The sequence below is a fragment of the Gossypium arboreum genome, chromosome 5, assembly GCF_025698485.1.
Source record: "Gossypium arboreum isolate Shixiya-1 chromosome 5, ASM2569848v2, whole genome shotgun sequence".
In the NCBI taxonomy this organism is placed as follows: Eukaryota; Viridiplantae; Streptophyta; class Magnoliopsida; order Malvales; family Malvaceae; genus Gossypium; species Gossypium arboreum.
Window position 1 is genome coordinate 25,175,335 of NC_069074.1, and position 60,948 is coordinate 25,236,282.

A 60,948-nucleotide genomic window follows, 5' to 3' on the forward strand; every position below is an offset into this window, starting at 1 on the left:
CTGATAGTAACCTGACCTTAAGTCAATCTTCGAGAATACAAAAGCTCCTCTCAACTGATTAAACAAATCATTAATGTAAGGCAGTGGATACTTATTCTTGATTGTTACTTTATTCAACTGTCGGTAGTCAATACAAAGTCGCATCGAGCCATTTTTCTTCTTAACAAATAATACCAAAGCTCCCTATGGTGATATGCTCGGTCGAATAAAACCATGGTCTAATAAGTCTTGCAACTGTATCTTCAGCTCTTTTAACTCTGTAGGTGACATCCAATACGAAGGTATAGAGATTTGTGCTGTGCCCGGATAAACCTTAATAGCGAACTTGACTTCCCTATCTGGCGGTAAACCCGGTAATTCTTCCGGAAATACATCAAGAAACTCACAAACTATCTGAATTTTACCGCACTGGATTTCAACTGAATCTGAATTAATAACATATGCCAAATATATTGAACAACCCTACTGAAGTAATTTACTAGCCTTTATTGCTGAAATAATTCGTGCTGGCCCACTAGTACAAATACCATTTACTTCAACCCGATCTTCACTCTCTGTCTGAATGCTGAATCTTTTTTTATAGCAGTCCAAAATCACTCCATGTTCAGATAATCAATCCATCCTCAATATTATATCAAAATCCCCAAATGGCATAATCAACAAGTCAACCGAAGTATAATCAAAGGGCATCTTGGACAGACCTAGTTCAATAACACTATTTGCCCTAACGGACTCGACACCTCAATAGACACTCTAGACATTTCGGATTTTAATTTCCCCGACTCAACTAATTTTGAATTAACATAGGAACGTGAAGATCCGGGATCAATTAAAACATGAATATATAATAGAAATATATCTGTTACCATATCATGAGCATCACTTTCTTCACGAGTTCTGATCACATAAGCTCTGGCTAGTACTCTGGCCTCAAACTTTTGGGTAACAATGTCACTACTTCTCTTAACTCCACCTTAACACCCCCTAACCCCAAACCGTCGCCGGAATGAGGTTATGAGGCATTACCGGACATATCAGACAACTTACGAATAATTTACAATTAATATAACTTTCATAGTATAATATAATAATTAAGTCCCTATCTTGGACTCTCGAAGTTCAAACACGTATTAAAAGTAGAACGGGACTTGTTCGAGTATTCCAAATTTTTTTTTTATAAAAAAATTTTGGCAGCATTTCTGCTTATTTTTACCTAAACCTCCTGCAAATTCAAACCAAAATTACCAACACCAATGTTTTACATTCATATAACTAATATTTATATCATTAACATAATTTTAACTTAATAATTATCATAGCATCATTCAAAATTGATTATAAACTTCATTCATTTAACAACTTAATGTTCATGTATCAAAATATCATGTACTTTCCTTACCATTTCATTTAACCATCTAAATCTTATAATTCATCCTTTACTACTCAAAGTAATATACATATTCAAGTGACTAAACAACACCTATGTACATGCCACCTTTACCCAAAAGAAAAATATACATCACCAAGTTTGTGTTGGAGTCGGGATTGTTCTGGATGTTGAGCCGGGACACTTGACTTCTACTAACTCATGCACGAAACAACCGTGACAATGAGTATGGATATACTCAATGGTATTACTATAAATCAAGACTATTTAACATTAATAAATTACAAACATCAACCATAAATTTTATAATTATTTAAACTACTTTTATATATAATTATTTTACTTCATAAATCTTAAATTCATAATTCATTTTTCTCATACTAACTCAATTCATAATTTAATTCATACATTCTTTCTTGTACTTTTCAATAGTGCTAAAACAAATAATCTCATTTTCAAAATTTCATTTCAATTATTTACCCTATTAACAAAGCTCGGACTATGACAGATACACGGATTTCCACCTAAACACACCAGAATGTCCAACCCAAACACACCTAGAATATTTTAAATCCTCCATAACACACCAGTAAGGCATTAAGTGCCTCTTTGGATGAATCGAAGTATATAATAACAGAAACATCTTCTCACGAACTACAATCTCCTCATCACATCACAAATCCAATGGCATGCCATTTGTATCAAATCTAGTCCGACAAGTTAATAGGGTATTATTTTACTTTTCTAATTTCAATTTAATTTACACAAAATTTTCAATACTCATTCAATTCAAATATCTATTATCTTAATTCATATACAAATTAATTTTCACACAAGTGTATACCATCAACACCATACAATTGTCACCATTTATTTATTTTTCAATCAATACACTTTTCAAATAATCACATACTTACCTTAAGTCTTACTTACCATACATAACAATTAAAATTTCAGCAATCAATAATAATTAAAATTTGAGTTATAGTAATACACACCGTAATTCTCCGTTTTAGTCCTCGATGACTTTCTCCTTTCCTTTCGATCTTGACGTTTCAGGTTCTTTGCTGGCTACTGAAAATAATAGTAATTTATATTATTATTTACAGCATTAATTATAATAAATAATTAAATTTCTAAACAATTCCTACCTTATTCCCAATTTAATCCTAACTAAACTTAATTATTTTCTTAATCCAATTCACTCTCTTTTCTATTCAAATTTTGTCTAAACTTATATTTAACTATAAAATTTCCAGCATATTTCCCTAATTTCGAAATTTCTTCAATTTAGTCCCTTCAACATAAAACTTATAGCCTAGTTTACAATTTAATCCCTTAATCAATTCTAACTTAGAATTCATTCAATTAAATCCCTAATTCCATAATTTATCCAACATGAACCATATTTGGAAACATATAAACTCTTGAATTATCAACTTAATTTCATCAAAACTTGTTTTAAAGCTTCTAAAATATCAAAATTAAGAGAAAATGACTTAATTAAGCTTACCAATTAAACTTGAAGCTTTAAAATCCCAATTTCTCTTTTTATTTTCTTTCCCTTTTTTTTCCTCTGTTTTCGTTTTGTTCCCTGTTTCCTTTCTGTTTCTTTTGTTTTGTTTCTTTGTTTCCTTAATTCTTTTTATGCTTTATTATTTTATTAACATAATATAATATTAATATCATATATTAAAATATCTTTTACTTTAATATTAAGTAAATTAATAATTATATAACAAGTGTACATATTTATATTATTACAAATGTCATTATCTAATTTGCTTATCAAATAAAGATCTCATGATTTAATTAATACAATTAATAATTATAAAATATCTTTATACTTAAATTATAAATAATTAAATATTTAAATTACAATTGTACCAATACAATTCTTACACATGTATATTTTATTACCATACAATTGTCTTCTATTTAATTTATTTAATAATAATGCTAATAATAATAATCTAATATAAAACCATAATGTTAATTAATAATTATAATAATTTAATATAAAACCATAATAATAATCATTATAATATATAAAACCTAAAAAATCTTTGATTTTATTTCACCAATATGCCGCCTCATTTGTAGTCAATGACTTAATTGCCATTTTAATCCTTTTTATTTTCTATTGCTTTATAATTAAACTTTTACCCTTTATTCAATTTAATCCTTTTTATTACTTACTCTAAATTAAGCTAAATTCACCTAATTAGATCCTAATTAGACACACCACTAGGCTCATTAATATTTTTAATAATTATTTTTGGACTTATTTCACTAAGACGGAGGCCCTATAACTCACTTTTCCGGTGCCCGTGAATTTCGGGTTATTACACCACCTCCTTTAGAAACCGAACCACCTCTACCAGATCCCCTGCCTCTAGCTGTAGATATTGATCTCTGTGACGTTACTGGTGCAGCACTATTAGTTTTCAGGTAGTTTCTAATGAAATGATCGATAGAACCACATCTAAAGTAGCCTCTAGTTAATTTCCAGCATTCTCCTTTATGTTTCTTTCTACAGTGTTGACAGTCTGGAATTTCTATTTCCCGAGAGGGACCTCTCACACTGCTAGCAGATTCTGTTGTCTGTCACCCTCTGCTTCTACCGCCTCTATCAGATCTAAAACTGGATCTCCATCCTCCTTGAGATTCCTTTGATCTTTTTGGCTGCGGATTTGAGCTGGTAGTTTCCGCACGTTTCCCAGTTACTCTGACAGTTTCAGTCTTTTTGTCGAGACCCAACACTTGCTCTACCATTTTGGTTCAATCAATCAAATCTACGAACTCAGTAATACGATGAGATATTAACTATACATTGATTTCATCTGGCAAACCTCGTAGGAATATTTGACAACTATCTGCTTCAGTTGCCATAAACTCAGAGGCATATCTGCTGAGTCTTGAGAATTCTCTCGCATAATCTATAACTGACATGTCACCCTGCTGCAGCATTAAAAACTGTTAGTTCTTGTCTTCAATATATATCTCTCCAATATATTTCTTTTGAAATTCCTTCTGAAATAGGTCTCACGTTAACTGATTTTCCAGTAGATGTCGTACCACTGATTCCCACCATATATAAGTTTCCCCTTGTAACAACGATACAACACAAATAAAACACTCTCGGATGGAACATTCTAATTTCTGTAAAATTCTCTTGGTTGACTCCATCGATTTTCAGCTGTTGATGGATCGACTCCTTTCAGACCCATAAATTTAGTGGCACCATATTTCCTCAATTCTTTTATCGGAGCCTGTCTTTGAGTAGGTACTGAGGTCGTAGCAGGAGCAGTTCCTGCTACTCTTTGTAGTGCATCGGTGATTACTCGTAATATATCAGAGTCATCTCTATCATTTCTTCTATCAACTCTAGGTGGTTGATTTCTTACAGGATTTATGCTAGGTGTTACCGACTGAGTTTCATCTAGTCCATATGACTCTTTATCACCAGTATACATTTCCTGATCGGTATCTTCTATTCTTTCATCTGACATATTTAATCTATAAAATAAAAACAAACAAATAGTTCAGCATCCAAAAATCCCGACTCAATTTTGACTCAAAAGTGGCATGTACTTCTAGACTCAATTTTGAGCTCGGTTTAGGTCGAGAATCGATTAAACCTGATAGCTCTAATACCAACAATTGTAACACCCCTTAACCCTAAAACGTCGCCGAAACAGGGTTACGAGATATTACCGGACAATCAGACAATTTACGATTAATATTCAAATAATTATAGAACATATTATAATATAATCATAAATTGTCATATAAAACTTTTGCTAATTGACTCTTCTTCTTTTTATTTTCATTATTATTTTATTTTAAATAAAATTCAATATAACCCTTTTATAAATACTTAACCTTCCTTGCAATTTCAAACCGTTACCAATCCAAAACCAATATTTCAACCAATGCAATTTCTTGTTTAATCGTATTAAAAATCATACCTATAACAATAATTTGATAATTTATTCTATTAACATTTATGTTACCATTAAAAATTAAATTAGAATCTCATTTATCCATTATAAATTTAGCACCAATTATACCATGCATATCATGTAAATTTTCATACCATTTCATTAGTTTATACACTAAAATACCAAATACCATTTTTTTACAACAAAAATTATATAGCATTTTAAAGTGACCAAATTAACACTTATGTACATGCCACTTTTGCCAAAAGAAGAATACATCACTGAGTTTTGCGCTGAAGTTGGGATTGCCTGGATACTGAATCGAGACTCTGAATACCTATTAACCTGCGCACGGAAAAAACCGTACGCTGAATATTTTATGCTCAGTGGTATTACATAATTCAAATTATAACATAATAAACATGTAAGTTAAATTATACAATCATAAAAATTTTCCAACCTCCTTTTATATATATAACTTTCATTTCTCACCATTTACAACTCAATTTAGCTCTTCAATATACAATATCATATACTATCATTTTGAGCCATTATACTTTACATGAACCTTTAGTTCATGCTTCTTATTCTCCTTTCCATATTCAATTCACATTTACAATTCATAATCCATTTTCACATGTCTTTTCAATGGCTCAGGCAATTCATTTTTTTCGATTTAACTTTTCATTTAATTACCCCTATTAACAGATTCAGACTTTGGCGGATACGCGGATCCAACCAAACATATCAGATTGGCACCCAGTGCCTCATCGAATAGTTCGAAGCAAAGTTGACGCCCAGTGTGTCATTGGCCTAGCCGAAGTAAAGCGGTACCCAGTACCTCATCGAAAAGCGATACCCAGTACCTCATCGAATCTATCCGAAGTAAAATAGCGACACCTAGTGTCTCATCGACTCGAGGTCGAAGTATCCCTGAACACCTCCAATCCTATGGCATGCCAACTATATCCGACTCAACCCGACTAGTTAAAAGGGTTTCCGGATCATATATAAATCTCAATTCAGTCACAATTTCTCACATTTTCAATTCAATCATTTTCCACTTTTCAATCAATTTTCAATTCACATATTCATAATTCAATATACTTTCTTAATTCAATATGCATTTCAATTATTCACATATAATCACAATTCAATTTAATTTCATACAATTCAATACTAATACTTACAATGCATATTAACTTAAAATTCAACAATTAATAATAATTAAATTCGGATTATAATAATACTAACACGTATTTCTCATTCAATTCAATTTTCTAAATTCAATTCAATAAAATTACTTACCTCAATATTTACTTACTATAAAATAAATAAATTAATACTTAATACTTAATAATAAATAACTTGAATTATAGTAATACAAACCCGGATTTGTTTGATTACTCCTCAACAACTTTTTCTTTCCTTTCAATGCCGATGCCTTGGGTTCTTTGCTAGCTATGAAAATTAAAATAATTATACTATTAATTACAGCACTAATTAAAATAAATAATTGAATTTCTAATCAATTTCTACCTTATTCCCAATTTAATCCTAACTAAGTTTACTTATTTTTCTAACTCAATTCATACTTTATTTCTATTCAAACTTCACCCAAACTCAAATTTAACTATTAAAATTTTAGCATAATTCCCTAATTTCAAATTTTCCTCAATTTAATCCCTTTAACATAAAACTTATAGCTTACTTTACAATTTAATCCCTTTATCAATTCTAACTTGAATTTTATTCAATTAAATCCCTAATTCACTATTTTGTTCAACATGAACCATGTTCAAAAACCTTAAAACTTCCAAAACCTCAACTTAATTTCATCAAAACTTTGTTCTAAAGTTTCTAAAACATTAAAATTAAGAGAGGGAGACTTAATTTAATCTACCAATTAAACTTCAAGCTTCAAATCTTTAGTTTTTCTTTTTTATTTTTCTTTCCTATTCTTTCTTCCCCTGTTCAAACGGCCTCTGTTCTTTCTCTTCTTTATTTCCTTTCTTTACTTCATATCTATTTGTTTTATTTTAATTTGTTTTATTTTAATTAATTAATAAATATAAAATATCTATTTAATAGCAATTGTATATATTATAATTGTATCCCATATCCACCCTACATATGTCTTGATCTAATCTATTTCATAATATAATATAATTAATAATTTTAATAATAATAATCATCTAATAAATATCTTTTACTAATTAATAATAAATAATAAAATATTTTTTCGCTAATTATACATAAATAATACAAATATATTTATTTAATTTAATACACTTGTATTTTATTTTTACCTTACACTTGTCTTTTCTTAATTTATTTCATAATATAATAATTAATATAATTTATAGCTTAATAATAATATTAACTAATTAAACAATAATAAATGTCTAAGAAAATCTTAGATTTTTGTTACCCATTTCCCGCCTCATTTTAAGCCATTGGTTTATTTTCCTATTTAGTCCCTCTTATTTTCTTTTACTTTATAATTAAACTTTACACCTTATTCAATTTAGTCTTTTCACTAATTACTCTAAATTAAGCTAAATTCACCTAATTTAAACCTAACTAAACACATCACTAGACTCATAAATATTTCTAATAATTATTTTTTAACTCAATTTACTAAGACGGAGGCCCGATATTGCACTTTTTCGATGCCTGTAAATTTTGGGTCATTACAGTCCAAGTCCAAGTCGTGTTAAATGATAATATGATTGGAGCTGAAAAGCATTGAACGTGAAATGCAAGTGAGATATATGGATTTCTGTATCATATTGCGAAAAGCTATTTTAGGTAGCAAATGATGAGAATTGAATATGCTATAAATAATTTGCTTATTAATTGCTTAATTGAATAGCTATTGTTGTTGTATGATTAAATGCGTATGTTATATTAAATTTGGTTTTAAAATATTTGGATTATAGAAATACCACTGAGTTTATACTCAGCGTACGGTTTGTTTTCCGTGCGCAGGGTAGTTACTTAAGAGTTGATTGTTGATTCAGAATCCATCAATGATCCCGATCTCAAACGTGGTGATGTTATTTCTTTTGTATCGGCATGTACCTAGGATGTCTAAATGTTAATCATTTTGTGGATTGATTGTACATAAGGTTATAAGTTAATATTGGTTGGTTATAATTATATATATGAGTATGTGTTTATGTTTGAGGGTATAGTATGGCATGTTTAAGTTAATGTCTAAATGAAAATGTTATAGGTAAATTAGATTGAATTTAGCATGTTTACAAATTGGATTTATATGATGTCTTATTGATGTGTTTCGATGATATAATTGTGGTACCTATAAGGATACATTGGTTAGATACCTAGATTGACTATTCTGACATGTTTTGAATGTATTTGATTTGAAAAGTTCGGTAATGTATCAAGAAATAAAAGGTTAAATATAACTTTTAATACTTGATACGAATGATGACAACATTGTGAAATTGAGCATAAGATCCAAAGCTTATATTACGTTTACAATTCATCATCTGAATTGAATTCTTATTCCTCATAATCATCTCGCATGATCATTAATATTTTCCATTAAACATAAATTCTCTATATCTAGGTGTTGACTATTTTATCTTTTTCAGCATGTAGCACAATTTTCATTATGTCCTAGATTGATGCATTATATTTATGAACATTTTTACTGAATCAACTTTTGACTTTAAAAACTTACATTTGCTAACTCCTGCTATCTATAATGATGATAGCTACTGGTAAAAGTCTGATGCATAATTGTTAACTTTTGAATCAATCATTAAGTAATCTAGTGATACTGAAAGCTATGACTCGATCTAATGCCTTCATTACTTTTACTAAATTCTCACCTTCTCAGAGTGACTTTATTTCTTGACATGCAGGAGATTTGACATTTAGTTTCTTTCAATGACATTTTTGTAAATGCATTAGGATTCTACTAATATTTTAGATTACTGACGAATCTGACATATTGTTGAAGTATCTTCATTACATTAATGTTTGGAGTTAATTATACTCTTGTTCCTAACTAATATACAACCATAATATCTTGATAGAAATTCTAATCTTTTAAGAATTTATGTAGATATTTGGTCTTCATTCATATGTTCTACATTGTTTTAAAGTATTGAGTTATATTAAGATTCTAGTTTGATAAATATGATATACTTTGAGTTATTATGCTTAAATATTTTTAATTATTTTTATGGATACATTTATGACCGGTTTATTAATCTTAGACTGTTATCTCATTATAAATCAGCAAGCTAAGTGCTTAAATTTATAATGAATATTTTTAATCGATTGTATATCGGTAATTATGAAATTGATGTCTTGACTAATTACTCACTTCTTCTTAGCAAGATTCTAAACCACATTTGAACATGTTATAAGATATTCATACTTTCGATATTATAATCTGAAAGCATACTTATTAGAAAGCTCAATATTTAAATGCCATAATTGCAAGTACATGTAATCTTTTTTTTAATTTCAGTCTTCCAATTTGGACATTGATTTATTGTTTGATGTCAAAGGATGCATCTTAGGCATTAATCTAGGAATATCAAGTTTAAATCATCGTGAGATTTTCTATGATTCTACTAATAATCTTTGTACCAGTACTGTCTTTACTCAATTTCATGAATCGTTGTCTAATTATTCGTACGAAATGTCAAACATAATCTCTTTTGCTGTTCAAATAAATCGCATCTTATCTTAGATCAACATGTTAAGTGCAATTGTTATCCTTGGACAGTGTTCAAATTCATGTAAACTTTGGTAGTTTACAATTATTAGATCAGCAATTCATTAACATTTGTATCATACTATTGTAATGTATTTAACTTACCTAATCTTACTTAATCCTGGAACTACAAACTTAATCAAGAATCAATTAACTCTAATATATCATATTTTTAATAATTAGTTTCTTAAGAGATTCAATGCTAATTTCTTGTTTGCTATGATTGATTTATTTAGAAAATGACAGTTAATTTGAAGCATAATATATTACAATAATAGACTTAATTTTGTTCTTATTTACTTTGGACAAGCTACAGCTCGTTCCAAATTCTTTCAAATTTATTAATACAAATGTGTACAATTATATTTCTAAATTTAGTATTTTTCAAATTATGCTGTTTCAACAGTAAAGATAATTTAGAGAATCAAGTAAAGATTAGAAACAATTGAAATTTGCAACAATTTTCATTCTTAATATTGAATGCTTACAAGAGTTTACTAATTCATTATTTCTAAATTGTTCATAATCTAATTCTCTTATATCATTCTAAATTCTATTAGTTACCAATATTTATTAATTCATATAAATCTTTAGAATAATAACATTTATGAATTTAAACCATATAATTCTTAAAATGTCACTTAAATGTAAACAAATTTCTTATAAATTTCTAGAATTTTCATATTAACATTAAATATACTTACTTACCATTTACAATGATACACTCAAGCTTATGGATAATTATCATTAAATCTTTTTATTAAATTATACATTATAAAGATTTAAAAATATTTTATTCGTACAAGTTAAATATTATTCTTAATATGATACTATTTTTTTCTTATTAAATGTTTGAACAAGAAATTAAAAATTTTAAATAATAATTCTCATTATCAAGTAATTTAATAATTTAATTATTTTTTCTATTTCTTACAATAATATTTTATTTTTATATCTATAATTATAATAAAATTAAAATTAAATATTATTTAAATCATTATATTTATATAAATTAATATATTGATATAAATGAATTTATTCAAATATAATATTTAAAATAAAATTTAAAATATTTAATTTAAAAATGTAATCAAATTAACTCTTTTCAATAATTTAAAGATACATTTCAAAATATTAAATTAATTAAAGCAATTCAATTAACTTTACTATCAAATTCTAATGGATCAATTTGCTATTCATTATTTTTCAAAATAATGTACATATTTTGAAGTTGTCATTAACAATTTTGTAAATTTTAACTTTTTAGATTTTAAACTATTTTCAATTTACTATATTTCCAATAACAGTTTTTGATAATTACTAAATGCTTACTTCATATTAAATTATTACAATAAATGATTATATTTAATTTGTATATTGTCATCATTATTTTTAACATTGCAATATACTAAACAATTAAATGTCTTTTAATATACGATTATAATTATATCAGTCAACCTAAATAATTTCATTAACAATTGATCTTTTTATAGAATAACATTAAATATTATTCTCAAATCTTTTACATTAATTCAAATTTTAGAAAACTGCATTCAAATTATAAATAAGATTATCATTAAGTTCTTTAACAATTGAAATACTATAATGCATATACATGAACTGTTATTGAGCTCCAGAACTTTTTCATTCACTTTGAATCAAATTTTTGCTAACATTTGATACAATATACTAGTTCAATGCAAATTCTTGCATTGATTGCAATTAATGTTATACTGTTGATATTGAAATCGATTAATTCAATAATCTGTTATTTATCAATCATAACTAATCTGTATAAATTTAATTCAGACAACTTTTGATTAAATCATTGAATTATCTAAGTTCAATCTAGATGCTAAGTCTATGCTATAAGAGTAGATAACATAGACTCATTTAATCGAGATTGCATAAATTCACTGAACATAGATTCTAATTTAGTTCCAATTTGGATCATGTTACATCTGTACTTCATTTACAGATCCAATTGACTATTGTTAATATTGTTGATTTACATTGAATTATTGTGAATAAATCTCTGAAAATGATCTATTAGAATAACATGAATTTGTATACTTTTATCATAATTTAATTATAGTAACTTATGTATTTACACTTTAATCTCACATGTGAGATATAAATGATATAGTTGCATGAATATGATTTTATCGACATTTGATCACTATATAGCTACGTTGATCTTTCAAATGTCACTGATAATAATCATATAAGAAATTAATTACATCATTAAGATAATAGTACGAATTATGTACTACATAAATTATCTAGTAAACTAGTACTGATATGAACGATTGATCAAATCGAAAATAGTTATCTAATACATTGAAGTTCATTAGAATTCATATAGGAGATTGACAAGAATACTTGCTCGACTTTGATTAAGATAAATGATTAAATTGAATGTCTTGAACTATAAGTGATCATGTCATATAAGTCTATTGTATGATTATTAGCTTAGTAATGCTAAGATCAAAGTGTGCTATTAATCTGATGCTGATAATAATGATTTACTAAAATGGAATACTTAGTCAGATTAACGATTAACATGATATTACTGGCAAAATGGATATTTAAGTTGGATTCAATTGCAATGATTTATTAGATCTGTTGGATTATTGATAATTTAGGATTTAATCATAGAATTATCATTTAATATAGAAAATAGGTTATTGATAAAATGATTATTGAACAATAATTAAGATAATATGGACATATGAGGTATGAACAATTGACAGATGCATGATAAATGAATTGCTCTATGAATATTAAGAGCATATCAATGATTGTTTCTTGGACTTATTAATGAATAAGAATCAGTTAGATCATATGATAAATGTGACAATGAATCCTAGTGCATAATGTTAGCATATGTTCTACTATGATAAGCATTCGATACATTGAAACGATGACTTGAAGAAAATTTAGATCGGTATTTACAGAGTCTATTGATTCACATGATTAAAATGGTAATGTGAATTAGATAAATTGATTGAAAATTCTATTAAATTAATTCTGGATTAAATAAATTAATTTTAATTGAAGTAAATTAGAATTATTATTAATATTAAATAATTAAATTATTTCGAATTGATTAATTGATATAATTGAATTGAAATTGAAGGATTAAAAATTAACCAACTAAAAGTAAAACCCTAAATTATTAACTACATTAATTGTATGCAAGTAGTATGTTAATTAGCTAGGATACCGTTAAATCTTGATAACTTGACAAATGCAACCAATTGACAATAGATTTGATCATTATGTTACCGTCAAGGGCTCTGATTGGAAATAATGTGAATGGACTCAATGGAGTCTGAACGAAATTGATTAATGGAATTTTGAATAATTGTTTAATGAACTTTACTAACTTAATTTAAATGTAAGATATTAAATTAAATATTTAATTAATATTTGAATTAATATTAATATTGAATTAATTTGAATTTTAATTATCAATAAATTTATTAAATTAATATTTAGTATTAATTCTAATTTTTGATAAATATAAAAATCTTGATAATTATTTAAATTCTTGAGATCAAAATTCATACAAGAATTTTTGAAATAATTAAATTATATGAAGATTATCTATATTCTAAACAATTTAAATCAGTGGTTAAATTGAAAACTCATGCACACTTTACGTAACAAATTTAACAAATTGTAAATTTTGTATTTGGAACAACTTGAAAACGACATCACTTTTAAAGCGATTAAGTCGTTTATACAGATACCTAATCTTCAAACCTAGATTTAAAAATTAATTATTAATAGTCTTTATATTCACTATGTAACATTTCAAACATTTGATTTAAAATAAACTTAATTTATGTTATACATCAGTGAAATTATGTTCAATATTGTTAAATACATAACTTAGTTTCATATTAATACAGTCTAATTAAGTAAATAACTTATTCATTCTGAGCATGTGATATAACAATATTCAATTAGACTAATACTTTAGTAAGTATCATAGAAGTTCAATTAATATACATACAAATTATAACATAATAATAATATTTGTAACATTAATGCGAAAATAAATTGTACCAAATCATCATATTGCAACTATTAAATATAATTTGCAATAGTCTTATATTGAAACTAACCATTTGCTTAAATAACACTTCACCACGCCAAGAACGGCGTCGACGTCGTCTCCGGAACTCGAGTGAAATCTCACTTCGCCAAGCCTAACTGGCGTCAAGTTTACAAAAAGATCGCCCTACATCATCCTGACGCCAGAATTGGTCAGTCTACTTTTTTCCTGACCTTTTCACCAACCCGTTTTTTTTTTCCTTCTAATATCCCGTCACCAGTAGTTGATAAAATAAAGTTATCTTTTTTGAGTGTTGTATTATTTATTGATATGGTTTTGAATTCAATGAATATTGCAGGAGTTTTCTACTGTGGGGCACCAGCACTAACCAAGGAGTTGAGACAACTGGCTTCTGATTTTTCCCACAAGACTTCAACGAAGTTCGAATTCCACAAAGAAAATTTTTAATGAAATCTCTTTTACACTTTTCTAAATTCATTCTAATTTTTTAGTTCCAAGTGAATATAGCTTTCTTTTTATTTTCTTAATTTTCCAATTTGTTTTAGCACTATGAGAATTGTACTAAAATTTTCTATATATTAAAATTTATGCCTTTAGTTCAATTTTCTTCAACATTTAGCCCTTAACATTTATTTATATTACCATTTTAGTCTTAATCTTTTTGAGTCATTTTGTCTTCAACATTCAAATTTTAGTCAAATTATTATTTTGGATGAAAAATTGAGAAAACTATTAAAATTTTAATGGTATTAATATAATAACTTGCATGATAATATATGTATTCTTTGTTGCTGATATAAATGATTTTTCTAAATTTTTTGAAATAAATAGGTATAAAAATAACATAAAAAACAAATTTTAGAGTAAATTTATCACTAAATCGAAAATTTAAAATAAATTTAAACCTATCCAAAATTATTATTCATCATATTCTTAACCTAATTTGTTCAGACTAAATCTTAGGTAAGATGTGTGCGTGTGAAATACAGTTTTTTTCAATGAACTTAAAGCTTTTGACTTTATTGTGTTTGCCAAAATGACTTTTTGTAAGAAACTAAGAATACATCCATGACATTATTTCAATGTCCACCACCTAATATGATGGAACAATCCATATATGTTTCCAGCTCAGAATTATACTTGCATTGTGCAATTATTTATGACTTATAAATTATAATTATTTTATGAATTTTGATTGATAAGAAATGATTGTATGAAACTATGATTTCACATTATTCCAATTTCTTTTCAATAGGAGAATGACAAATTCAACTAAAAATAATGAGGAAAAATCGATTTGTTATTCTCTTATTGAAAAAAAATAGAAATAACGTAAAATCACAGTTTCATACCATTCTTTATCTTTGATTGATATAGGTTCTAAGTTTAATTTTTTATATTTTCTATTTTTTCTTTTTCTTTTTTGATAAAAATTTTCATTTTATTATAATTAAATATATTTTAAATTTTTTTATTCCATTGAAAAAACTTGAGTGTTCAATTAAACAAAAGTAGATGGTCGAGAGTTTAAGTAATTATAATAATAATTGGATTCAAGGGTTTTAAGTAAATTATTTGAAGTATAAAGTGTATAATCAATTTCAACTAAAATACAAATTTGAGAAAATATAAATTTAATGGGAAGTTGGGACTGCAAGTGGCATAATTCCCCACTTTCTGTGGTGCACCGAAGTCAAAAGAAATAGTGCCCACAAACAAACCCATTATAAATTTAACAATAATTTTGAAAACAATATGATTGAAAGGATAGTATAAATGGATAAATTATAAAATAATCATTTTTGTTTATCTTATATTATATTTTAATTATTTATATTTGAAATGTTATGTTTTAGTCACTTATGTTATTGTTTTGTTACAAAGTGGTTATTTTATCGTTAAATTTCATTACCTTCTTAACAACAGTCCTACGTGGTAGTCCAAATAGGTTTTAAATACCAACTTAGATGTCCAGCTATCGGATGAAAATAAGTTTTTAATTAAATAAATTTAATTTGGACTGCCACGTCGGAGCTTAAAGATAAAGTGATCACTTCGTAACATTTTAAATATAAATGACTAAATGTAATCTAATGTAAACAAAAATGACTATTTTATAGTTTACCCTATAATTTTCATAAACAAAATATTTTACATTAATGTGCATTCTTTCAAAAGTTAAATTCAATTGACATTTTTATAAAAATAAAATCTAATATCCTCAATTTAATGTTTTGAGTATGTGAGAATTTCCCAAAAACCACCAAAAATGAAAAAAAAAATAAAAATAAAGGCAAAGTGTGTGCCATATAAAAAACATGTAAGAAGAGGAGTTGTGTTTGGACACTTTGATGGTGGGTTACATTTCCACTAATTTCTGTAGTACACATTTAGAATATCAAATCTTGCCCCCTACCAGTGTCTAGAATCATAACATTGTACGATACATATTGTGTTGAACGTGTAAAAGCAAACCCCAAGTCCAAGTAAATTGTAGCTGTGAGTTACGTTGTTCAACCAAGTTGAATAAAAGGATAAATAAATAATCAGTGTGAATTATTATATATTAATTCACAAGTCAAACGCGTTTCATACGGCCGTCAATGTAGAACAAGTCATTCCGATATTTTGACCATCTAATTATGTTATATCTATAATTCTTATTGCACTTCTGGAGTGCCGTGATGCTTTTGCATGTTCCATGCATGCAAATGGGTAGGTGATAATGACCCACACATATGGCCTTTCAATTCTCCCACACTTGATTTTGCTTTACCAGGCCACAGTTGTCCAGCTGTAAACCCATTATTCCTTTGAATTTATCTTGCTTTAAACATGATAACATATCATTTGACTTTTTAAATTTAAACACGAGACTTTTTACACTCCCATTTTCTTCTCGTTGTTGCCATCCAGTGTCTTTTCATAAATTTTTACTTTTGTAAAGTTTTACCCACCTTGAATTGATGAGGGTATGTTTAGTAGAAAATAGATGGTATGAAATTATAATTTTTTTGTCGTTTTTATATATTTTTAATAGGAGAATAATAAATTAAATTTTTTATTAAAAATTCTAATCAAACTAAAAATATTAAAATTAAGAGAAAATTTAATTTGTCATCTTTTATTGAAAAAGATAGAGATGATGTAGAATCAAAATTTCATATAATCATTTTTTATGTTCAGTATTATTTTAATAAGTACTTTAAGGACAAAAATACTTTTAAAACAAAAATATTCCTAAATAAATAATTTCTTAATAAACTGACAATTTTAACTTCTCCCAAAAATACTTTTTAAGAATCATTATTAAACTAAGCTTAATCCCAAAACTTTACTCCAATCTACTGAACTACCGAAAACACAGAACAATAAAAATATTTATATGTTGCTGCTTAATTTGACTTCTCAACAGTTTTCCCATAACTTTTCTCTTAATTTCTGTCGTTTGCACTACTTAGTTCGAATTTTATTAGTAGTGAATCCATTTGTTTTTTTATTTAAGTAACGTAATTTTTTTAATTATAATTGTAATAGTAACTATAAGTGTGACGTAAAAAATATACTATACCTGCCAATGAGGCCTATTTAAATTTATATCGAGCTAAATCCTACTATATACGGGCCTTGCCCAAAGCGTCTAGTTTACGATAAGTTATGTTAATGGAGTCGTACTTTATAATGTTTAATATAAATTTTATAATTATCACTCAATGTTATTGTACTTGTACCCTAATGTATGTTATATCTATTCATGTTAACTTAAATGTATAATGACTTTTTATCCTCTAATTTTATTAAAAATTATTTTAATCCTTCATTTAATTTTTTATTATTTTATTCCTTAAACTTACAATTTTTGTTAAATTATCTTAATTTGAATAAAAATTTTAACATTTGTTAACTTTGCTAACGATACATGTAGATTGTCGTGTGATTAACATGTCAACATTTAATTAAAATTTTAAAATTAAAAATATTTTAAAACGTTTTATATTTTTTAATAATTCTAATTATTTTTAATATTATTTTTAAATTTTAAAATTTAAAAATTAATTAAAGTTGATGTATCATCTCTACGTATATGTTATTTCAATAAAATTAAAAACATAAATTTTTCTATCTGTTTTAACATAATTTAATTTAATAAAAATACAAATTTAAAGACTTAAAAACCAAAAAAATGGATTAAGCCTACCTTAAACTCTTGTCCAAAATTTAATCGTGAAGATTAAGAAATTGCGTTCATAATCCCGGTGCTTCCAAATATTCAATCAGACAAAAAACAAAATATTCAAAAAAGCGTGTACATGGTTTCAAAAATGGAAAGAAGTTTGTTTATTATCTGCTTTAGAAGTTGGATTTGATAAAGTCAACATTGACCTGATCAAGCCACGTCATGGCTGAATTTTCGCAACTGATTTCATGTCAACTCGGTTACATTTGGGTCAAACTTTCAAAGTTTTTTGCAGTCTTCAACCAATACCGAAACTTCCATGAACCTTATTTGTCAACTCAAGTATGAAAATTTTGAATAAACACAAGGCTTCAAATTTAAAATATAAAAAATTACGCTTTTATTTTTTTTTTAATTTATACTTTTTTAAACTAGCTCAAAACATAATTTTAATTTTTTAATCTTTAAGTTTATATTCATTTTCAAATTTGTCTAAAATAAATGAGAAATTAATAGCTATTAATTTTATTAATATAATCATGTATATGTCACGTTAACAAATAATTAAAACTTTTAAAAATTTTAAAATTATTAATTTTAATAAAAATAAAAAAGCTATTACATTTAAAAAGTTAAAATTATATAAAATTATTTTAATTATTTTCATTAATAAAATAAAGTATAAAAATACTTTTTAAAAATAGGTTAAAATTGATTTTATTATTATTATTTTTCCTTCTTTCATTTTCTTTCCCGTTTCTTTACTTTCTATCCTCCTTTACTTTTTTTTATCTTTTTCTCATCTCTTCTCCTAATCCTAGTCACTGCCCCTCCAAATTGCCGCTGACGCCATTTGACCTCCACAGATTGGAAGCCCCTAAAGTGACGCTCCTTGTCTCTCCACTCACGTTTCTCGGCTTAGATTTCCTCAAACCCAATTCAAAACCTTCGAAAAATCCAAAAAAATAGAATAAAAGGAAACTCGATCCGTCGTCATTTCCCACCAGATAGGTCTCGTTTTCCAGTATGATGATCTTTACCATCCAAGGAAGCTTTTCACAGTTGGGATCATCAAATGGACATCTCAAACCCCTTTAATCGGTCAAATCCAAACGGGTTGTATTCTCTCCTTAACTTTTCTTATTCTTATTTAGTGTATAACTCTTCATTTTGTTCTTGATGTTTCTGCCATAACCCTCTGCTTCTTATTTGTCATTCTTCATTCATTTTCCCTGATCTTCTGCTTTAACTTTATCTCCATTGCCTCGATAGGTCTGAACTCTTGATTGATATTGTTAGGGCTTGCTTTCATGCTATGAAACTATGCCATTGTGCAAGTTCCTAAGGTTGGTAATGGTGGCAAATCGGTATACCAAAGGCATGGGGAAGTTCAAGATAAGATTTGAAGAACTGGTCATGGCTTTTTCAAGTTCATTTTCATATATTCTGGTATTTGTTGTTCTTCACTAGTTTGTATTGGTTATTTATTTAAAAAATCAGATTGGTTATTATTTATATGTTGATTCATTTGTAAAATTATATTAAATATCATAAAATATATTCCTATATACTATTTAGTATATTTTAAATTCTAATATACTATATTTAAAATTGAATAAATTATATTAGTATCATCTAAAAGCATAATTTTTAGACACCAATAAAATAATGTCATGTCATTAAATTTTAAAGATAGCAAAGCATTATTATACACTTATCTATATTTAATATATTCTTCAACTTAATTTAATTTTAATTAAATTATTTAAAATAATTAAATTTTTCTTTCTTCTTTTACAAAATTTTAATAATTTTGTTTCTATAAGTTGATTTTTTTTTATTTTTGTGCAACTAATTTTTTAAAAAAAATAGTAATTTTTGTGCAATTTGTTTCATATCATTGACATATAATTTTGATAATTATTTTACCCTGAATCTCAAACTGGAATATTAAATCTTAAATCTTAAATCTTAAACCTTGAGTTTCGGGATTTAGATTTGAGATTTAAGGTCCAATGTTCGAGGTTCAGGGTAAAAAAATTACCAAAATTATGTGTCAATGATATGAAAAGAATTGTTGAAATGTTATTAAATAATTGAAAAGGGACAATGAATAATGTGATGGAAAAGGTCTATAAAATAATTTCTCAATGGATGAGTGTATAGTAATAATTTCAGTATATTTAAAATTTGATGATGTGATAAAATTTTATTGTAAACTAAAATTTTGATTTTAAGATCATCCTAATATGAGTTTTCTCATATTTAAAATATATATCAATAATATTATAATTATTTAATATTTAGTTTAAACTTTAAAGGAGTTTGCTATTTCTAAAGATATTGGAACAACTACGAGAGACTAGCAGATGTTTTACACATGGACCAACAAATTGTAAAACATAAATGTTGCTAAATGTATCCCTGGTTGGGAACTTATTTGCTGCATGAACCCATCTCTATGTTCTGTTCGATTTTCTCTTATCACCTGTATTTGGCATTTTCTTCTTCTTGTATGGCGTGTATGCCTGCAAATCATGAACATCTGAAAGAAGGTCCAATTATATATATATAAGAAAAAAAACAACATATCAACATGTTACTGATTTCCTCTTAACCTTTCATTTGGACTTCACCATTTGCGTTAATATTGGGTTGTTATAGAATTTAAGTATGAGTTTAAATGGATTTGGACAAATATTTTAAGTGCAATTTTGCTATTAATCTCTTTATTATGTATAAATTGTTTATTTAGTTTTTGTATTTTAATTGTTCACTTTTAATTATGTGCTTTTTAGAATTTTAAAATTTTAGAATAAATCAAATGATCGCTATTAAATTTATTAAGTTAAATTTTGTTATTTTTAAAATTTGATGTGGCAAACACATTATTATATGTATAATGTCAAGTCAACTTGTTACTTTTATATATTACTCACGAAAAACCTATTAGTAGATTTATCGATTGTTGTTTGTATTAAAACTGAAATTTTGAAATTCAAAAAATATTGCGATTAATAATGATTTAACTGGAGAATGTAGATTAGTTTTACAATTTTACACACAATATAGGAATGATAGTATAATTTAACCCAACAAATTTAGCGACTACTATTTTTTATTAAAACTAAAATTTTAAAATTTAAAAGGTTTGATAAAATTAAAATATAAGTACTAAGTAACATAACTTGACCAATATTTCAAAAAAAGTTATTGGACTCGAATTGATTTTGCACATTTATAAGTGCACCGCTTTTGAGGGGCAACAAGTTTGAATCTCAATGTATTATTTATCGATTGTGTTTACCTCATACCCACGTCCTGGGTTCGAGTTGGTGGAGCAACAAGTTCAAATTTATCCTATTAAATGATCATTTCAACTTATGTTATCATGTAAGTACATTATGTAATTAAGCTGAGTTGATGAAATTCAATTTAAAATTTATTAAATATAAATCTCAAATAAGTTTATTTACGATTTTTACATATTTAATATTTAAAATAAATAATATAATAATAAATAAATACCTTATCATTATGCTGAACATTTAAAATATATTACAAAATAATTAAATTTTAATATAAAGAGTATACTATATTAATCATTTTTCGTGCCATAAAAATCGTAAATTATAAATTTAAATACCTCGAGTTATGGGTGAATTTAATTCTAGGTTAACATATTTTTCTAATAACCTTGTTAACAAATAACAACCCTTGATCCGATAGTTGGCTACACTCAGTCGACGAAAGAGAGAGAAATAAAGATAAAGGCAAACAAGGAAGGAAAGAAAGGGTCAAAAAGGAAGGGAATGGGGACGAGAGAGAGGGATAGGGAGAGGGATAAAGATCGAGAGTTGCTTATCCCCGTCGCAACCATCTCCGACGATGAAGACTCCAAATCCTCCTCCTCTCCTCCTACTCCTACAATCTCCTCCACCTCCCATGGTCGCGAGGTGCTTGCCTTTCTTTCTTTCATCGACATGCATGTGCATGCAATTGCATCATGATTTGTTTCGTTTCCACTTAGATCCCATTTATGCAAGATTACATCAGGTTTGGGATTTGAATCCCATCTTTTGTGACCCTTTTACACAAAATGTAGACAACATTGTTCGAACCCGTGGCTTGGTTCGGAGATGGCATTTAGGTTTGAAGTTGGAACCTATTATTTGCAATCCTTGGAACCTATTATTTGCAATCCTTTTATGAAAATCTTGTGATCTTTCGATTATTTATGAAATACTTTATCAAAATCTGACAATAAAAGTCTCTTGCAGCTTCTTGTTTGTGAATATGGTTTTAACTTTGTTTTGCATTCTGGCACAGGCATTTTTAAAAGTAATCCGTAGCTGGGCATGGAAAAAGTTTATGACTGGGTGGTAAGTCCTTTTCATCTTCAACCTTGTACATTTTGCTCTTCTCTTGGCTTCCTATATAGCATTGATTTGACTCTTATTTTTTAACATGTCCAAGCCCATGCAAGAATATGAATCTTTTAGTATTCTTCAAATACACTGAAAATTTTGGAAAAAGAATTGAACATACTCCGTATCCTACACATACAATTACCTAAACCAGACACTCGCACCAAAGTAACATAGGCTACAGTACATATTCGAAGTTATCAGTGAGCATTTAGTTCATATCCATGAGTTCATTAATTAGCTTGAAAATGATATTCAAGATCATAAAACGTTAAAAATAATCGAGATTCTTTGAATTTTGTTTGTGACGAAATGTGATATTTTGTTGCAGTGTCATACTTTTTCCACTGGCCATTACATTCTATGTTACTTGGGGTTTTATTCATCTCGTTGATGGTTTCTTCTCCCCAGTCTATGATCACCTAGGCATCAATATTTTTGGTAAGGCAAATTTCCTTCCTTTCCTTGGATCATTTTTAACTTATTTGTTGATTGAGTTCATCACCTCCATGTTGCTACGTTTCTTCATTTTTCTTTTAAGTACTTGTATTCTATACTATACATTTTCGAGCATGGGTTTAAAGATATGACCTTTCAAATATAGAGAGAAACATAGAAAATTTGAACATACTGATGTTGGTATATGGTATATGTATAAAACTCGACCGAGTCCTTCTTGAAACTTAACCTAGAATCAATGCTTCATTATCTAAAGGAATCTCGAGAAGCAGTGCCATTGTATTTTATCTGAATCATCATAAGGCATGACCGATCTTATAAGTTAAATTAATCTAACCTTTATCAGATGTCAGGCTATATAATTTTTGCTTTGGAAACATGATGCAGGTCTAGGATTTGCTACATCCATCACATTTATCTTTTTAGTAGGCATTTTCATGTCATCTTGGGTGGGGGCTTCGGTTCTTACTCTCGGCGAATTGTTCATTAAGAAGATGCCGCTCGTGAGCTATATTTATAGTGCCTCAAAGCAAATAAGTGCTGCAATCTCACCAGGTAAAGTCTTTCTTTGTATATTTGTCGTCCGTAGTTTCCGAACTAACTCGAAAGCGACACCAAATATATCGACTTGCAGATCAGAATTCTAATGCTTTCAAAGAAGTCGCAATCATTCGGCATCCTGGTAAGGGGCAATATATGTTTGGTTTCATTACTTCTACAGTTGTTCTTCAAAAGGGTATTGGTGAAGAAGAACTTTGTTGTGTTTATGTTCCCACAAATCATTTGTATCTTGGTGATGTCCTTCTCATTAGTTCAAATGATATTTTGAGGCCTAATATATCCGTTCGAGAGGGGATCGGTATGAAACCAAAATCCAAGCTCAAACTTAAACTTGAACTCGAAATGAAAATCGAATCGTCCTTTATTAATAATTTCAAGTGTTTTTGCTGCAGAAATTGTTATCTCTGGGGGCATGTCTGTGCCTAAATTATTCACTATGATTGATCCTTCCGGCATTTCAGCAACAAGAACAGTCAATTTTGAAGCATCAGTATGAAAATGGATTAACAATAATTAGAGCTTAATTTCTGTTTCTTATATATACATATTGGACCAAGCATACACTCAATTCATTCAAGAAATCAATATTTGAAAACATATATATAGTACAATGGATGGTAGTTCTTAGTTTCTTTTTTTTTTTTCTTCAAATTAGTGCTTCTTTCCTTTTCGTTTTTGCCTCGTAAGATAATGTTGGAAGGGAGAGAAGAAGCAACAAGAACTTTCAGAGGAAAACTCAAAGAAAGAGAGAAATGCAAGAATAAACTTTTTTTGTTCTTTCTTTCTTACTTGAAATGCCTTAACCAAGCATGTTTACAAATTCTTATCTAAATTATATCCTAATTCTTAACCACCAATCATTGCTCTTATCCAAAATATAATACTTATCTAAATCCTAGTCAACATTTTTATCCTAAAGCTTATCCAATGATTGGTCACTAAAATATAACAACAAATCTAATTAAAATAAAACAATATTAACAATATTTTAAACATTAAAAATAACATTATCTTCAACACTCCTCCTTTCTATTTTTAATGGATACACCAAAATTTCTCCTTAATGCTTTAAATTTTGCCTTCGGTAAAACTTTAGTCAAAATATCTCTGCAAGTTGGTCTTCTAAGGGCCAGTTTTACATTACTTTTTAAAAATACTTCTGTCTCCAAAAGCATTTTTGGAAGAAAAGTTGTCTTGAAACAATTTGTTTTGAAATGAAATTTTAGTTTTTAGAAATGTTTTTAAAAAGGAGAAGCTAAAATTTTTAGCTTTTCCTCTCCAAAAACACTTTTAATACTTAATTACTTTTTCACCCTTCCAATAACATAGTACTTTCCTTTTTTTCTTAGTACTTAATTACAAATGTGTTAAAATCATTAATTAAAAATAAAAATATTTTTAAAATACTAATTACAAATATTTAATAGTTATATTTAAATATTTAAAATATAGTTTATATATTCTAATTAAATTTTATAAATAATTAATATTTATTGCTTAAAATATTTAAAATTTATATTTTATATATTAAAATATTAACAAGAAGTTATAATAATTTTTATATTCTTACTAAAATATAATAATATTAACTAATTTAAATATTATTTAAATGCATATTTGTTACTTGATAATAACATGTCTAAAATGGACATTTTATTTCTCAAAAGTACTTTTGACAAAGAATGCTAAACACTCAAATTTTAAACCAAACTTTTCAAAAGTACTTTTTCAAAGTACTTTTTCATAGTACTTTTCAAAAGTACTTTTCAAAAGCACTTTTCAAAAACATTGCCAAACTAGCCCTAAGTTGCAATGGATCAACTTAACTCATTTTCTGTTTCAACTTCTTGAACAAAATGATACTTGATTTAATGTGCTTGGTTTGTCCATAGAAAACTGGAATTTTTGCCATTGACACAACTAATTGATTATCACACCTGATTTTTACTATTTTATTTTGAGTCAGGCCCAAATCTTTTAACAATTTCCCCAACTAAATTGCTTGATTTACAGTGACTGCAACTGCAATAAGTTTTACTTCTGCAGTTGATTGTGTCATAATTTCTTTATTTTTAGAGTACCATGCAAATGTACCTAAACCAAGCATAAATAAGTCGCTTGAAGTGCTTTTCATATCATCACAGGATCCAACCCAATAATTGTCTATATAGCCCAACAATTTCACTTCAACTAACTTTTAGAATAAAACACCAAAATCAATTATCCTTTTAATGTATCTCAACACTCTTTTTCCAATTCTGAGGCGAGCTTCTCTAAGATAATGCATAAATCTGGGAGTAAGATTGACATTAAACATTATGTTTGATCTAGTTGCTATCAAATACAATAAGCAACCAATTAGCCTTCTATAATTGGTTTCATCAACTATGGTGGAGCCAACATCTTTGTTAAGCTTCTCATTTTAATCCAAGAGTGCTAACAATTTTGCAATTCTTTATGTTGAATATTTTTTAGCACTTTCTTGGCATAGTTTTGTTGAGAAATGAAAATTCCTTGCTTGAATTTAGAAATCCCGATTCCAAGGAAATAGGACATCTCCATCAAAATTTTCATTTCTAATACCTTTATCATTTGATCTTTGAATTGTTGCCCCAATTTAGAGCTGCTCCATGTAACTAATAAGTCATCAACATACAGAGAGACAACCAATAAGTCTTTTTTATCAGTAGTTTTGGCATACAATGTAGCCTCACTAAGACTCTTCTTGAATTCCAAACTCAACAAAATGATCATCAATTCTAGAATATCAAGCTCTTGGAGCTTGTTTCATTCCATACAGATCTTCTTTAGTAGATAAACTTTGTCTTCATTCCCTTTAGCGACAATGTTGGGAAATATACTCATATTGTAGTAAACATGTAACTGTTTTCTATGTATGAACAATGAATAAATAGATAACGTTAATTTCACATTTCACTATTATATCTTTTGTGTTTCTATGTTTCATGATTTGCATACATAGTGAGATTATGACAAGCAAATATTAGCTCATTGATTGTTTAAGTTCAAATTGATGATACGTGGCACTATAAGAACGTTTATATTTCAAGAAAGATAACTTACTTGAATAGATAATTTAAACAAGTTTGTAATCTCGTAAAAGAATCAAAATGAGCATTCGATTCAAATACATAGAAGGATTATTATGTCATCTACAATTCAAATTAGGGAGATGGCTAGTCTTGGCTATCAGACCAGTTGACTTAACGGGCAGAGACATAGATGTATTAATTGGAAGAATGATACATTGGATTGGACACAAGTTGAATTAATTTTGAATCCGTTTGCGGATTGATTCACTTGTAGCGTTTATGGTGCGACTTACCTAAATCCTGAGTTAGTCACTGACTGTGCATATGTAAATCATGTGCTTTGATATAAGTGGAGTCTTATGCTCTAAAAATGAACTAGCCGATAATCGGTATATTGGGTACATGACTTGTGCATAACATGACTTTACTAGCAACAATGGAATTTATAGCTTGATTAAAGAGTTAACGATATCCTCTCATTGGCATTGTGTGGATTGATAAAAATGGAACGTGGCTATGGGTTGCTTGTTTTCTAACGAGCAATTTATCACAGTCATTAGTTGACAATAACCATATTAATCATTAAGAAGACACAATGGTGACAATGAGATAAAATAGGATTGCATTGAGTGAACGAATTTAACTCAACGGAATCAATGATATCATATGAAGGTAACACATACATGACGAGGTCATTGGACAAAACAGATCAATGAATTGCTTTCATATAGAATATATAATAAGGAGTTTTCAATCATGGTGTTTCTTGTGGACTCACTTCATGATTAAGTAAATTGTAAATTATCAGAACAATGCTTCTAGACATAATTGCAATTACTCAAGTCTAATTGTATATGTTCTATTGGTCCCTCTACTAGCTCAACAGAAGCTCGGTCAGACTACATTTGAATCAGAAGAAGATTCTAGGACTTCTGGAAATAATTTAGTCGAGTCTATTTATTCAACATGGAGTTAAAATGGGTGATAGTGTGAATTGTTCAATTAGAAAATTTGATTAAAGATTCTTCTTAAAAGATTAATTTGGAAAATCTTAGTGATTTTTAAAAAAATTAATTTTAATTAAGTAAAATTAAATTAATTAAAATAAATGTGATATTTTTAAAAATTAATTTTCGAGTCAGATAATTGCCCTAATGGGTTGAACTTGAAAATTGGACCCGAGATTAAAAATTGAACTCGAGAACTAAAACCCGAGACCAAAACCCAAAAATTGGTTGAACCGGACCCTATGTATGAAACTAGGTCGATGGTCCAACCAGTGGCTAGGTCAGACCGGTTGGACCGTCATTAGCTTGGACTAAACCGATAACAATTGAACCAACTAAGCCCATTCGAGCAAAATGATGACGATTTAAGGTGCCGGGGGAGTCACACTGAAGATGGAATCTGATGGCTGGTGGACGGTCAGCGGTGGCAGTTCTTCGATGGTAAAGCAATGGAAAAATTAGACTCCTAATGGGACTCTACTGGGTAACTTGATTTCAAATTAACTTTTCCAAAGATAATATTGTTTTAATGAATTCAATATTAAATTTAATTAATATTTGTCTAGATATTAATATGAGATATTAAATTTAATTTAATATTTATCTAGATAATATTTTATAAATTAATATTTATGTAATTAATTCTAATTCTTGTTGACCTCTCTCTAAATTCTCCTTATATAAAGAGAGTCTAGTCATTATTCTCACACACTTGAATTCAAGAAAAGTTATAGAGAGGAAAATATCTGAAGAAATTATTCTAGGAAATTTTGAGAGATATTTTTTATTTACAACTTAACCCTAAAAGTTTAAAAAAATTGCAAAATTACCCCCACTGGTTATTTTGTGAAAAAAATTATTGATTCGAAGCGAGCCCACACTTTACAAATGTGAGCTTGAGGACAACGGAGAAAACCACTCAATCGAAGCATTCATCCTAGACGAATAAAAAAGTACGAATTTTGATTAAGTGTTTATTACTTTAGATAACACAACCAAATTCTTGTTTTGAAAAAAAAAATTAGAACTCTAGTTTTCTTTTAAACCTATTTTCCACTATGTTTTCCAAACCCAATCCTCCAACACACAAAACCTTTAGGTTGTTCAATATAGATAACCTACTAAAGATAGCCGTTCAAAAATATTGATTTAACATCATGTTGAAACATTTTCCAATTTTTCTATGCTGTTAACGCTAATAACAGTCTTATTGTGTCTAACCTGTTAGGAACTAATGTCTCAATGTAGTATACTTGTCAATTTATACTTGTAATTTTTCAGACAGATTGATTTAAATAAAACTTAATTAGAGATTAATAACATTCGTATTTGGCCTCAACTGTTTTTGCACGCAAAGTAAAATGTATGCAAATATTTATTCATTGATCAACTAATTTTAACTAATATTAAATTGCATTATGTAGTCAAATCATAATGCGAAAAGACAACTGACATTAGTAGGTAATATAAATAGTTCACAGACTAATCGAAACCAAACAAAATGTGTAACACCCTAAACCCGTCATAGACATTATGGCCAAATCCGAAGATGTCACATTGAATGGGTTTTGATATTGGACCTTACCTGTTAAAACCATTTCAGTTTTAAAAACTCCTAATTGCCTTAATCTATTGTCAAAACGTTCATTCAATTAATTAACTAGTCTTAAATCCTATTTAATAGCGGAAGCTTACGAAAACGTTGCATTTCAAGAAATTAGTCCATATTTTTAGAAAAACCTTTGTTGTGTAAACCGTCGTTTTTAAGGAAAAATGCTTTGTCATCCAGATAAAATATTAAACAAAGTACAAAAACCCAAAAATTCAGAAAACAGTCCGGAGAGTCCAATTAATACAAAACTCCCAAAAATAAAAAACAGCCTTTAAAATAAATAAACAAAACCCTTAATTAATTCAATTCGTAGACTAGTGGTCATTGTAAGACTCTGCCGCATCGATTCGCCTAGGTCTGTAGATTACCTAAACAGAACAGAAAACATATGTGAGTTTACGTAAACTCAGTGTACAACCCACAGAATTAAGCATACAAACATACAAATTTAAATACACAGTCAATAGCAAATACAGTTCCAGATTCAGAGTTAGATCCAGATTCATATTACAGATACAGAAATGTATAAGTCCTACCCCCATCCTCTACACACCATCTTCGACTATCCTATCACACCATGTGGGGTTTAAAACACCCACCCATCCCTACATACCACATTGTGCCTTTAAGACACATATCAGAATATATATATACAGCCAAGCTGCCAGATTTTAGGCGATTAACGCCTATTAGATACTTCCTCCATACATATAAGTCCCCACACCAATAACAAATACAGAAATCAAATGCAAATATAACATGCTCAACATGCCTCATACAGATAACAAATACACATACATTAATATATTCAGGCATACATTTAGTATCCTACACAGTTCAGTCTATCAGAATGTTCTAACATACAATTTAGGGTATAGATAGACCTTACCAACTCTACAGTAGGCCCACAGTCGATTGGAGCGACCCGTGCGACCCTAAAAAAAATTTCAGAATTATGGGCCTATATGCCAGTGTGGTTTGCCCGTGTGGCCCACACACACAAATTGGCCTTTGTCTGTATGGCCCACACAGCCACGGCCTGGCCTAAAGTCCATATGCCCGTGTGGGCCTACACGCCCAACTTGGCCATGCCCGTGTGACCCACACGGCCACACTCAAGCCACCATACGGTCGTGTGCTGTGCACGGCCATGCCTTCATCGACACACGGCCTTCCACACGGGAGACCACACACCCATGTGGTGTCGACAGTGTAGTTTTTTTACTTTTACTAAAACCTCGTTTTCTACGTTTCAGGTACACACCTGGTATCATTTCAACGCTATTGCAAACACGAACCCTCTAGAACCTAAAAACAGTGTATTCCAACCTATTAGCAACCACACCAAGAGACTAAAACGATACCCAAACACACAAAACTGACTTACCGCTAACGAAAATGATCTCTAACTCGAATCAAACCTTTGAAGCATGATTTCCTACCTCACCACCTTCCCCTAGACATGAAACGAACTCCATTAACCAAAGATTTATTAGCCAAAACAAGAATCGTACCTAGAGGTGTGCATAGGCCGTGTAACACCCTTAACCCGTATCCGTCCCCAGATTAGGGTTATGAGGTATTACCGATTAAACTATTATTCACACAAACGTTGTTTATAAATTTTAAATCAAAATTCAGATCACATATAAGCTCATAACTCAATTCATTATCAAATCTTAAAAATAAATTGAGATACACAATACATCACAAATAATGTATAATCTAAAATGTACGTACAAGTTTAAATATTTACTTCATACACGAAACATAGAACACATCTATGGCATCAATATTAATCATTTGGCTTAATGGATGCATGAAAAGCCCAAATAGGCTCAAAAGTTTGGATAACACATATAATTATACTCAATACAGAACTTAGTATTTTCTAGGGCATGTTGTTGCCCTCTTGTTCTACTTCAAGTGGAACTTTTGTTTTCTATTAAAATATTATTATTTAATTAGACCTTATTCAAATAGTACTTTTGTACCGTTTCTCTATAAATAAGAACTATGAGTCTATTAACACACAACTTTGAGAGCATTGATATTCTGTTGAAAACTAGCAACAATTGATTTTAAAGAATAAATTCTATTCTCTGGGAAACTATTAATAGTTTCTAGTTTATAGATAGAATTAACTTTCCCACCAAAAGTTTAAGAAAATTTTTCATTTTAAGCACTTGATTCGATTTGTTTGAGCTCATACTCAAAGCAATTCAAGGTTTGAGGATAGCTATGTGGTGTGCAACATACCCACACTAGGAACACTAAGTGTGTCGTCCACTACTTTATTAATGTGCTCATTAGATCATTTCTTGTATTAGGTACAATTATATACGCAATCCAGTTTTAATTAAAATAAGGTCATATAATTATCCAACCCACTAATTAGTTTTCTATTCCCAAAATGTTGTTTTTTTAATTAAATTATTTTATCAACCCAATTTTAATTTCTTCAATGTCATAATGACTTTACTGTATTAAAATTCATGAATAAATAAATTTAATCCCTTATTCTGTAAAATTATTTTGGCTACTAATTATCACTTTAAACTCAATTATTTGATTGCAATCAATTAAATAATAATTTAAATAAATTAAATTAATATCTAATTAGTCTCTCGTTCCATTCGAGAAAATGCATTTACTATGAATAGTAATACATGCTATATATTTCTCTTTCGTTGTTTTCATTTGTTCATCATATCAGTTCTAAATACAATTCATATAAGGTTGTATCAAACTAGCAGAGGAACTTATTGGATATATATAATTAAGGCTTAAACGATTTAAAATTACGTTTCGAATATTCATTTATTAATTACATCATTATTTAGTCATACAGTTAATCCACTAAAAGTATCAAGATTGAACTCCCCACTATATACTATTACGAAAGCAATTTATATTTTCGCTTTTCCAATGATCTTGTCATTCGTGTGTTACTCTCATAAGATATCCTTAATTTTTTAGATTAGATCCGTTGACCAAATATGATCCTATTTTATCTCATGACCACCATTGCATCTTTCTATGGTGAAAAAGATTATTACTAACAAATAGTAATAACAATCATTTGTCCCTGACGAATGGCCAGTGGCCATGTTCCATTTCTATAATTCATGCAATGCTAGTGAGAGGATATAATTACTCTTTAATCGAACTATGAATTCCACTATTGTAAATGAATTTGTCACACTTAAGTTGTATACTCAACATACTAACTTCCAACTCTCACATCAGTTGAGTTGAGGCTTTCAATATATCAAAGTATATGAGTAACATACATATTGTTAGTCACTAACTCGGGATTGAGGTAAACTACACTATGAATGTCAGAAGTGAATTTATCCATAAATGAATTCAAAATTAATTCAACTTGGGTCTTGTCCGATGTATTGCGATATATACAATCACACATATGTCTATCTTTCTATGAGTCATCCGCTGTAATAATTAAGACAATATATCTCTCTAATTAGACTTAATAGACAATATAATAGTCTCTTGAATCAATTACTTACTAATATAAGTTGTCTTCCCGCATAATAATTTGACCCGATGATGCAACTTAATATTAATTAAACTGTAGGTAATCAGTGACTATGTGTTAATATTTGTTTTTTTTGCAAAAACTAGTGAAGACATGGTACAAAATATAATAATTTAATTATGAAATTTTATTAACCAATTTGTTCTGAAAATTACAAGCATATATGATAAAATCACTACACTAAGAACATAGAAGCCTAATACAAATACCACCCATGGACCCTCAAAATGTACCTTTGTACAACTTTCTGATGATCTGAGTTTCATCATATAATATTCATTCTATAGATCCATTAATTAAAAGGACGAATAAAGCTTCCAAAATGCGTAGATTTTGTTAGATAAAGTATTAAACTCAATTTTTCGACCAAACAATTTTGTGATAACAATTTTTGACGTTTTAAATTATACATATATTTATAAAAACATTTCAAACTTGAATTTCCAAGCCCGTTGTTGTCCAGCGGTTAGGATGTCTGGCTTTCACCCGGGAGACCAGAGTTCGATTCTCGCAACGGAACTTTTGTTTTTTCTTCATTTTATGGGTAACTGAGTATTGAGATCCAAGAACTACGATGCCGCGCTGCTTAAATGTATTTGCTTTTGGGTAAAAGACCCAACCACGCTACCCAATGTTTTAATGTTATCTTTGTTTATTATTTATGGTTACTACAATCACTAAATATTTTATTGTAAGATAATTAGAGATTAGGATGATTTAATTATTAAATAAAATCATTATTTTCCGCATGAAATGTATAGTGGCTAATTAAAAGTCTAATACAGAAATTATAGAAATCGGAGATGCAATTATCAAAGGCCACAAATTTACTAACCTACATTATCATACCTAAATTTTTGGATTTTCAGTATCAAGTAGCACATTTTGAAATTTCGATTATCTTAATACATAAAATCATTTAGTGTCAGATTAAAATTCATCCTTCATACTATAAATTTAATTAATGACTTGATAATTTTCACATCGAACAGTTATTCTAACAACTCAAAATTATTTATTTATTAATAATAAAACTCTCAAATCAAAATCAACATAACTTCAAATGTATCCGAACAAATCGAAACCCTAAAGAGAGATGCCTAAAAGCCAAATCTTGCTTCAAAGTCCAAAAGCTCTTTCTTCTCTCCCATTTTCTTTTTCATTCTAACTATGTTAAGAAGAAATGGATGAGATGTTTTTTTAAAACTTTTACTATTTACACTTAAACTCATAACTTATAATTTATTCACACCAAAAGCTCCTTGAATTTTTCGATATTTGTCTCGTGCCACATTGGATCAAAAGCTTTTTTTTTTTATATAATAAGCTCTTTTTTTCTTTTTTTCTTTTTTAACGTTAACAAGTCTAACTTTGATCACCAAAAAGATGCTGCTGCTCTTTATATGTTGATTTTAGCCTCGCATTGAATTCTTTCAACAGTCATAAGGCCATGCATCTAGAAATTAAAGCGTCCACCTCCCATAACTCATCACCCTGAGAAAACTCCACCTTTGTTGTTTGGGTGTTGGGACGGATCTTACCATTAAAAGTAAATACAACAAATATAAACTTAACTATTTTGCTTGCAGCTGTGGAATAAAAATGTATATATGATACAGGTGGTAGGAGTAATTATTTATTTGTTTAATTTTAGTGTGATATAATTATAATTTGTTAATGTGTCGGATACGGCTTAAGGTAGAATTTTAGGAAGTGAGATGATTTTCATACACTGACTGCTCACCTAATATTCAAGACGTTTTCGAACACAACTTTTCACTAAAGCATCTTACGTAGCTTTCAGAGTGTATATAAACTATAAACTTTATATTACCTCTTAGCTTTCAGAGTGTATAAAATTTACATAAACTTGATAATCATCTCTTGGATTTGGTCAGTTTAATAATTTATAGCCGGCCCTTTCTTCGATTATATAACCCTCTTCGACCCTGAAATTTTGACGACTTCGTAAGCAAACTTCTAATGGCTAAACGTTGTTTCAAGCTTAAATTTTCTTGTATTATACCATATTTTCAATTCTGTCGGTCAAAGAAACCTTCCAAGTTGCCGGAGACTTCTGTTTCGTTCCTATCTACGGTGAATCCTAAAGCATCTGACGTTGGATATTCGGACCTGAGCTTCCCTGCGCCGCCGCCGTCGACTCCGGACTACTCTTTCGTCAAACGCCATTTGTCACCCAAGGTAGCTTCAGTCGACTGCGGGTGCCGAGCAGCAAGATCATGCAGAAGTCGATATTCAACCACTCCAGATGTTAGCTTTGAGTCAACTCAATTGCAGGTAATGGCCAAAGCTCATAATTCTAAGCTTCAATGGAGAACTTATGAAGCGTCGGTTTCTGGTAAGAGCAATGGGAAATACAAGGCCAATAGGAAGGAAAAGAAGAAGGCGAAAATGGCGACTGTTTCGTCAACTGACAGTGGATGCTTCAGTTTCAGTAGCGAATTAGGTGAGGAGACTGAAACCCTAATTTCAAATTCGAGAAGCTTCTCTGATGATTCATCTTTTGAGTTGGATCAATCAATGGCTGATGACGAAGACTCTCCCATGGAAATCAAAATCAGGAACATGAAGAAGATGAAGAGATTAAGGTCAAAGAAACACAAAGGATTGTCAACAGAGAATAAAAATCCACCATGGAGAGGTTCAATAGAATCGCCGAGGACGGCGGAAGAGAAGGTGGCGGAGAGCGTAGTGGTGGTGAAGAAATCGGAAGATCCATATGAAGACTTCAAGAGGTCGATGCTGGAGATGATAATGGAGAAACAGATGTTTGAAGCGAAAGATCTGGAGCAGCTTTTGCAGCGTTTTCTTTCACTGAATTCGAAGGAATATCATGGAATCATAGTGGAGGCTTTCACTGAGATTTGGGAAGCATTGTTCTGTGAGAAATAAGCCTAGCTCGCTCGCTTAGTATTAATTAAATTGAAGATGGTGAGGAGTGAAGAACTTGTAACGACTCGAATTTTATCGTTACCGAAAAAGTGTATTTTTGGGTATCCGTTTTTGAAAAATGAATTCGTAAATATTTATTAAAAATATTTACAAAGTCAATTGAGTGGTTAATTAGAGTTTAATTAAGTAAATTTAGTTTAATTAAGAGTAATTAGGAAAAATGACTAAATTGAATAAAGAATGAAAGTTGAATTGTAGATTAAAAGAAAATGAAGAGGACCAAAATGGCAATTATGCCATTTGTCTTAAGTGAGGCGGCATAAACATAAAAATCCTGAGATTTTTATGTGTTAAAATATATATTAAATTATTATTATATTATAGTATATTATATTATATATTATATTATATAAATAAGTAAAGAAACATAAGAAACAGAATGAAAGCAAACGAAATAGAGAAGAAACAGGGAGAAAGAAAGAAAGAAAAAGAAAAAGGAAAATTTGGGTTTCAATGCTCAAAGTTTAATTTGGTAAGTCAATTAAGTCATTTCTTCTTAAATTTTGATGTTTTAGAAGCTTTGGAACAAGACTTTGATGAAATTAAGTTGATATTTTGAGAGTTTATAGATTTTCAAGTATAGTTCATGTTGAATAGAATAGTGAATTAAGGGTTTAATTGAGTAAATTTCAAGCTAGAATTGATAATAGGATCAAATTGTAAAGTAAGTTATAAGTTTTATGTTGTAGGGACTAAATTGATGAAATTTTAAAATTAGGAAAGTATGCTGGAAATTTAATATTTAAATGAGAGTATGGATGAAATTTTAATAGAAATAAAGTATGAATTAAGATAGAAAAGTAAGTGAATTTAGTTAGAATTAAATTGAAATTAAAGTAAATCAACATTTTGTACTAAGACTATTTTGAACAGCAGCAGTAGTTTAAGTTTGAAAAATCACCAAAAATTGTATAAATTGAATTAGAGGATGAATAAAATATGAAATTAAATATTATTGAGGCTAGTTTCTTATAGAAGAAACGATATAAGCAATTGAATTGTAAATTATGAGATATAATGAATTTTGTGAGATAAGGTCAGAATGAATTCGGGTTCCCCTGTTCTAACTTTGGAAAATCACCAAAAATTGAATAAAAATAATTAGAGGCTTAAAGTTATATGTTTAGAATCCCTAATGAGTCTATTTTCATTACAAATCAACAAGAATGTTATCCGAGTTCTGTACTGTGAGATAATTAATTTTTAGTGAAGAAGGGACGAAACTGTCAGATAGCAGAATAGGGGTGAATTTAAAGAATAAACTGTACTTAATGGCTAAACCAAAAATTCTGAAAATTTTATTGTAAGAAAATTTGTGAGTCTAGTTTCAGGAAAAATTAGCGGATCTTAATTTAGAATTCTATAAATCAAGATATGAATTAGTAATGTATTAATGATTATGAATTGTATTAATTTCGTAGTCAATGTGGTACCAGAAATCTTGGCTAAGAAAGGACAAGACAAAGTCAACGGGAGTTAGCTCGAAAATTACGGTTTGTATTTCTATAATCCGAACCTAATACTTAATTGTTGAATTTATTTCTTAATATGTATATTAAGTGTTTTGAAGTAAGAATTATTGTGTTTTGCAAATGAAATGGATTGATATAGTATGTGATGAATTTATTGAATTTATATTGATTGAATTAGGCGTATATATATAGATATATATATTGAATATTGAATATATATTGATTATTTGAATTGAATTGAAATATAAATTGTTTGAAAATTTTAAATATGAGATTTGTGATATTTGGATATTTGTTATTGAAAAGTGAATTGAATTGTATTGAATTATGAATTTATGTGATTAATTAAAATGTGTATTGATTAAAAAATTTAAAGTGAATTGAATACCCTATTAACAGGTATCGGGCTGAGTCGGATATAGTTGGCATGCCATAGGATTGGAAGTGTTCAGGATTCTTCGACCTCGAGTCGATGAGACACCTGGTGTCACTATATTTCTTCGGATAGATTCGATGAGGTCTTGGGTATCAACTTTACTTGGCTAGGCCGATGAGACACTGGGTGTCAAATATTGCTTCGAACTATCCGATGAGGCACTTGGGTGCCATATTGGTGTGTTTGGTTGGATCCGTGTATCCGCCAAGGTCCGAGTCTTGTTAATAGGGGTAAATAAGTGAAAAGATAAGTCGAGTGAATTTGATTGATTGAGCTATTGGAATGAAATGAGAAATTGAATTGAGAATTGAAATTGAGATATGAGATTGAAAACATGAACCAAAAGGTTCATGAAATGAGTGAAGTTCAAATGGATGATGATTGATGATAGAATGAATTAAAATGGTATATTGTTAAGAAGTAAAGTGTGAAAACAAGTGAATTGTGAATATATTGTATAGAATTTATACGGTAAGTAAATGAAAAGAATTGAACAAATATGTTATTGTGTTTGTTATATGACTTGTATAGAATTTATATGGTAAGTAATTGAAATTTTATCTATAAAACAAATAAATGAATACTTAAAATTGTTATTGTGATTTTAAGTTTAATTGTTATATTATTAAGTGTTCGGATTATGGAAATACCACTGAGTATACCATACTCAGCGTACGGTTTGTTTCCGTGCGCAGGTTTAGTAAAGATAGAACGTTGAATCAGCATCCCAGTTCGATCCCGAATTCATTAAGGTAAAGTGTGTTAATTATTGGTAATGGCATGTACCTAGGACGTTTTATGAGAGTCATTTAGGTTGTAGATATACTCATGAAATGAGTAAATTATGGTTGGCAACGGTATGTAGTATGAATTTGAAATTTACTAAAAATTCGTAGTGATTCTAAATTAGTCCCGAATTGAATTTACTGTTCATATTGGACCGCGAGGGCCCATTAAAGGGACGACATCTTAAAACTAGGATGTGTGTAAATATTTATTTTAATTAATGACCGAAATTGGACTGTACTGACTGGTAATGTCTCGTAATCCTGTTCCGATGACGGTATAGGGTTAGGGGGCGTTACAGAACTACTTTTTGTGCTCATAATATGAAACTAAGCAACATGCATTGAATAACATATGTTATGTTGTTTCATTCTTCTTTGCTTTTCTTTTAAAATTTTTAGGGATTATTTCATCAAATTCTTTTTCACTTACAAACCTCATCGTTAGTGATTCATGTTTAGGGTTCGTGGCTACTCCTCTCAACAATATTATTTTTAATATTTAAACTTACATTTTTTATAAAAAATATAATATATCTTACCATTGCACCCATCCACTTATTAATCTAATTTAATTATTATTAATTTATATCAACTTCAATACAATAACAAGTCATCGAATTAGCTTAAAATACAAATAAACTTAAACTTAAATGTATACTAATAGAATCATGAACTATTTAATATATGATGAACAAGCCTATTATAAAAATCAAGAAGAATTTAAAAGGAAAAAGATTAAAATGATTAACGTTAATATACCCGTATCAAAATTTATTTAAGTATACCATTTTTATAAAAAGTAGTTTTTTTTTTTTGTCGAGATCAAAGTGTCTATCGTCAATAGTTATAATTAATCCCTCATTAAAGATATTTTCAATAAAATAAACCATTAACTATAAAATATGCTCCATTTCCATTATTGAACTCCCTCATAAAATATATCATATTTTTAATGTAATTATAATATTAAAATTATACAAATGCAATAATTGTATAAAACATAACCCGGCTGATAATTAAAGAAAAAAGTGTTTGCATAACGGGCTTTTGACCCATCAAGATCCAATATTCAATCATCATCGTAAAGCCCACCGGGAAGCCCAAGAAAGACCGGGGCCGTTAAGTTGCAAAATTATCGGTAAAAATAAATAAATAAAGATCTCGACATTTCCGCCAACCATTCCCTGTTTTGTCGGATCCTTGCATCTTCCGAAGAAATGAATGCGTCTCTGAGAGGAAGACACGCAAACTGCAAGAGCACTGCCGCCGATTATGCAGCCGTCAACGCTGGCGATGTCAAACTACGCGCCTCCATGACTGACGCCAGGATTGTCAACGGTCCCAGCTTGAACGGTTTAACTTTTGCCATTAAAAAACCCGGTTTCTACCGTTACGTCCCCCAAAAGGCAAGCTTAAATTGAAAAAGAATTTTTCCTTTAAAGATACTTTTTCAATAAATCATGGACTTGGTTAATTTATTCAACTTTTCGCATTCTTTTTTGCGGTGGGATTTTGGGTTTCAGTTAATGAACACATTTAGGTTTACGAAGAATCCATTGAAGCTAAGTTACGGTCGCAAGAGAGAGGACAAACGGACGGTGGTCGACGGGGCTCTGGTGTTCGATTCCGGTAGCCAGGTGTCGGCTTCTTACATGATTGGTACGAGGAACTGTAAGCTCAAGTATAGTTACTTGCATGGAGGTGTTACGACATTGGAGCCTTGCTATGATTTGGGGAAGAATGTATGGGGTTTCGCAATTTCGAGGAGATTATACGATAATGTTTTTAAGGCGACTTATCATACATGGAGCAAGAATTTGGCTTTGGAGTGGTTGAGAAATCATGTGTTTAATGGGACTTTTAAGGTAACCAAAACTAGCTTAGATCATTGTTTCTTTGACGTGTTTTAATTTAATTTTTGAGTGTTTCATTGCTTAATACAGTGTTTAAATCTGCCATTTATATTTTAAAAATATACTAAAATGATTGACTGGGTTGCGAAATCATAGTTTCAGAGGGCATAACTAAATGAAGTTTTCCTAGGATAACTGGTCATATACTCCATTTTCCCGTTTTACTACAATATAGCTACAGAGATTTTTAGGAATGAATTGAGCGGTGATGAAGAGAACTAGCATGTCACTTGAGGATGGACATTCAAGACTATTATATTTGAACTCAGTTGTGTGCCAGACATAAGTATGTTCATTTTTTTCCCAAGATCACCATCTATTTTGGAGGGTCTATAGCGGATCGTATGCTCATGTCATATCCATGTTCGGATATATGTTAAGACATGGGTACTTCAAGAAAAAAAGGCGAGTCAGAGCAACAAAGATTCAAGATGAGTGCAACAACGAAAACTCAAGTAAATGGAAGCGTAAGAAGTTGGCATTTTCTGCAAGAACCTGTTTTTCTACGGCTGCCTGGTGTGGTTCCCAAGGATGTCGAATGTGGTCATTGCAACTCACTGCTGGAAGCTTAAAATGTTGACAAGAGCTTGAAGCAAAGCAAGGTTTCAATTGCTTGATGTCATTTGCTCAGGTCTTTCTTGGATTTGCGTATTATTTCTTTTTTGTTTAAGAAAAGGGTTATATCATGTTTCTTTAAGGCATTTGCATTAGTGGTTTGTTGGGAGGCCTACAAATGGCGATACCATCTCTATGCTTGACCACTTGAACAAATTAGTTTTCTCGGACTAAGAGGATTGTAGATGGTCGAATGTGGTATACTGTAAGGAGTGGATGTATTGTAGAGTGGACCAGCCTTTCTCGAGTTCTATGAGAGTATCCTTTGTGGTGATGAGAGACGAGGTTCCAACCATGTTTGCTTTCTTTGCTTGAGAGGCAACTTCAAAATGAAATTTGACTGCATGTAATGTAACAATAAAGATGAAAAAGGGTAAAGCTATATTACTAGGACTTGGATTTTACTGTCAGACCTGTGTATGTCCAATTTTTTCCAAGATTTCCATGAATTTGTTGAAATGATAACATCGTAGTTCTAACAACTTGTGATGAAATACTTTTAATGGTTGTCTGAGATAATTTCTAACCATGATCATTTTCTTTTCTTTCCAGATGTCAGCATCCGTCAACCTGGCTGAAGAATCTAAGGACCCTAAATTTATTGCTGAGACTACTTGGGAATTGGAAATGTGATTTGTTGTAATCTTTATCCATTTGCATTTAGAATCATATAAAATTTGGAGAAACAGCTTACTGTAGGCCGCTCCGATAGTACCATCTCAATGGACTGATTACCTGCGCAGGGAATGATCTGTTGTGTACTGTTCACTGTACCAAACTTGTAGTACTGTCGTTTATCGATAATGAATTTCAGGTCTCCCTCCTGGCAAGATCTCGGTATTTGTTAGACATTGTTTTCCCTTTAAAGATCGAATAAGCTGGTCTTTAAACTAGAGAGATAGATGCACAGAAAGATTCTTTAGTTATAGAAGCAATTTGGTTTCGGCATGTGAAAGTGAAGCTTGAAGTCCAAAGCGAAGCAAGTTAGTTGCTTAAGGTACGCTGAGAACTGACAAGAGAGAACTAGCTTGTTAAATACTTAGCTTTACAATACACTCGACGTATATAATTATTTACTCACAGACAGGGGTAAATGTCGGATGTAGAGTCTGAATGGATATGTTCAATTTTTATTTTTTTCTGTTTTATCCATATACTTGGAGAGTCAGACATGTCCGAAAATATGTTAGACATGAGTATTTTTTTTTAAAGAAATTGTTCATAAATGTCATATTTTTTGTATCTTCTGATATAGTAACCCTTTAAGATGTTGCCATAGAATTTGAGCTTTGCAATGCTTCATGAAAGCAGAAAACAAAGGTGGCCATTGCTGGACCTTCAGGCTGTTTAAAAAGAAAAATTAAGGGCCCTTGTATCCAATGTTCCATGTTTTGTTTTTTCTGGAATCAAATCCTAAGATTAGGGAGAATCCGACTGTATAATCCGAAGATTTATGAGTTAAACAATTCTAACCTCATCTTCATCGAATCAAAGAAAGAGTTCTGTCTTCTGCAACTAATTTTAAGGATATTAAACACATTTGTGGTAAACCTCGGATTGATTTAGGCATATCATAACTGATTAATGAAACACCTTTCCTAATAAACAACTGAAAAAATTAAAAGAAATAATTACTGGATTTTAAATTTGATCCAGAATCCCATATCTTCCTGCCTAATAGACAATATTGCAGTTACAAAACTAAATCTCGAGAACTAAAATATGCAATATATAAGAATGGTTGAACAGTGTTCTTTTATGCATCTGGGCGAAATGGCTGAAGGCAAATTCTCTTCTAAGTTTCTTTGTTCTCGAACAGTGCATCGACTGGTCAGGATTAGATGGGAACTTCCATGCCCTTCTTGGCCATGCTATCAAGTATATCGTTAAGAGCTTGACACACACCAACTATCTGCAGAAACATAAAGCCAAAGATAAACCGAGACCTTGCAAAGAAAGGGGGGGTGTTGATTGGCCAATAATAAGTCTGTATTAAGAATAAACTACCTGTTGATCCCATTGTTGGAGTTCTTCAGTGTCATCTTCAAAATGTATAACAGCTTCCACCTGATGCATAAGATTATTTTTTATTTACATAGCTCCTGAGAACTCCATTAAAGAAGGAATGAAACAAAATCATGCGCTGAGAAATTGAAACCTGGTCGATTGATCCCCTCATTCTATCTTCACAAATCATTCTTGAGGCTATCTTCTCAGCCTGTAAAGAAATAGAAACCAATATTTTCCCGTCTTAACCACAATCTCTGAGGTTCATGGAGAAAGAAACGACCAGAAAATAAAAAACAAGAAAAACAAGTAGCTTTAAAGGTTGCTTTTTTTTTTTCAATAGTATGTTATTGTTGCTTGAATGTAGAAAAAGGATGCCATGAGTAAATCGCACCTTATGAGGAGGAATGCCCAGCAAAGTACCCAACTCATCAAAACTATAACAAACAAAGCAAGAATTTCATTAAAAAAGTTTTCAAATGTAATAGTAAAATAAGATAAGATGAAAATCTAGTGTTACATTTCTAACCGTATATTTGTGTACAGTTTGCTAGCACTCAGAAGATTATGCTCTATTATGGCACGGTCCAGCACAGTATAATTATCAGGAAGCAGTGCTTTCTGTTGGAAAACAAAAGGTTAATCTTGGAGAAATTTACTTTTATTGTAAATGCAAACATTTACGACAGTTGAAAACTTTTATAACCTGATGTGGTTTCAGTTCTTCAGAAAATGCATCAATTTCAGGTTTTCTTAATATTCTCTCCAAATAAACCTGTTAATTTCATATAAATCCCCATCAGAATGGACTTTAAGGCCATAGAAACGGACAACAAGACTAGTGCATGTGGAGGAGATGCATGTGAGGAAGTGTGCCTGGAATCATGAGAAAGAGAGAAAGAACCTTTTGTAATATCGGATAAATCTTCAGCTTGGAGCACCGTTCATCCTGAAACAAGTCCCAAACCATTAACATGATTAGAACAAATTACAAACAAACTTATCATATTACATTACATCAAGAGAAAGTGTTTACCTTGTAAAGGGTGGCAAGAACACGAGAGCGTTGAGGACCTGCGGCAGCTAATATTGTACATGTTACAGCAGCAGATAGAGCTTGCTCCAGTGCATCCTCATCAATTGTTCTGCATGAGGTGAACATTGATAATATTTGTACCATAAATCCTCAAACATAACCAAAAATTCAGAAATGGGGAAATGTGATACAAGCAAATAGATAATTCTACATGGTGCAAAGCATAATGGTTGTAAGTGAAGGTGCTTTTGTGTATGTCAATAGTGAGTGATCTTAAATGGATATAGAAGAAAATCTTTTAAAGGAACAAAATTAACTTCGAATTACATACTCATCTCCTATTTGTCGCTTCTCAATTTGAGATATGTCATAGTATCGGAGTGCTGCTTCCAAGAACTTCCTCTTTAAATCCAAAATCCTAGCGTAACAGACCTGAAAAGAGGGGGTGCAAAAAAAGTAAATTAACAAATTACTGGACTTCCAGCTCTAACATTACATAATTGGTCTAAAACTATGTCATATACCTTGTACTGTAAAATTAATACTTCATGCTGACTGTTGCTAACCAAAAATGAAGCTTTATTAATAAAAGCTTCTGCGTTAACAGCATCATCATCCTGTAAAGTATTCAAGCAATGATTTTAATCATATTTTGAAATTGATTTCACATGTCAGCGATAGAATAAGTAACCACATTTCTCCATGACATTCTAACACAACCAAACTTGCCTAAATCATGCTAGCATTCAACAAAAGCAATATGGATAAATAATAGTAATCAATACCTCAAGATATAGACGAGCAATTTGAACACATTTCGACAATCTGAATGTGTCATCAATGATCCTGATAGCCATATCACAAACATAAAATTACCGTCAATTGAAAGAAAGAATATATCCCGCTGCAGCCATCTTCAGAAACGGAAAACAGAATTGTACTCTCAGACCTCATTCCAGAGTCTAAATCAATCCCACTTAGCATCTGCGCTGCCTTTGACCACTGCTGCTCCGACTCATACAACTCGGCAAGTTTCTCTCGGATAATCAATACCTATCCATAACTCATACAAAATAAACAGCTTTCCTTAAACAACCATGCATATTCCTTAAACAGGTTATGTTTTGCAAACAAAATTTAACTAAAATAGTAAAGGAAGAAATATAATTAAGGAATTCAGTAGAGTTTTAAACCCAACTATTTCATCAGAGCAAAGTTTTAGCAATGCGGTATGTAAAGGTACAAAGGAACTTGCAAACGGTACAAATTTTCCCTGTAGCTTTCTATAAGCTGCTATCAATCAAATTCAAAACGAACCTGTTCTTCGAATGAAACTACACGAGGCTGAATCTGATCAAGGATGTAATGAGTAATTTCCTTTTTTAACTCTGCCTCCAATCTCCCCAATTCTTGTGTGAACGTTTGTAAAAGCTGCCTTGATACCACCAATGGAACATCATCCGATAACACTAAAAGAAATTTAATCACCAATAAAAATAAGTAAAACTATTAAAAAAAACCCCATGAATTATGCAAAAGGTAGGGAATTTTAATTACTATGGTCGATAAATTTCTTGGCTTGAAGGATATCATTTGATGATAAAACCGTTGATAGAATGTGTTTGTATTGTTCGATTTTTTGCCTCTGGTCTACGATCGCCGAGGCGTTTGCTAATGCACTCTCCATTGGCTCCCGATCGCTGCTTCAAAATCTTCGAAACCCTAAGTTTACTCCTCCGTTTTGTTTTCGGATATAACGAGCTCGAATGTTTATTGCTTTATGGTGATTTTCGTTTTGCTCTCTGCTTCCTTTATTTTTCTAAAGTAAATTGCTTTCTGATTCTGAGTTCCAGTTTGGGACGGCGCACTCTTTGTTGGCGTTTAGCATAGGGACTCAATAAATAACAGACACGTCATCACCACGGAATTGCATTTTCATTTCCTCGTTCTTCTTTTTCTAGGGTTTTTTGATAAATTGCGCAGTTGGTCACCCAACTATCATAAATTTTCATTCTTACCGAAAAAACAAATTTTACGAATTGGGCATTGTCGGTAACAACTATTTTCATTTTACTCACCTAACTTAATAAGTTTTTGTTTTGGTCACTTATTTTAGTCACTCAATTTCCATTTTAGTCACTAATTTACTTTTTAAAGATTAATTTTATTTTTTTTAAATTAGATTTTTACCGGAAATTGAGTTTTTCAACTATAAAGATGAAACCCAAGTTTTTATTTTGCAGCTCGATTCTAGAACCCAGATTTTTTCCTAAAAAACTAAAAATTTAATTTTGAAAAAAAATTTGAAAGGAGTGAAACGCTGAGATAGTGTTATTTATTAGATTTTATATAATTTTTTTTAATTTTTAGGTGATAATGACGCACATTATCGGAATATCACATCATCACTTTTGAACAAAATTCGAATTCAAAGATCAAATTAAAAAAAAAATTATCAAATTCCGGAACTAATGTGAACTAAAAAAGTGTAAAGACTAAATTTAAAAAATTGTTAAATTTAAAAATTAAATGTTGTTTTAATTTTTTTTAATCAAAACTGCATTCTTCATTGCAAAACATCCTGTAGTTAAGACAACATCCTGTTTTAGTATATGTAGCAATCCAATTCGTTACTTTATTACTTCTTCGTTGTTAAATTTCGAATTCAAACAATGTAATTGTCTTCATTTGTTGAAATCTGATGGAAGATGAAATCAACAAAGAAAATTTTGATAAATGAATTGTTTAATATGGCCATCCATATAGATTGAAAAGGTGCAGTACAATGTCAATGATGGAAAATCCAATGTACAAAAACCTCCACCCAAATCTATCGCAAATTGTACAGAAGCTCGCCTGAACAGGTCTGCTGTGTTTCACCAGAGACTGGACTCCATGTTGGAGACTTCGATTCAACTCAGGCCTTGAATGTGGCAGTCGAAAACTGCAGTGAACCTCTCTGCCCTGTCCATGCACTTAACAAAACATGGCTCCTCAAAGGTAAATAACAAACAGATAGCAAAATACAATGCCCTCCACTAAACACAGTTGATAACTAAGGAACATTAACATCTCCTAATACCAAAGGCCTGCTATGCATAATTACAGGCCAAAGACTCGTATCCATGTTCAAGACATTGAAGAATTCCGAGATTTAAACTCACCGCATTCATCCATGTTCAAGACTTTAGACGAACTTGGAGATTCAACACATCGCATTAATGCAGCAGCCGAGCATCCCAAACCGAAGAAAACCCCTTTTGCATTAGTCCATGCATGCACAGTGACATTTAAATAGCAAAATACTATGCCCTGCACTGAACACAATTAACTTTCTGGATCTCTAGAGACTGTAAATGAATGGACACCAAAAGCCTGCTTTAAGAACATGTGAGCTCAGCTCCATGCAAAAACATTTTCAAACGAAGAAAACAAATATCTTGTGCTGCTTTAAGATCCTTTGTATAATTTTAATTTTTTTGCCAAAAATAATGAATCATGCAATCGGTATACATATGAAGAATCCATATTAGCTTTTCAATTTCAGTTCAATTATTCATTTTTCATTAATATATTTACTACTAATCACTAATAATTATTGAAATATTATATTAAGTTCAATATTTAATAATCGTATGTATATTTATTAATTAATCATTAATTTATGATTAATCAATAGTTATCCAAAAGCTCCATTACACTACATCTATATTTTAGGAATTTAGTAATATCATGCATTACGTTATTAATTTCTAATAGTCTTAATCATTGTCATTCAAATCTATCTAATCTATACCAATTGATAATTCTATAGATTATATTATCAAATTAGTAATAACATTCATTCACTTCAAGCATTTATTCAATAATATATTCAAATTCATAATATTTATCTAATGCATAATTAATAGTATGAACTTATACATACTGAACATAATTCACTTGATGTACTCATAATCAATATTTCATTAGAATCAACATTTCTATTCCATCTTATTGTCAACTAGTATGATCATAATATAATAATTAATACTTTAATGATACATTAATATTACTTATTCCTAATACTTACCAATGATTAAATACTTGAATCATATTATTTCAATGATAAGTACATAATTTAATAATTTACTTTCATTGTTTGCAATTATTTTACATAAATGATATATCTAAATCTATTGTAAATAAGACTAATATCATGTTATTCATTAATTATGAAGACTATGAATTGAATTTAATTACTAATTATAAATTTAATTCACCATATTAATCATAACTAAAACTTAACTTATGTAATCAGTACTTAAGTCTATGACAACATTGAATTAATTTACATATATCACATATAACTTAAAATGTTCAATTGAATCTTAATCGTAGTTTCAGAATTGTATTATCATTGTTACTGAAATAATGATTATGTATAATGCGATACTTGGAAATTATGAGTATATTTAATAGAACTGTACTATAAATTGAACCAATTTCAACCGTCTTAGTAATTTGGTTTATATCATATATTATTCTTAGATTCTCATTTAGGTTATAGTTCTATCATCGACTATAGTTATGAAGTATTAACTTGAATTAGTTTAATATAATCTTTTATGGAATATATTGACCAATTAATTACGATCATATCTAATGTAATAAGCACAAATTTTAATATCCAATTATCGATCAAAGATTTTTATTCAGATCTTATTTATGTATGTAATTAAACATCTTACTAAATTAGAATCAGATGATTATACCATCATACGAACTTATTTTCATAAATTTTAGTGTATATAATAGACTCTCAAATAACTATATGCAACGAGACAACTAGTCGAATTAAATACCACTCATTTAATTAATGACTTTCTCATTACATTCATTGATTTACATCAAATATTATTAGCATATTTAATTATATAATCTCACTAAACATAATTATCAACTAAATCGGATTAGAATTGTCCTTCAATTATCTAAATAATAATTTTTTCTTTATTTATTAACTTAAAGATCATTATAAATCTCAAATTAATTTAATTATAAACTAAATTTCAACAAAGCTCAACTAATTTAATTTGTCATTCAAAGCATTAAACTCTAATAGAAATCCTACCAAAATTTGTTTATGATTTGCTTTTTCAATCAATCATCAAATCAATATTATTTATAATATACTAAAAAATAATAGACGATTATTAAATGTTAAATACCTTAGGAGATCTAATTATTTGCTTCGCAAGCTGAATTTTATTTTTCTACTATTTATGTTATCTATTATTGAATAAGAGTTTTTTAACTTTTATAGCTTAAGTTAATTATGATAACTATAATCTGCTACCCAATTTACTTGTTATTTTCATTAATTTAGTCATCTCAGCATTAAATAAGCTCCTTTATTTATAATATAAATTACACTTTGTTGATTTTTTTCATTATATTAAACATTTTCGTTATAACATTTGCTTAATTGCTCAAAATTCAATGGAACTTTTATCAGTGAATCTAGTCGATATATTTCAACTCTAATCCTTGATCTAGAAATTTTCGTCTTCCAAGTTATTAGGTGATGCCTTTTGATTGATTAATTAACTAATTACTTAAGCAATCATATTCAGATTAAACTATTTTAACCATTCAGATGTGTAAAATTAATATACTTGAATCAATTTGTGAGTCATAAAAAGGTTAAGCATACTAGATTTTAATAAGTTATGACTATAACGACTTTGAAAAACTCTTAAAAACTTTCAAGGTTTTCTGTATAAGCTTCCGAATAACGGAGAAATGAAACCTCTAAAGCAGGTGTCAAAGACTAATTATATCACTGGTCATAACCGCCGGATCCGATTGTAAGCTTGAACCCAGAGATTGTAAGAGAATCGATGCAGTTTAATCGAAAGTGTTAAGCGATTTGCTTAGTAATATCAATTCAGAAATTCGGTCATAAGACTCAATGGGAACTTTGTTTGCGTGTCTGAGCAGCTGGGATCTAAGATTAAGTGAATAAGAAATTGACGCTTTATGACTTTCTTTAAGCTGTTCAGTCAGTAGTTAAATTGTAAGAATAGTGAAACGTTTATTCATAATGTTAGATTTGAGTCATTTGGTAATGTAAAGTATAACATGCTTAATTAAAATAAACAGTCATGATGAATTAAGTAAGAAATTAGTTGAGATTAGAAATAAATAAAGTAATAAAGAATATAAATGAAGTGAATATGTTATAAATAAGAGGAAAAAATTATAAGATTGAAAGAAATAGGAAATGAAGAAGATTTGGATTATTTATTTTTTATATTAAGTAATTATGATATATTGAAGTTTATGAAATTTGGAACAATAGAAATAGAGAATGAGATTAATAAATAAAGGGCAGAGAAAAGAAACTGAATTTAAATTTCAAGAGAAAGTTTATTGGAATGTATTAAATGATGTATTAAGCTTAAAATATTTAGAGATAATGAAAAGTTTAATTAAGATGATTTAAATTTGAATTAGATAATTTAATAAATTAAGGAATAAGTAATGAAGTAATTTAGCTTAAATTGAATAACATGGAAATAAGCATTTTGCAGTATTTTAAGACAATTGATAAATTTAAAATACAATTTATGTTAGTAAAATTTTATTTAATAATGTAGAATAAATATAGATGAAATCGGTAATAAGAAAGAAAGATTTGAATTAAGTGAAGTTGAATAGTGACATGATTTCTTTAAATTGAAAGTTAAAGTAATAAAAAATTGAGTGAAATTAAGTAGATATTTTGGAGTCATGATTCAATAAAGTTCCGATATTGATAATTATATTTAAGGTAGTTAGTAAATGCAGATAGCTGATAATATGAGTAAATAATAATAATAATCAGTGAGCTAGTTGAAATAAAATTCAGGAATGAATAGATAATTTAAAGTTAAATGGAATGGTTTAATGAACTAAAGTATGTTTATGTAAAAATGAATTTATCTAATGAAATTTAGTAATAATTGAAAACTGTGGAACAGATGTAATGAAAGATGAAATCACAATTTATAGAATTTGAATGTTAATGAATGAAATAATTGGTTATTTCAGTAAATTTAAGCATGATTTAATATGAATGTTGAATAATAATGTTGATAGTAATGATTATTTGAATTTAAATTAAAATTGAATAAAATAATGGAGAATATATTGATGAATAAGAATATTAATACAGAAGTTAAATATTAGTTGATTGATATTGAATTTAATTGAAGAATTCAAATTGTAAGTATGTGTAATGAAGAATTGTTGAAATTAAAGTTGAAAATTGAATATATTGAAAAATTGTGAGGTATAAGTTATGAATTAGAGATTTATGATATTCATATAAGTCATGAATTGAATATTTATAGATTATGATTTATGTAAAGTGAGAATGTTGGCTATGAATAGAAGCATTTGTTAACAATTAAGTTAATTGGTTATGTTATGTACCCTAAGTCGAATGTTAATCTATTAAAGTAATAGGATTTGATCGAGTTTGAATGAATAATTATTAGATTGATGAGTATGAAACTTTAATAGCTATGAGATAGTGATTAAATATTGTTGATAAAATATGTTAAAATTAATTGAGATTTGGTTTGATATTCAGTGATTAAATTGAATTTAATAGTAATTAATTAATAATTGATTATTGATTGTAATGATAGATTAAATTGAAATTAATATGAATAATATTACAAATTTGATATGAAAAATGAATTGAGATAAGGAGTTAGTAAATTAGTGTTAGATCTGATCGAAATACCTGTATATATTCTTAGATGATTGTTTAATGAATTTTAATGTGAATAGTTAGTGATAGTATGAATTATTTAAGTATGATGAATTTTATAAATATATAGAATATTAGAAGATATAGTATACTGATTTGAGAAATAGTGAATGAATATAATGATTGAAATTATGGAAAATTGGAGTTGAATTGCTAAAGAATGAAGTATGAATTAGTACATTTCCGAGTTCAAATTGATGATTTATTAAGATGTTGAAAATGTATTTGAATAGAAATTAATGTGATGGGGTATTTATAGATTGTCATTATAGGATTAGTGATTAACATTTATATTATGATGTAACTAATGCTTAATTAAATTATTGGATAAATTGTAATTATTTAAATTAGATGAACTTAAATTTGTTTTGACTAAATTGAGTGAAATTTAATTAGGATATTCTGGACTTTTTTTAATTTGTGAATATGGTTAAATAAGATTAAATAAGGTGAATTATTTGGCTAATGAATGAATAGATTGAATATATATGTAGATTACAGATTAAATTAGTGAATAGTTATACAAATTACTATTGTATACTAATATGAATTAATTTTGTTAATTACTAACAATTTATAAGTGAATTTAAAAGGAATTGAAATATTTATAAATTATACGAATATATTTGACTAATTATATTTATTATTTTATAGAAATTGTATATTAATGTCAATTAATAAATATTTATTATCATATACTTAAATTTTAGATTATAATAATATCATTAAAACTATTTATGATAGACATGTCGTGTGAAAATTTTGATACTAAAATTTTATCGATTAAGTATTTAATTACGAGAAGGATTAAATCACATAAAATGATAAAGTTGAATTCTAGTAGCTATAAGGATTAAGTAGCTATGGAATTCAAAATTAAAGGTCCTTATATGGCAATTAGACCATTAAAGAAAAGTATGTAGATTTTTGGTGACTCATCCATAGAAATTTAGAAAAAGGGCAATGACTAAATTGGAATTTAAAAAATAAGTAATTAATTAAAAGATGAAAAGAAAATATCATCTTATTTTCTCATCTTCTTCAACCTAAAATACATGGAAACCCTAGGAGAGAGAGAAGAAACTTTCATGGCCTAATTGGGTAAGTTCCCTTATCCCATTTTTAGTAATTTTAATATTTTTGAAACTGGGATAGCTTAAACTATCTATTTGGGGGATTAATTTGAAAAGTTATCAAAGTATGGAATGTAATGACCCAAATTTTACGGTTATCAGAAAAGTGTATTTTCGAGTCTCCGTTACTGAAAAACAGATCCGTAAATATTTATCAAAAATATTTAAAAAGTTAATTGAGTGGTTAATTAGAGTTTTAGCTTAATTAAGAATAATTGGATAAAAAGATTAAATTGAATAAAGTGTGAAAGTTTAATTATAGATTAAAAGAAAATAAAGAGGACCAAAATGGTAATTATGCCATTTAGCATAAGTGAGGCGGCATATAAAGTAAAAATTTTTACTTAGATTTTAATTATAAAATATATATTTTTATTAGTAATAAATGATATTAAATTAATTTATTATAATTATATTATAAGATATTTATATGATAAATAAATTAAATTATGACAAGTGTGTGATAAAATAAAATATATATGTAAAAAATTAATGTAATATATGTATGTATTTATTTATTATTTAAGTAAATATTAATGTTATTGTTATTATTAAATTGATATTATATTATGAAATAAATTAAATAAAGATAAATGTATGGTAAATAAAATATACAAGCGTAATACATATATTTGTCCAATTGTAAAATATTTTATTTAATTACTTTTTATTTAGGTAAATAGATTTTATATGAAATAAATAAAATAAATAAAAGAAAGATAAGTGTATAAAAATGATTTAGTATAAGTGTAATAATATATATACTTACAAGTGTTAAATAAATATTTGTTATTAAATAGATTTTTAATATAGATATTTTACTGTTATTATTATATTATATTATATTATATATATAGTAAATAAAGAAAGAAAAAGAAAAGAAACAGAATAGGCAAACGAAAAGCAGGGGAAGGAAAGAAAGAAAGGAGAAAGAAAAGAAAAGGGGGGAATTGGGCTTGAAGGTGTGGAAGTTTAATAGGTAAGTCAATTTAGCCCTTTTACTTAATTTTGATGTTTTAGAAGTTTTGGAATAAGGTTTTGATGAAATTAAGTTGATATTTTGAAAGTTATTAGATTTCTAAATATGGTTCATGTTGAATAAAATGATGAATTAGGGATTAAATTGATTGAAATTCAATTTAGAAGTGAAATAAGGATTGAATTGTAAAGTAATTCATAAGCTTTATACTTTAGGGGCTAAATTCAAAGAAATTCGAAATTAGGGATTTATGGAGAAATTAGAGAGTTGAAATTTGGTTTTGAGTGAAAAATAGAGAATAAATTGTTAAGAAAACAAGTTAGTTTGAATTGTGATTAAATTAGAAGTTATGTAAATATTGAGTTGAAATTGGAATAAATAAAATGAAATTGTATATTGATGAATTTTAATTGTTTTAATTTTCATAGCTAACATTGTATCGAAATCTCGACTAAGCAAGGAAAAAGTCAAAGTCGATTTAGGTTAGCCCAAAATTACGGTTTGTATTTCTATAATCCGAACTTAATATTTAATTATTGAGTTTATTACTTAATATGTATAGAAAGTGCTTTGAGATGAATATTTAAATTAGAATAGATATCGGTTAGAATTGAAAAGTGAAATTATTTATGAATTGTTGAATTTTGATTGAATATTATGATAATAATTGAGATGAGAAATATTGTGTTTTATAATTGAAATGGATTGATTAGGTATGTGTTAAATTTATTGAATTAATATGGATATATGTGATTATTGTGAAAACTGAATACGTCTTATTGAAAAAGTGAAATGAATTATATCGAATTATGAATATATATGATTGTTAAGCTGTGTAATGATTGGAAACTGGAAAATGAATTAGAAACCCTATTAATAGTATCGGGCTTAGTCAGATATAGTTGGCATGCCATAGGATTGGAAGTGTTCAGGAATATTCCGACTTTGTGCGATGAGACACTATAAGTGTCACCTTACTGTTACTGTTCTAGATTTGTTCCAATGAGGTATTCTGTATACCGCTACTATTACTGTTACTGTTACCATTACGGTGTATTCCGGCTCCGGTCGATGAAACACTGTATGCTATCCCAGTGTGTGGGTTAGATACGTGTATCCGTCTGAGTCCGAGTCATGTTAATAGGGGTAAATAAAGGTACTGAATAATGGACTGCTACTGAATAACTGACTGTTATTGGATCACTGATTGCTACTGCGTAAAAAATTTGTTACTGAATAATTGATTATTACTGAATAATTTATAGTTAGTGAATAACTAACTATTAAAGAGTGACTGAATATTATTGAACAACTAATTGTTATTGAATGATTGAATGTTACTTGAATGAAACTGAAAAATTGATCTATACTGAAAATTATTTACTGATTTTGAATTGTGAACAGAAGTATAAATGAGACATATGAATGGAAAATATTATTATTTAAATGATTGTGAATTTATTTTCGAAAGCTAATTAGGTTAATAGATGATAAAATCAAATGAGTTATAAATGGCTTATCTATGAATTGAATAATTATACAATTGTATATGACATATGATTTTTAAGTGTTTGTTATATTTTCATTTTACTAACTATACGAATTATAGAAATACCACTGAGTTCATACTCAGCGTACGGATGTTTCTATGCGCAGGTTAAATTAAAGCTAAATCGTTGAATCGGCATCCCAGGCCGATCCCGAATTCAATAAGGTAAAGCGTGTTAATAGTTGGAAATGGCATGTACCTAGGATGTTTTATGTATGTGTCATTTTGGATTGTTAATGTATTGATGAAATAAGTAGAATTAAGCTTGGTAATGGTATATAATAGGACTTGACTAATTTAGTATGAATTTGAATCATATTGATAATATATGATAAGTGATTGGAATTGAGTATTGGATAATATATAAAATGTCTAAATTTAGCAAGTTTTGAGCATATTTAAATGTGTTTAGATGGCTTGAACATAGGTATTTTATGTAAATTGTCCGATAGGTCCGGTAATGCTCCGTAACCTTATTTCGGCGATGGTTTGGGGTTAGGGGGTGTTACATGGAAAATGGGTCATGGGTGTATAAGCTGAAAATTAGAAATTTATGGTAGAAAATGAAAGGTTGTTGATAGATAAACAACTTTTACAAAGTGATTTTTGATGAAAACATGATTTAGGGACTAAAATGTAAACTTGTGAAGTTGAAGAAAAACTCTAAATTTTTATGAATACATGTGCTATAAATTTTGTAATGGGATTTTGGTTAGGCTTGGAATAAGGAGTAAATTGCACAAGTTTCATTTTTCGAGCCTAGGGACGAAATTGGAATTTATGGAAAAGTTAGGGGCAAAATGGTAAATTTTCCTAGGATGTAAATTGAGTCCAAATAAATATGAAATATGTGAAATTGATGATTAAAACTATTTATATAGATCCGGACAACACAAATTTGAGGTTAGATCGAGGAAAAGAAAATATTTCGGATTAGTAGATTACTTACACGAACAATTGTCAAGGTAAGTTCAGTAACTTAATTGGGCATGTAAATATGTTTAATTGAATGTTGTGTTGTATGGAATGTGACTTAAATTGATGTACATTACTTGAATGCTATAATGAGAAATTTAATACATGATTGATATGGTGAAGGGTTAAGCTCCTATTGAATATTGAATTCTGATGAATGTATACGCTTTCTCGAAACGAATAAGGTCCTGCATTTGTTACGGACGGGATTTAGCTCGGACGATTAGTCCTATTGACCTTGTTATAGAAAGGATTTAGCCCGGACGGGTAATTCTGATATAGTACCTCTCAAGCATACGTTATGATTAGGGTTTAGCCTGGACTGGTAATCCTAATTGAGCTCTTTTGAGCATACGTTATATAAAGGATTTAGCCTAGACCAGTAATCCTGTTATACGGTATGTGGCTCGAGAGTGTGTTCCTTAGTTAAGTACCCTAATGGGTACCCTTGAATAAGAATTGATGGATTATGGAACCATACACCTCGATTGTACTTCTTGAGCATCCATCAGAATTTCAATGATTCAACAGACATAAAACTCTTGACATGGTATGAGAATTATGAGATGAAAAAATAATACCTTGAAAGAGTATTGCATGATGAGCTCATCTATTCTTACTTGATGTATATGTAAACTTTGTGACTAACATGTTTGATTGGATGCATGTGTTTAGGCAATTTTGCCAAATGGATGGAAAACATGTTATTGTATGCTTAAATTTAATAAACGGGATTGGTAATGTAACAACTCGGTTTTAGCTAAATCAGAACAGTGGTTTTGAAACCATATATTCGAGGTTGTAAAATTATTTTAATATTATTTTTGGTGTTTATAGCATGTGAATATATATGTGTGAAAACTTCGTAAGCTAATTTTATCGTTTAATAGCTTAATTTGATAAAAGGACTAAATCACGTAAAATGCAAAAGTAGCAGGCTATAAGTTAAAAGTAATTATATAATACCCCGAAAATTACTACAGTAAGAAAGTAAGATATTATCCTTGATATAGTTAAGTAAGGAAATAAAGTGACAAAAAGGGAAATTTTATTATGTCAACACTGGGAAGTACATTATGATATATTACATTATTAATTCAAGAAATGACTAAATTGTAAAAGTGAGAAAAGTTTTGTTATCCAATAGTAAATACTCAAAATTTGAAGGGTTAAAGTATAAATATGAAAAAGTTAAAGGACCAATAGTGTAAATATTTTAGGGGTGAAATAATCTAGAAACTAAGGAAAATGGATGAATTAGGACCAAATCGAATAGGTGAAGAATTATGAGAGACTAAATCGTAATTTTCTCAAATTAAGTGATGACTCAATGATGAAATTTTAAAATATTATGAAGGGCAAAATGGACAATTAGTAAGAGAGAGAATTCTAGAATGTAATGATTATGTTGATATTTTAAATTAATTAATTAGATAAATATTATTTTATTAATATTTTAATAAGATATTTATGATTATTTTATTATTTTATTTAGTATATATATATGTGTGTGGAAAAAAACACACACACACATACATCATCCATAATATTTCCATGCATTTCACGTTAGAAGAGAAGAGAAGAAAGAAAGTTTTGCTTTCTTTACAATTTAGTAATTCCACAAAAAATTCACCATTTTCACCTAGAAATCAAAAGAATTTCCATAGCTACCAAGAGAGTAAAAAGTTAAGTAGACTAAGGGGAGTTAGAATATCAAGTTAGATTCAAGAAATAGAAGCTGGAAGAGAGAGAAAAATTAAGTTAAAGATTGAAATCAATAGGACAAGGTAAGAACTTTAAGACTTCAATATATTTTAAGTAAAGTTTCTCATGTAAGATAATATCAAAAGCATGAAAATAATGTTAAGGTAGAGTTTTCTTATATAAGGTTCTATGTTCTTGATATATTAGTGAAGGGAAATTAGAAAAAATGATGGGAAATATTGTAGAGAATGGAAATAAGGGGGTTATAAACTTAGAAATCAATATGTTGCACTAAAATAGTTTTGGACAGCAGCAGTAGTTAAACTTTGAAAAATCACAAAAAATTTTGGAAATAGAATTAGAGGTTGAATAAAATATTAAATTAACTTTTATTGAGTCTAGTTTGTCATAGAAGAAACGGTGTAAGCAATGGAATTGTAAATTGTGAAATATAATAAATTTTATGAGACAAGGTCAGAATATTTTTTGGGTTCCTCTGTTTTGACTTTGTAAAATCATAAAAAAATTGGAGAAAAATAATTAGGGTCTTAAATTTATATTTTTTTAAATCCTTAATGAGTCTATGTTCAAGAGAAACAAAAAGAAACATCATCCAAATTCTGTACTAAAATATAATTAATTTTTAGTAAGGAAAGGTCGAAGCTATTAAACAGCAGAATAGGGGTAAGTTTGAAGATTTTACTGTACTTATTGGCTAAATTATAAATTTTGAAAAGTTTTATGGTAGAAATATATTTGAGTCTAGTTTCAGAAACATCAAGCGGTTCTTAATTTAGAATTCTGTAGCTCAATATATAAATAATTTAGTTACTATGACTCAAGTGGACAACTTGATATGAACATATGAGAAAATAGTGGAATTATATATACAGTAAGGATGTGGAATGGAGAGGAGGAGGAGGAAAATATATATGAATATTTAGTTAGCATGGGTTACATTAAAGTGGCTAATTTGCATGTTTTAGGCTCAGGGACTAAATTGAATAAAAGTAAAACTTTAGGGGTAATTTTTTAAAAATATCAAAAATGACCAAATTGAGTGAAATTAATTATTTTATTGTCTAAATTAATAAATTGAATGAAATTATTAATTTAGATTAAGATTGGTTGAAAAATTGAGGAAAATAGAAAATTACCAAAATGCCCCTAAATCTTGGTATTTTTGCACTTTAGCCAGATAAGTTCGTATAACCTAATTATGTGATATAAGGAAATACGAGTTTATGGTACATGAAATATTGATATAATGAATTAACTAATTTATGTTTATGAAGAAACGATAAGAGAATAATATTTATCATGACATGTAAATATGTGATTATCTTTGATACGTTGATACAAGGAAAATAAGTATGTTTAGGGGGCAATATGTTTGATTTTGATTGGTCCCAAATATGAATGCTAAATGAAATAAAATGTCTGTTAAATAAATTTGTAACTTTGGTAATGCTCCGTAACTCTATTCTGGTGACGGATTCGGGTTAGGGGCATTACAGTTTAATTGTTAAGGCTTATTAAATGAAAGGTCCTTAAGTTGATATTAGACTATTGATAGTGTAATTCGACATAAACTGGCATGTATTTGATGTTTATTAATGTTTTAAACCAATGTCAAATTAGTAAATTAGTAATTAATATATGTTTTAATAAAATAAAACATAAAATCATCTTATTGTTGATCTTTTACAACCAAAAATCAGCAAAAGAAATAGGGTTTTTAGCTTTCAACCATCCAGCCATTGTTCATCTTGATTAAGGTATGAAATTTGTTCAGTTTTTGATGATTTCTACGTTTTTGTGATTGTTGCTTTGAGTACTAGCTAACCCATGTTCTAATTTTTGAATTTTTTGGTGATTTTGTAAAATGCCATTGATTGAGTTTTTGATTGTTTGATGGTGAAATATGAATAATTTTCGAGAAATTTTAATGTTTTGTAAAGTGATTTTTGACAAAAATGTCAAATTGGGATTAAATTGTGAAAAGTGTAAACTGAGAGGGTCAAAGTGTGAAATAAATGAAAATATGGACTATTAGGGACCTACAGAGAATTCAGCTAAGCATGGGTAATATTAAATTTTGTATAATTTGTGTTTTTGTGAAATATGGGCTAAATTGAATAAATGTATAACTTTAGGGGCTAAAGTGCAAAAATGCCTAAATATGTGTTTTTGGACTAAATTGAATGTGTTGATGAATAAAAGAGTTAATTTTGAATGTATATAGATTAAGAACTAAAGAAATTGGATTTAGATTGGGGGAAAACGAAAGTTATTGAATAGTCGATCCAGTTATGCAAATAAACGTCTGTACATTGAATTATATATGTTTTATTATGATTGAATTGCAATGAATATTGAACGAGCAATTACAAGCGAGAATTGACAAAGTTACGATATCCGAAAGTCTCGTAAGAACTTTAAGAATAGTATAGGATACAGATGTTATCGAGATGTGATTACATGTAAGACCATGTTTGGGACATTGGCATTGTATTGTGATTACGTGTAAGACCATGTCTG

The 60,948-nt window shown here is 28.8% G+C and overlaps 4 protein-coding genes and 3 long non-coding RNA genes across 8 annotated transcripts; 5 read left to right on the forward strand and 2 right to left on the reverse strand.

The window, feature by feature from the left end:
- The first annotated feature begins 14,232 nt into the window (after positions 1 to 14,232).
- On the forward strand, positions 14,233 to 14,773 carry LOC128292692 (uncharacterized). Its single transcript, XR_008282633.1, has 2 exons — positions 14,233 to 14,361; positions 14,509 to 14,773. It is a non-coding gene; the product is annotated as an uncharacterized LOC128292692 (long non-coding RNA).
- A 7,274-nt stretch (positions 14,774 to 22,047) lies between these two features.
- LOC108451181 (protein LIKE COV 1-like) lies at positions 22,048 to 24,406 on the forward strand. The gene is made up of 6 exons (XM_017748907.2): positions 22,048 to 22,304; positions 22,678 to 22,730; positions 23,107 to 23,216; positions 23,622 to 23,789; positions 23,869 to 24,093; positions 24,188 to 24,406. Exons 1-6 carry the CDS (start codon positions 22,161 to 22,163, stop codon positions 24,289 to 24,291), a joined length of 804 nt encoding a protein of 267 aa, XP_017604396.1. The 5' UTR covers positions 22,048 to 22,160; the 3' UTR covers positions 24,292 to 24,406.
- Positions 24,407 to 34,846: 10,440 nt separating this feature from the next.
- LOC108453435 (transcription repressor OFP7-like) lies at positions 34,847 to 36,110 on the forward strand. The gene has a single exon (XM_017751535.2). It carries the CDS (start codon positions 35,010 to 35,012, stop codon positions 35,937 to 35,939), a length of 930 nt encoding a protein of 309 aa, XP_017607024.1. The 5' UTR covers positions 34,847 to 35,009; the 3' UTR covers positions 35,940 to 36,110.
- A 1,309-nt stretch (positions 36,111 to 37,419) lies between these two features.
- LOC128293174 (uncharacterized) lies at positions 37,420 to 39,046 on the forward strand. Its single transcript, XR_008283274.1, has 2 exons — positions 37,420 to 37,492; positions 38,603 to 39,046. It is a non-coding gene; the product is annotated as an uncharacterized LOC128293174 (long non-coding RNA).
- Positions 39,047 to 39,830: 784 nt separating this feature from the next.
- Positions 39,831 to 42,053, forward strand: LOC108453437 (outer envelope pore protein 24B, chloroplastic-like). Its single transcript, XM_017751537.2, has 3 exons — positions 39,831 to 40,101; positions 40,219 to 40,560; positions 41,776 to 42,053. The coding sequence occupies exons 1-3, from the start codon at positions 39,913 to 39,915 to the stop codon at positions 41,854 to 41,856; spliced, it is 612 nt and encodes a 203-aa protein (XP_017607026.1). The 5' UTR covers positions 39,831 to 39,912; the 3' UTR covers positions 41,857 to 42,053.
- A 709-nt stretch (positions 42,054 to 42,762) lies between these two features.
- On the reverse strand, positions 42,763 to 46,164 carry LOC108453436 (COP9 signalosome complex subunit 4-like). Of its 2 annotated transcripts, none has more exons than XM_017751536.2 (14): positions 45,824 to 46,164; positions 45,584 to 45,735; positions 45,216 to 45,319; positions 45,052 to 45,112; positions 44,791 to 44,883; positions 44,598 to 44,698; positions 44,267 to 44,375; positions 44,135 to 44,179; positions 43,937 to 44,005; positions 43,760 to 43,851; positions 43,625 to 43,667; positions 43,382 to 43,441; positions 43,231 to 43,290; positions 42,763 to 43,135 (listed from the first exon to the last, which is right to left on the reverse strand). In XM_017751536.2, exons 1-14 carry the CDS (start codon positions 45,951 to 45,953, stop codon positions 43,061 to 43,063), a joined length of 1,194 nt encoding a protein of 397 aa, XP_017607025.1. In that variant the 5' UTR covers positions 45,954 to 46,164; the 3' UTR covers positions 42,763 to 43,060. The 2 variants fall into 2 exon arrangements, with proteins under 2 accessions (XP_017607025.1, XP_052884198.1); XM_053028238.1 differs by having other exon boundaries at positions 43,751 to 43,851.
- An 829-nt stretch (positions 46,165 to 46,993) lies between these two features.
- Positions 46,994 to 47,781, reverse strand: LOC108450790 (uncharacterized). The gene is made up of 2 exons (XR_008283466.1): positions 47,431 to 47,781; positions 46,994 to 47,241 (listed from the first exon to the last, which is right to left on the reverse strand). It is a non-coding gene; the product is annotated as an uncharacterized LOC108450790 (long non-coding RNA).
- Between the last annotated feature and the right edge of the window lie 13,167 nt (positions 47,782 to 60,948).

Bases quoted from the DNA above. Each gene is read 5' to 3' on its own strand.
- LOC108451181 (XM_017748907.2), top strand. From the start codon at position 22,161: ATGGGGACGAGAGAGAGGGATAGGGAGAGGGATAAAGATCGAGAGTTG. The intron at 23,790-23,868 runs GTAAAGTCTTTC...ATCGACTTGCAG, and splicing joins AAGTGCTGCAATCTCACCAG to ATCAGAATTCTAATGCTTTC. The intron at 24,094-24,187 runs GTATGAAACCAA...TTTTTGCTGCAG, and splicing joins ATCCGTTCGAGAGGGGATCG to AAATTGTTATCTCTGGGGGC.
- LOC108453435 (XM_017751535.2), top strand. From the start codon at position 35,010: ATGGCTAAACGTTGTTTCAAGCTTAAATTTTCTTGTATTATACCATAT.
- LOC108453437 (XM_017751537.2), top strand. From the start codon at position 39,913: ATGAATGCGTCTCTGAGAGGAAGACACGCAAACTGCAAGAGCACTGCC. The intron at 40,102-40,218 runs GCAAGCTTAAAT...TTTGGGTTTCAG, and splicing joins ACCGTTACGTCCCCCAAAAG to TTAATGAACACATTTAGGTT. The intron at 40,561-41,775 runs GTAACCAAAACT...TTTTCTTTCCAG, and splicing joins TGTTTAATGGGACTTTTAAG to ATGTCAGCATCCGTCAACCT.
- LOC108453436 (XM_053028238.1), bottom strand. From the start codon at position 45,953: ATGGAGAGTGCATTAGCAAACGCCTCGGCGATCGTAGACCAGAGGCAA. The intron at 45,320-45,583 runs GTTCGTTTTGAA...AGTTATGGATAG, and splicing joins TAGTTTCATTCGAAGAACAG to GTATTGATTATCCGAGAGAA. The intron at 44,376-44,597 runs GTATGTAATTCG...CACCTCATGCAG, and splicing joins AAGCGACAAATAGGAGATGA to AACAATTGATGAGGATGCAC.